Source organism: Coregonus clupeaformis, chromosome 31 (assembly GCF_020615455.1).
Source record: "Coregonus clupeaformis isolate EN_2021a chromosome 31, ASM2061545v1, whole genome shotgun sequence".
Taxonomy (NCBI): domain Eukaryota; kingdom Metazoa; phylum Chordata; class Actinopteri; order Salmoniformes; family Salmonidae; genus Coregonus; species Coregonus clupeaformis.
Window position 1 is genome coordinate 31,923,698 of NC_059222.1, and position 72,089 is coordinate 31,995,786.

Genomic DNA, 72,089 nt, shown 5'->3' on the forward strand with positions numbered 1-72,089 from the left:
CAGCTGTAATTGCTGCAAAAGGTGGCTCTACAAAGTATTGACTTTGGGGGGGTGAATAGTTATGCACGATCAAGTTTTCAGTTTTTTTGTCTTATTTCTTGTTTGTTTCACAATAAAAAATGTTTTGCATCTTCAAAGTGGTAGGCATGTTGTGTAAATCAAATGATACAAACCCCCCAAAAAATCCATTTTAATTCCAGGTTGTAAGGCAACAAAATAGGAAAAATGCCAAGGGGGATGAATACTTTTGCAAGCCACTGTATACCATGTAGAGCAAATGTGTCTCTGATAAGGAATCACATCAGCTCTTGTCATTGCATTTCTACCTGCAACATTCCTAGTTTGTTGCTGAAACATGGCCCAGGTGGTAGTGTTGCTTCTGATAGAAACATACCCAGAACGTGGTGGCCATATTCTCAGAATATGGTAAATGTATTTAATTACAGTAGCATGTCTGTACTTTCTTACATTTGCCATTTAAACAATGATGATGCCAGCTATACCAAAACAATATACAACACAGAGTTCCATCTCCAAGTTTTCATGTGGAAATATAGACAATTGCAACAGAATACTTGGGACCAGTGTTGGGGGTCAAATATTACTTACAGTAATATATTACAGTAATTACTTTTATCAGTAACAGAGTAATATAACACGTTACTGTCTTCAAATATTGTAACATGCGGCAGGCTAACTTGTTTCCAATAGGCTATCGTAAAGCCGAAAATCAAAGAAAGATGGCAGCTGTGTTGTTACCCCACTTAACCTTTTAGTTGTGGAAATACTCCCATTATTTTGAATTAATTGGGGAGAAAGAGAACATTTTAGTCAAATGCAAACTCTGCAAAGGCAGCATTGATCTTTTCGTCCAGAAACACCACATCAAGCATGAAAAAGCATCTGGAGGTCATGCACAAAGGCACAAAGCTGGTAGCCAATGTTCCAGAAATGCGTGAAAGAGGAGAAATCTATGCACATGATGGTAACAAAGATGTCCAAGTGTTCTAACAAAATGTCCATCTAAACAATCAAAATGTCTGATAAATGCAATTCAAAATGGCAATAATTACATTAACATACAGTATATTTGTACGAATGTGAGAGTAAGGTAACTCCCCTAGCGGGTCGTGAACCTAGGCCACCAGCACCAATGACAAAAGCCCTAACCACGATCCCAATAAGGTGTATCTCTGGGCTGTGTGCTTATTTGGCCATTATAGTTAAGCCCTGTCCAGAAGAAACCCTAACCCCTCCTCCCTAGGCACTTATGTAGATGAAACAACTTGATAAGTGTAAGCAATAGGGTGAATGCACTTTGAAGTAAAGCTCAGCTCTGTTAAAAGCACGCTCAAGAAAATAATTTATTGATCATAGTGATTCAGGAGTATCATTAAAACAGGTTAATATGCTCCACCAACATTAGACAGCTATACAGAAAGCCCTTCAATTGCTGCAATAAGTCAATAAAATCAATGCTGAAAGAATAGTTATATTACGTGATACCTGACACGGCCATGGTAGTATAGTTGGAAGTTTTGAGTACTATGACCAAAGAGGTTGTGAGTTCAAATCCCAGGTGTGGATATGTGTAATGATAATTACTGTATAAATTAACATGCACACTGTAATCATATGTGTCAGTTATGTATGTTGAAAACTACTGCATGTTAAAAGCACTGTGTGTGAGTTTCCCTGAACTTGCCAACATAAAAAGAGCTTCAAATAAATCAGTGATTGGCTCAGCAGAAGTAATAAGACATGATGCATAATGAATTTTATTGGGACACGTAAATGTTCTTGCAACGTTCCCATGAAACGTGTCTGGAACATTAATATCTTATGTTCTGAGAACATGGCAACCATGTTCTGTGTATGTGTGGTGGGACGTTGATGGAATATTTTCCTAAACCTCAGAAAACTGGACACATTAATGTTTTTGCAAATTTCCCATGAAACGTGTCTTGAACATTAATATCTTATGTTCTGAGAACATGGCAACCATGTTCTGTGTATGTGTGGTGGGACGTTGATGGAATATTCTCCTGAGTTCTGAGAACATGGTAACCAAGTTCTATTTGACATTAAGGTAATGGTCTCTTGGAAACATTCCTTGCACATCACGAGAACAGTCCAATAAAGACGTTAGTTAATGACCTAATGAGGCTCTTAAGGGAATGTTCTCGAAAGTTGTGGGAATGTTTGTTGTTAGCTGGGTTAGCAGCATAATATCTAAATCACAAACTTCTCAAATAGCTTTAAATCAATTAATCTCCAAGTGCATTAAACTGGTGTTGGATAATGCATATCTAATACAACCACTTACCCCAGGATCCACAGTCAGTCAATTTATAGCTCTGCTCACCCTCTCAGAACTATTTAGAGCCATTTCAGTGCAGACGAGGATTTACAACTCAATTCACAGGACCAGAGGGTAACTGTATCACTACAGAGAGAGAGACGGAGAGACAGAGAGAGGGAGGGAGGGAGAGGGGAGATGGAGAGAGAGTGGAGGCAGAGGGTTGGGGAAAGTGACAGAGACTGAGGGAGAGAAAGACAATTAGAACCAACCAAATTATGAGAAAACAAAAAGATAATTACTTGACACATTGGAAAGAATTAACCAAAAAATTAAACAAACAAGAACACTATTTGGCCCTAAACAGAGAATACACAGTGGCATAATACCTGACCACTGTGACTGACCCAAAATGAAGGAGGGGGGGGGGTGTACCTCTCCTTCCTTGTGAACTGAATGCAACACCACTGTACACATCCAATAATAATGTTATGTTGGACCACCTGGAGTGCTGTACACAGCAACACATATAACTTGTAATGTTTTGATGTCTCAGAGGATTGTTGTTTTGGGTGTGGTAGTAAAGTGTTCGACATACACTCAGGGTCCACAATTGTGCTGTTAACACTTTATATTTATGCTGAGGGGAAACTCAGGTTGTGTCTCAAATGGCACTCTATTCCCTATGTAGTGCGCTACTTTTGACCAGAGGGCCTGGTCAAAAGGAGTGCACTACATAGGGAATAGGGTGCCATTTGGATGCAGGCATTTGGATGCAGGCATTTTAAGCATCCGTGTTGTTGGCATGCTACATTCCCCTGAACAAGGAAATGGGTGTGGAGAGATAAAAAGAGATGATGTTGTGCTGATGAGAGGATATGTACATCCATAAATGCTGCTTATTACTACTCTAACTGAGTTCGTACATAGTGGCATTTTGATAAGTGCTTAGAGTGGGGGCATGTGTCGGGTCTACTGTGTAGGAGGATGTGTGTGTATGTGTGTTCTCTCATTGTGTGTGTGACTAGTGTGTACACTACAGTGTGTGTATGTGTGTGCCTGTGCACATGTGTTATGTGTGTGCCTGTGTGTGTGTGTGTGTGTGTGTGTGAGCCAACACCAACCTCATGATTTGTCAAGGACAGTGGAGTTCCCCATTTATGCCACATTAGCCTCCCCCATCCTCCCCCACTCCCCCCTCTTCTCCCCCTCTTCTCCCCCCTCCCCCCCTTCCCCTAAACCACTCTCAACCCCAGGCTTTGTCTTCATTAGGCCACCCTGACAAGCTCCCTACGCTGCTCAGAGAGGCACATAACTGTCCACTACTAACACCACAAGACCCTGTGCTAACTACCAATCACTATCTGCTGTCTCCTGTCTGCTCTCTCAGTCTGTACCACAGGGCAGAGGCAAGGTATACAGTCTGCCAGATGGGGATAGATTGATAAGATGTCTCATAAATGTTATTTATACAGTGAGGGAAAAAAGTATTTGATCCCCTGCTGATTTTGTACGTTTGCCCGCTGACAAAGACATGATCAGTCTATAATTTTAATGGTAGGTTTATTTCAACAGTGAGAGACAGAATAACAACAAAAAAATCCAGAAAAACGCATGTCAAAAATGTTATAAATTGATTTGCATTTTAATGAGGTAAATAAGTATTTTACCCCTCTGCAAAACATCACTTAGTACTTGGTGGCAAAACCCTTGTTGGCAATCACAGAGGTCAGACATTTCTTGTAGTTGGCCACCAGGTTTGCACACATCTCAGGAGGGATTTTGTCCCACTCCTCTTTGCAGATCTTCTCCAAGTCATTAAGGTTTCGAGGCTGACATTTGGCAACTCGAACCTTCAGCTCCCTCCACAGATTTTCTATGGGATTATGGTCTGGAGACTGGCTAGGCCACTCCAGGACCTTAATGTGCTTCTTCTTGAGCCACTCCTTTGTTGCCTTGGCCGTGTGTTTTGGGTCATTGTCATGCTGGAATACCCATCCACGATCCATTTTCAATGCCCTGGCTGAGGGAAGGAGGTTCTCACCCAAGATGTGACGGTACATGGCCCCGTCCATCGTCCCTTTGATGCGGTGAAGTTGTCCTGTCCCCTTAGCAGAAAAACACCCCCAAAGCATAATGTTTCCACCTCCATGTTTGACGGTGGGGACGGTGTTCTTGGGGTCATAGGCAGCATTCCTCCTCCTCCAAACACGGCGAGTTGAGTTGATGCCAAAGAGCTCGATTTTGATCTCATCTGACCACAACACTTTCACCCAGTTCTCCTCTGAATCATTCAGGTGTTCATTGGCAAACTTCAGACGGCCCTGTATATGTGCTTTGTTGAGCAGGGGGACCTTGCGGGCGCTGCAGGATTTCAGTCCTTCACAGCGTAGTGTGTTACCTATTGTTTTCTTGGTGACTATGGTCCCAGCTGCCTTGAGATCATTGACAAGATCCTCCCGTGTAGTTCTGGGCTGATTCCTCACCGTTCTCATGATCATTGCAACTCAACGAGGTGAGATCTTGCATGGAGCCCCAGGCCGAGGGAGATTGACAGTTATTTTGTGTTTCTTCCATTTGCGAATAATCGCACCAACTGTTGTCACCTTCTCACCAAGCTGCTTGGTGATGGTCTTGTAGCCCATTCCAGCCTTGTGTAGGTCTACAATCTTGTCCCTGACATCCTTGGAGAGCTCTTTGGTCTTGGCCATGGTGGAGAGTTTGGAATCTGATTGTTTGATTGCTTCTGTGGACAGGTGTCTTTTATACAGGTAACAAACTGAGATTAGGAGCACTCCCTTTAAGAGTGTGCTCCTAATCTCAGTTCGTTACCTGTATAAAAGACACCTGGGAGCCAGAAAACTTTCTGATTGAGAGGGCGTCAAATACTTATTTCCCTCATTAAAATGCAAATCAATTAATAACATTTTTTACATGCGTTTTTCTGGACTTTTTTGTTGTTATTCTGTCTCTCACTGTTCAAATAAACCCATCATTTAAATGATAGACTGATCATTTCTTTGTCAGTGGGCAAACGTACAAAATCAACAGGGGATCAAATACTTTTTTCCCTCACTGTACATAGCTCTGCTCTGGTTAGCTCCTACTTCTATCGTAGCCACTTAGGAGTCATTTGACCACTTATAATGCTGAAAGGTGGGTTTATGTACTCTTCTTTCCTCTCTTTATCTTGCACCTCCATTGTAACCATTAAGAGATTATGTATACGGTATTAACCACTTATGTTGGAGAACAAGATGTTATGAGTCACACTGCAGCCGTACAGGACCAGGTCTAGAGAAAACCAGCCTCTTCCCACAGCTGCTACAAGCTAGATAAGAAAAAAACGAGTTTAGTCAAAAACATGAGAAGCTTTTTTTGTTTCTTGTTAGCCATTTTAATTCAAAACAATCACAGTAGGGTACTTAATTGTTACCCAGAAAGCAGCAGTATAGAGCTCCCAAAGGCCAGAGTTCCATACTTATTAACATATAATACACTATCTACCAGAGTTCAGTTAATAAGATATAGGTGGGAGAAGGGGAAAGCAACAGAATACAGGCATGGGTCTTGGTACGGGGCAAAGGTGAGCAGTAGCTACAGGATACCACATGAAAGGAGAGGTGCTTTATACACAGTATAACTATAGTAGACCCAGTAGAAGGGTGATAGACACTGGGAGATCACAAAGGAGTGTTGTTAAGGGGTGCATGATGATGATCCCACAGTAGCACCACAAGAATAAAAGCCAGAACAAGAGTACAGTAGTTAGTATTCATGTCCATTCATGTCCTTGTAACAGCATCATGGAATTCTGATCTTATCTCATTGGACTATCTCATCCATTATTAAGGAAGTGGCGGACGGCCTGCTCCGTTCTCCTCCCCTCTCCTCCCCTCTCTCCCCTTTCTATTCCCCAGGTGGTTCTCACTGGCTCTCTAATCCAACCAGCCAACCACACGTGACTGGCTTTCAGCAGAGCATGCAGTGCCAGGGTTTGGAATGCAGAGTAGTAAATGTAGATATACAGGGCAGGAAGGAGCGAGGGAGGGAGGGGAGAGACAGAGAGAGAGGGGGAGAGAGGGAGGAGAGGGAAGGAGGAAGGGAGGGAATATAGGGAAAGAGAAAGGTAGAGAGAGAAAGAGAGAGAGGGAGAGGAGAGGGAGGATTATAGGGAGCAGCCAGGAAAGCAGCAGCGATGTGAAAAAGTGGATGCTTGTTTATTAATTTCCTCATTATATTTTATTCATGTGTGATTTGTGTATGACCTGGGGACCGCTGCCTGCCCCACTTCCACAGACCACTCACTGCTTTGGCATATATGTAGTATCCTGCCATGCAGAAGCCTTGAGATAGCAGAAACGTATTCACACATTGAGCATTCCTCTTTCATCTTATCATGCAGATGAGGATTATCTGATATTACAATGTTAATCAGTGGATTTACTGGGATGAGATTGTCCTCATAAATTGTGTACCGCACAGATCTGAAGCTGTGTGACGAAATGTATTATTATACACACTGTAATATATGCCAATAACCTGTTGTGTTGTTACATGGTTAGGCCAACAGAGGGCAATGTTGTTCCAGAGAGGAGTCATGGGTGTGTCTCAATAGTCTCTAGTGGCTTCCTTTACTCGTCTCCTCTCCTTTATCCGCTGATCTGACAACCAGAAACGAGGGTGAAATCAATAATGGATGCCTACTAGGAATTTGCTTTCACCTGTCTAGTTGATTCACATCAGGGTATATGAAAGTAAGAAGACAAGGACAGCAGAATAGACAAGAGGGGACCATTTTAGACCATTGACACACATCCCTTTAGGCTTTCCCACTAATGTTACAAGACAGTGGAATAGCGCCAAGTATTCAGTGGAGCTGCATGTGGTTGTTTAGTTAGAGGACGAACTGGAGGTTCTGTGGTACATAGAGGTACAGTATATGAGATAATTTACAGTAGGACTGGAGGTGTCGTACAGAGAGGTATAGTAGGTGATTTACAGTAGGACTGGTGTCGTACAGCGAGGTATAGAAGGTCATTTACAGTAGGACTGGAGGTGTCGTACAGAGAGGTATAGTAGGTGATTTACAGTAGGACTGGTGTTGTACAGAGAGGTATAGGAGGTCATTTACAGTAGGACTAGAGGTGTCGTACAGAGAGATATAGGAGGTCATTTACAGTAGGACTGAAGGTGTCGTACAGAGAGGTATAGGAGGTGATTTACAGTAGGACTGGTGTCGTACAGAGAGGTATAGGAGGTTATTTACAGTAGGACTGGAGGTGTCGTACAGAGAGGTATAGGAGGTTATTTACAGTAGGACTGGAGGTGTTGTACAGAGAGGTATAGGAGGTGATTTACAGTAGGACTGGTGTCGTACAGAGAGGTATAGGAGGTCATTTACAGTAGGACTGGAGGTGTCGTACAGAGAGATATAGGAGGTCATTTACAGTAGGACTGGAGGTGTCGTACAGAGAGGTATAGGAGGTCATTTACAGTAGGACTGGAGGTGTCGTACAGAGAGGTATAGGAGATGATTTACAGTAGGACTGTTGTGGTACAGAGAGGTATAGAGAGGTATATGACTCCTTAATAGGAGGTAATGTATCTGATACAGCAGCTCACTTGACATGCTCTGTTAATCACTCCCTTGGCTACATTGATTGCAGCTACTCTACATAGAAAACAATTAGCAAGCTATCCAAGTGAGAGACACACAGCAGGTTCATTTAGGGAGAGCCAGAGCAATATTCACTGAGTGTACAAAACATTATGAACATTATGCTATTTCCATGACATAGGTGAATCCTGGTGAAAGCTATGATCGCTTATTTGTTATTTATTTGTTATTTTTTATTTTTATATTTGATCGCTTATTGATGTCACTTGTTAAATCCACTTCAATCAGTGTAGATGAAGGGGAGGAGACAGGTTAAATAAGGATTTTTAAGCCTTGAGACAATTGAGACATGGATTGTGTATGTGTGGGTGAATGGGACAAAAGGTTTAAGTGCCTTTTAACGGGGTATGGTAGTAGGTGCAAGGCGCACTGGTTTGTGTCAAGAACTGCAACGCTGCTGGGATTTTCACGCTCAACAGTTTCTTGTTTGTTTCAAGAATGGTCCACCACCCAAAGGACATCCAGCCAACTTGACACAACTGTGACACCTTGTAGAGTCCATGCCCCGACGAATTGAGGATGTTGGGGGTGGGTACAAAACAGTATTAGGAAGGTGTTCTTAATGTTTTGTACACTCAGAGTAGATTAACTAAGTTTGGCAAGGCTAGTTAAAGATTTAGAATGGGTTCGGTTGGAATCAAAAGCTTCAACACAATAATGTCCTAATTAGGCTAATTAGAAAGAGAGAGAGAGAGATTTGTAGTTTATTTCACTTTTGTTTAATATCTATTTCATTTGCTTTGGCAATGTAAACATACAGTGGGGAAAAAAGTATTTGATCCCCTGCTGATTTTGTACGTTTGCCCACTGACAAAGACATGATCAGTCTATAATTTTAATGGTAGGTTTATTTGAACAGTGAGAGACAGAATAACAACAAAAAAATGCATGTAAAAAATGCATGTCAAAAATGTTATAAATTGATTTGCATTTTAATGAGGGAAATAAGTATTTGACCCCTCTGCAAAACATGACTTGGTGGCAAAACCCTTGTTGGCAATCACAGAGGTCAGACGTTTCTTGTAGTTGGCCACCAGGTTTGCACACATCTCAGGAGGGATTTTGTCCCGCTCCTCTTTGCAGATCTTCTTCAAGTCATTAAGGTTTCGAGCCTGACGTTTGGCAACTCGAACCTTCAGCTCCCTCCACAGATTTTCTATGGGACTAAGGTCTGGAGACTGCCTAGGCCACTCCAGGACCTTAATGTGCTTCTTCTTGAGCCACTCCTTTGTTGCCTTGGCCGTATGTTTTGGGTCATTGTCATGCTGGAATACCCATCCACAACCCATTTTCAAAGCCCTGGCTGAGGGAAGGAGGTTCTCACCCAAGATTTGACGGTACATGGCCCTGTCCATCGTCCTTTTGATGCAGTGAAGTTGTCCTGTCCCCTTAGCAGAAAAACACCCCCAAAGCATAATGTTTTCACCTCCATGTCTGACGGTGGGGATGGTGTTCTTGGGGTCATAGGCAGCATTCCTCCTCCTCCAAACACGGCGAGTTGAGTTGATGCCAAAGAGCTCGATTTTGGTCTCATCTGACTACAACACTTTCACCCAGTTCTCCTCTGAATCATTCAGATGTTCATTGGCAAACTTCAGACGGGCCTGTATATGTGCTTTCTTGAGCAGGGGAACCTTGCGGGCGCTGCAGGATTTCAGTCCTTCACGGCGTAGTGTGTTACCAATTGTTTTCTTGGTGACTATGGTCCCAGCTGCCTTGAGATCATTGACAAGATCCTCCTGTGTAGTTCTGGGCTGATTCCTCACTGTTCTCATGATCATTGCAACTCAACGAGGTGAGATCTTGCATGGAGCCCCAGGCCGAGGGAGATTGACAGCTATTTTGTGTTTCTTCCATTTGCGAATAATCGCACCAACTGTTGTCACCTTCTCACCAAGCTGCTTGGCGATGGTCTTGTAGCCCATTCCAGCCTTGGAGAGCTCTTTGGTCTTGGCCATGGTGGAGAGTTTGGAATCTGATTGATTGATAGCTTTTGTGGACAGGTGTCTTTTATACAGGTAACAAGCTGAGATTAGGAGCACTCCCTTTAAGAGTGTGCTCCTAATCTCAGTTTGTTACCTGTATAAAAGACACCTGAGAAATCTTTCTGATTGAGAAGGGGTCAAATAGTTATTTCCCTCATTAAAATGCAAATCAATTTATAACATTTTTGACATGCGTTTTTCTGGATTTCTTTGTTGTTATTCTGTCTCTCACTGTTCAAATAAACCTACCATTAAAATTATAGACTGATAATTTCTTTGTGAGTGGCCAAACGTACAAAATCAGCAGGGGATCAAATACTTTTTTTCCCTCACTGTATGTTTCCCATGCCAATAAAGCCCTTTAAATTGAAATTGAATTGAAATTGAAATTGAGAGAGAGAGAGAGAGATAGAGAGAGAGAGAGAGAGAGAGAGAGAGAGAGAGAGAGAGAGAGAGAGAGAGAGAGAGAGAGAGAGAGAGAGAGAGAGGACAGGTTTCAACCATCTTGACTGACTGCTTACAAATTCCAGAGCTATGGTGACTGAAAACTAGCCATTATATCACCCACAGAATAACAGATTTCACTCACAACCCTTGTTCATGGGTTAAATTGATCCCTATGACCTATGAGAGTTGTTGATGGGTTGAGCTGACATATTTTATACTCTAGTGGATATAACTTAGAAATGTCTGTCTATTGTTTAGAAATATATATTTATACATATAATTATACTGTACTCTTATGAGTATAATTATATACTTATAACTACAGTATACTTAAATGTAAACAATTTAGAATAAATTCCTATTTGCCGGATGTTGCCTGGCTTCTAATCTGTATGATTGTCATAAGATATTTTGTCTAAAACATTGTTTGGGGCGACACTGTGAAGTTAAACAACTATTAGTAATATCAGTGAGCATGATAAGATGATTATGCTGGGAGACGGATCCCTTCCCTGGAGGAAAACAAGCAGACACAAACAAGTAGCATATGTTCATTTTATTACTGTGAATATATCAAGAGCTCTGTATGGTTGTTAATAGGAATCAGTACTAAAGAGCTTTCATCTACATGTTGTTGACCCATTTTATTACACCACATGGTCTGGCTTTTTCATAGGTGGAGATGGAGGAACTCACTTTAGATTTCTCTGTAATTATTATTTTATTATATAATTTTTCATTAATTGCCCACCACCATCCCCCACGTTCGGGGGACTAAACTATTCTTTATTTTTACAAATATAAAAAAATGTTTTACAAGAAGACGTCTCTTTTTTTGAGGGTCTTTCTTTCCTTACAAATAACCATCCCACAATAGGGAAGTGGGACCTTAAGGTTCATGGTCCACCAGCTTACCCTCCACACCTCCCCAAGAACTCCCAACCCCTTCAGCCCACTACCCATACATAGTGTGGTAGACACACAAAGCAAACACCCTAACAAAAAAACACACCCACACACAAAAAAAACTATTACCCTAACAAACTACAAAAGGACATAAACAGAAAATACATACAGAAAAACAACAACATTAAATACATTAACTCAACATAAAAAAACATTAAATAGAATTGCCATATGACTGGTGATCAGGAATATGTTTAACTTGCAACATTTCCTTTGTCTATGATCCCTCTTGACAAATTATTTGGTCCCATTTGATGCCATTTGTCAATCCTTCTAGTTTATACTAGTGTTTGACAGTTATTTTGAAAGAATCCAATAGCATATATATTTTTTTCTGCATTTTAAAAATGAAAACTTTCCCCAGCAGAATTAAAACATTGTATATAGTGTTGCATCTGTCCCTTAAGTCTCCCAATATAACTGTTTGTGGAAAGATAACAAAACAGGGAGTAACCATTATTGTACCTTTGCCAAAATATTAGCCACTATGGGGACAATACCAGAAAATATGTAACAAATCCTCCACTTCTCTGTAAATTCAAATATATAATGGTGAGATGTTCTCTGTGATTAAGATTTAGATACTATTGAGTTGTCCTAGTCTGGAAGTTGGAAGGTATCTTTCATGATAATTAAACCAGTTAAATCAACCAGCTTCAACACTCACCCTCATGGGCCAGCATTCAATCCGATCACAAGTTGTAGACAATGTGGCTTTTAAAGGCAACTTCCAATTGAGCCGACATACGCAGCGTTTGTGATCTCTGCAAACACGGGAACATTGCATTTAAAAGCTGCAGGTAACACTTTATTTGGATAGTTGGTTTGTAGATGTTCAATAACTGTCAACACCATTTCAAGTAACCCTAACGCAAACCTTATCTTAACCCTTAACATTTTTACATTTTTAGTAGACGCTCTTATCCAGAGCGACTTACATTATCTTTTTATTTTATTTTCCATACTGCCCCCCCGTGGGAATCGAACCCACAAACCTGGCGTGCTCTACCAACTGAGCTACATCCCTGCCGGCCATTCTCTCCCCTACCCTGGACGACTTGTGCGCCGCCCCATGGGTCTCCCGGTCGCGGCCGGCTACGACAGAGCCTGGATTCGAACCAGGATCTCTAGCCTTAGACCACTGCGCCACTCGGGAGTTAGTTATCAACATATAGTTTGTTGATAGTATGACCATCTGTAGATCATCTATATGGGACTATCCAAATAAAGTGTGACCAAGCTATATTGTCTACAACCTGATTGAATCCCGGCCCTGATGTCAATACTCCATTGTTTGTAAACAATATATTTGCCAACAAACAATGCTCAGCTTCAAAATAAGTTTCTGATCTCATGAACTGTCAGTCCTTGGTCCATCTATGAATTTGAGAGTGGTTACATTTCTCCAGGCCATCCCTCAGCTTTGGCAAACCAAGTGGCGGGGCTATTGTTGGCAGAAAATTGAATTAAGGCTGGGATTCAATAAGCACGCTCTAGTCGACAATGTGGCTTTTAAAGGCAATGTTACCCGCGTTCACGGAGTTCGCATTCAAGGTAAGCGCTACAGATGTCGGCTCAATTGGAAATTACCTTTAAATGTCAAGCGCACTATAGCGAGGTTTCAGATTGAATCCCGGCCTTACTATTGTGCCCTGTAACCTTAATGTACCCTAATTCAGTCTGTATGACTGACAGCGGAGATGATCAATGCTTGACTGTTATCGTCATGAATCCCGCAGTCAAAGAATGGATAGAGTTTCTCAGTGAAGTTGCAGCCAGTGAAAGAGAAGATATGAGCCCTGGTCTCCACATTATAGAAGGACACCTGACCCTCCTCATAATCCACAAACACCCCCATCTTCTGGGGCTTTTTCAAGGTGAGGGTTACAGAAGGAGAGGTGTTGGCCGCATGGGTAATAGAGATAGTATCCATAAACATATTCTTCTGTCCCACTGTCCAGAATCCACCCTCAGGGGTCAGTGGAAGCCCTAAATCTAATCTACTCCCTAAGTATTGCCTCTCGATGGACCTATTGATGGACTCTCTGGCCACTCCTAACTCCCAGCAAATCCTCCCCTCCATCTGCACCTCATAGTAAAATCTCCCTGAGGAGAAGCCCTCCTTTCCCAGAATACAGCGACTAACAAACCTCTTTGGGTTTTCAGGGCGAACGTTCCATGTCTGTCCAACACTCACTTGTTTCCTGTCCGCAGACAGGCCAAGAAAGGGATTTGCTGTATCAGGGTCCAGAGTCACATCCACTGCATACTGCTTCATACTCTTCAGATTGTCAGGAATCTTCAGCTTGTCAGGAAACTTCAGATTGTCAGGAAACTTCTCCATTGCTTTATTGCATTTTTCCATAAGCTCAGAAAATGCTTTCCTCGTCTTCTCCTCCAGCTCTGACACAGAGTTCCTCAAAACTCTCCTCACATTCACCAGCTCAGTGTGAATACTGATATCAGACCAGTTCTTGGCATTTGGAGGGGTACATAGGGATGGGGAGCTCTGGAGGAGGTGAAGGTGGTCCTCAGTATGTGAGAGCTGCTTCAGCTCAGTGCTTCTCCTCAGTAGCTCATTGATTTCCTGCTCCAGCTCTTTAATGAACCCTTCAGCCCGCTTCTCTGCTGCTTTCTGCTTCTCCTCAACCACCTCAATGAGCTCAGCCTGGCTTCTCTCAATGAAGTGCACCAGATCAGTGAAGACCTGCATGCTGTCCGCTATCTCTCTCTCTGCGTCTCTCTTGCTGAGCTCTACTGAATGTTTGATCTCCCAACCCTTTTGCATTCGCTCCTGGATCATCTGCTGTACTTGTGCCTCCGTCTTTCCCAGCTGAGCCTTCCTCTCTCCACACTCTTCCTCTAGATGGACGATGTGGTGAGTCTTGTGGTCTGTCTCAATGCAGAACTGACAAACACATGTCTGGTCAGTTCTACAGAACAGCTCAAGAAGTGTGTTGTGTTTCTTACACATGATTCTGTCTTCCAGGTTCTCCATGTTGGCGTCACAGACCCCTTTTCCAGCCTCAAGAAGGGATTCATCTCTGTCTCTCGTCCTCTTAAAATGATCTGCAACATCTCTAAGTGTCGTGTTGGTCTTTAGCTCTGGTCTTATGTAGAAATTATGCTTACACATTGGACACTGGCACAGGCCAGTGCTATCCCAGTATCCACTAATACAGGCCTTGCAAAAGTTGTGTCCACATGGAGTGGAGACTGGCTCAATGAACACATCCCGACAGATGGAGCACTGGAACTGATCTTCAGACATGAGAATGCTGGAGGATGCCATTTCTGTAACACAATACAAATTATAAGAATAATTCCTGGAATGAGTCAGCATTATACAGTAATTCATTTTCTGAATACTATGTATTGATTTTTGGTAGTGATACCAAAACAATATTGATTCACAGTTTCAACATTTTCCATACATTTATATTTTATCCAGAGGAGGAAGAGTTAAGAAAAGATTGTACTGTACTTTACCTATCCCGCTTTTTCATTTGAAAGTTTGGAGAAGTAGTGACTAATAAATTGATGCTAAACCATCTGGATAATATGTTTGTAACGCTATCTATATGTTATCAGGATTTTGATCAAAAGTGAAACAGGTAAAAAAAAAGGAACTGCAGAGATTATGACATCATTCTGCACCTTTAATACATCTCTCTCTCTCTCTCTCTCTCTCTCTCTACTCACCTGAGTGTTTATTCCTTGTTGACTTGACGAAAGTTAGACTTTGATATCTGAGTTGTTATTTCTTGCAAAGATTAGAAGAGAGTTTGTTACTGTGTGTGATTTCCTTCTCCCAAGATAACTTTCATTTCAGCATAGTGACATAAGCCCTCAACTCCTCCCTGCTTCGCCGCTCTTAAAGGGACAGAGCTGAAATTTTACTCAGTTGTCTAAAGTCCCATCATCATCATCATCCTCACCTCCATCTTCACAGCCTTTATCATCACCGCCCTCCTCACCTTCATCATCCTCATCAAACCCTACACTGTTAATATGAAGTGCTTTGTAACACCAAAACTGATGGCAAAAGAGCTGCCACGAAGGCAAAGGATACAAAATACATCATTATTGTGTATTAAAACACATAATCTTTAGATGTTTTGAAACATGACACAGTGTGTTGTAAAATCCCTTCATCAAGTGTTGTGCAACACCTTGCCAGGGACTGGGATCACTACCGGAAAAGGTTGAAAACACTGGGGAGCCAGGCCCATCCAATCAGAATGTGTTTTTCCCCCAAAAGGGCTTTATTACAGACATAAATACTCCTCAATTTCATCAGCTGTCCGGATGGCTGGTCTCAGACGTTTCCGCAGGTGAAGAAGCCGGATGTGGAGGTCCTGGGCTAGCGTGGTTACACGTGGTCTGCGTTTGTGAGGCCAGTTGGACGTACTGCCAAATTCTCTAAAACGACATTATGGTAGAGAAATGAACATTCAAGACTCTGGCAACAGCTCTGGTGGACATTCCTACAAGTCAGCATGCCAATTGCACGCTCCCTCAACTTGAGACATCTGTGGCATTGTGTTGTGTGACAAAACTGCACATTTTAAAGTGGCCTTTCATTGTCCCCAGCACAAGGTGCACCTCTGTAATGATCATGCTATTTAATCAGCTTCTTGAAATGCCACACTTGTCAGGTGGATGGATTATGTTGGCAAAGGAGAAATGTTCATTAATAGGGATTTCAGCAAATTTGTGCACAAAATATGAGAGAAATACGTTTTTTGTGCATATGGGACATTTCTGGGATCTTTTATTTCTGCTCATGAAACATGGGACCAACACTTTACATGTCACATTTATATTTTTGTTCAGTATAGATACCTTCTCTTTTGGTGTCGTTTCCTCTCTCTAAAGAGTCTAAACACAATTATGGTGTTTCACACATCCTGTCTAGTGCAGAATTATATAACTTCTTCTGGAGTATTTTCATCGATTTATGTAATTTATCATTTGCCAGCTCAAACCACTTCAGGAGGCATTGTTAATCACAGTACTCAATCCACTAACAGTAACTGGAGGTTTTACAGCAAGCATTACAGGATACTGCATTTACCTCTACCGTTAAAAGTAAACCATTTCGGGAATGGTTGTCTCATCATTGAATGTCATTTTGCCTGACGGTTTTGATATCTGTTCATCATGATCCATTACACCTCATGGCACAACAAGCTTAATACTAATATAGAAATATACTTTCTTCAAACATTCATACAACATTGTGGAATTGCCCACCATCCCCTAAACACAGAGCCACGTAGAAAGATAGGAAGAGCAAGGAGATTAAAACCAGACTTCTAAATAGTTCAATCAAAACATTTGCTCTATCTTTGGTTATCCTCATATAAAATATACTTACATTTTGAAAACATATTAAATTTGATTTTTTCTTACATTTTTAGTATGTACATGTTGGTTGTTTTTTAAAGTCACATTTCAATTCACCCCAGAATAATGTTTTACTCTGTGGTTGTGTGGTTGAATGTGTAAAATGCCATTGAAATTCCCCAGAAGTTGGGGGTCCAATTCCCGCTTCCGCCTGTCCCACTTTCACTACTTCTCTGTGTCCTCCTGTTTCTAATCTGTCTAAAAAAAACAATGAAAGTGGAATTCCACCCAAAAAAATTCTTTGCCATTTGATTGCATGAGAGACAGTGTTTTGATGCTGCCTTTTACATGCACTGAAAACCCGCAAAAGTGTTTTCACAACACCCTTTTAAAAACATCAATATTCAGATTGAAGAACCACTTTGGGTGTTTCAGAGTACTTCTATTCTGTTTTAAAACACTCTGTGTATCATAACACTTACACTGGGTTTACATTCAAACACCCTCCAAACACCAGATATCAGGTTAGATGCACTACTTTAAATGGTTTCATTACACAATCATTGTGTTTTGAGTCTTTCTATTTTTACATTGTATTGCATCTTCCTACTATCCCTCAATAGGTGTGTGTTTCAGCTATAGCTGGCTACTGAGCCTGTCTCTCTCGCAGTGCTCTGAGTGTTTAGAGCCTGTCTCTCTCTCAGTGCTCTGAGTGTTTAGGGCCTGTCTCTCTCTCAGTGCTCTGAGTGTTTAGGGCCTGTCTCTCTCTCAGTGCTCTGAGTGTTTAGGGCCTGTCTCTCTCTCAGTGCTCTGAGTGTTTAGAGCCTGTCTCTCTCTCAGTGCTCTGAGTGTTTAGGGCCTGTCTCTCTCTCAGTGCTCTGAGTGTTTAGAGCCTGTCTCTCTCTCAGTGCTCTGAGTGTTTAGAGCCTGTCTCTCTCTCAGTGCTCTGAGTGTTTAGAGCCTGTCTCTCTCTCAGTGCTCTGAGTGTTTAGAGCCTGTCTCTCTCTCAGTGCTCTGAGTGTTTAGAGCCTGTCTCTCTCTCAGTGCTCTGAGTGTTTAGAGCCTGTCTCTCTCTCAGTGCTCTGAGTGTTTAGAGCCTGTCTCTCTCTCAGTGCTCTGAGTGTTTAGAGCCTGTCTCTCTCTCAGTGCTCTGAGTGTTTAGAGCCTGTCTCTCTCTCAGTGCTCTGAGTGTTTAGCCTCTCTCTCTCTCTCTCTCTCTCTCTCTCTTGCTTTCTCTCTCTCTCAGAGTGTTTAGAGCCTTTCATTAATTAATGATGACATGCTAATACACAACAGCTCAGCACAGCAGACAGCTCTGCAGGAGAGAGGGAGAAGGAGAGAGTGGAGGGAAAGAGTTGAGAAAGAGAAGGAGGGGATGGGGATGTGAGGGTATTAAAATGCAATAAAGGTAAATCAGGTCGAGCCCCTACTGCCTTCGTTACTTTAAAGAGAGAGAGAGAGAGAGAGAGAGAGAGAGAGAGAGAGAGAGAGAGAGAGTGAGGAGAGGAAGGGACAGGGACAGGGGGAGAAGGACAAGCATAGAGTAGGAGAGAGAGGTGGGGTGTGTGGGGGAGAGGAACCAGGAGAGAATGTATGGAAAGAGAGATGAGACAGGAAAAGAGCGAAGGAGACAGGTGAGAAAGAGGAAGAAGGACAGGGAGACATGGAGGGAGGGAGTGTCTGGAATAAAGGAGATTACACTGTGTTTGCTGCAGTGTTATTATGGAGGTGTTTGGAAGGAGGGGCGGAGAGAAGGAGGGGAGGCAGCTCGCAAAATCGTGTCCTGAGTGACTGAAGAACTCTATGCAGGTGGAAAGGAGAGAGAGGGAGACGAGAAGGAAGGTATGGAGGCAGAGAAGGAGAGGGAGAAGAGGCGACGAGAGAGAGGGGAGGAATGGCACGCTGACTGAGAATATAATAATAATATGCCATTTAGCAGACGCTTTTATCCAAAGCGACTTACAGTCATGCGAGCATACATTTTTACGTATGGGTGGTCCTGGGGATCGTACCCACTACCCTGGCGTTACAAGCGCCATGCTCTACCAATTGAGCTACAGAGGACCACCCATACGATGGTGAGTGTGTGTGTGTGAGCGAGAGAGAGAGAGAGAGAGAGAGAGAGAGAGAGAGAGAGAGAGAGAGAGAGAGAGACTCAGGGCACGGTAACCTAATGCAAACCTGATATCTTTGATACTTCCTCCTCCCCTCCCAAAACAATCAGCTCGGCGGTGAAAACGTTATGCGTCGGGCAACAATGTTTGAGCCAGATCCCACGCTGTGCCTGAAGACCCCAAGGTTACGTCTGAGCCTATAATTAACAATACTTCAGAGAGGGTGAGACCTGCGAGGAGGGCTGGAATCAAACCCTACGCCGGCACCGCCGCCTCACTTCTAACTGCTTCAAATGAGCTGCAGCACTGTCTCTTGCCTGTCTCTGGCTTCCAGCCAACTGCAGGAGCATCAGATATATATATAAAAAAAACATTTGGATGTGTGTGTAATTGAGATGAGAGGGTTGTAATTACCTTTCAATTAGTCATCCAACACGCTTCACAGTGTGTCTGCATTCAGAGCCATCTATAAAGCCCCCGTCTAGCAGAGAGAGATACCCCAGGCTCTATTGTTCCCTGGTCTAATCCTGCTACATACGAGATGGGACCATTACACTTCCATGCCTCCCTCACTCCCTCCCTCTCTTTCTTCCTCCTTTCATCCCTCATCCCTTCCTTTCTCTGTGTCCTCACTCAGAAAGTATATTTAATGGCATAAGGGCAATTAAAACCTCCTTTCACCAATGAAGGCCAGATTAGCAGGGTTAACTCTCTCTGTGTTTGCTAAGCTGTGTCACTGTCACCTTAATGTAAATGCCATGGTCACATTTAACTTGTGTCACCTTCGGCTGGGAAACGAGAGGTTTAATGGTTGTAATTGAGGTGGGAGAGAGATATCTGGGTTCTTTCTATTGGCTATAGCTTGTTCTTTCCTGTATGTTGGACATGTGTCACTTGATGTTTGCAGTGGTTGTTTATCCAGGGTGATACCTAGAGATTTCCTCCTCCCAAGGAAGGACTTCAGTCGTTCAGCATTGTAGGGTCAGTTAGTCAGGAGGCTGCTGAGGGGAGAACAGCTCATAATAATGGAAACCATGTGTTTGATGTATTTGATACCATTCCATTTATTCCGCTCCAGCCATTACCACGAGCCTGTCTTCCCCAATTAAGATACCACCAACCTCCTGTGGTTGAAGTGAATCCTATAGACTGTGCCACTCTTTCCCTCCTTGAGCAGTTATCAGCATATACACTCCCCAGTACAGAATTCACCATAAGTCCCCCTCTCTCCATCTGAACACCATCACGGCACTACGTTCTCTCTCTCTAATGGCTAATCTCCTACGACACTGTTTGAACAGTGAGATGGTTATTCCCCCAGAAAACACAGGCACTGAATGACAGAGTCATCACTGACAGTAGTATTATCTGCCTGTATCCTCCTGGGGTTTCTACCCATGCTACATCCCCTCTGTCTGTTAGTGATGTGATAGGATTTCTAGGGAATGACAAATGGATAATAACGTTGATATGTAACCAAGTGTATAAAACATTTGTTTTCTGAGTATAACGCTGTCTTAGATCTGTGATGAGTTGACATATAAATACTCCCAAGTAGCTAGTTAGCTGGCTAGCTGGCTAGTTTCAGCCGTAGGTTCTTGATAAAAATAAATAAATAATAGAATATATAGAGTATAATAGAAGCTTCTGTCTTAAGCATCCTAAATAATGCAATAGATTCCGTTGTTTGTAAATATAAAACTTGAAGGCAAAAAAAGGAAGCATGATGTAAACCACAGAGTTTTGATGAAAACATTGGAGAAAAAAAAGTATCTTACAATAACAGGCTGCTATTTATTGCTGTCCAGCAGATGTCACTAATATGCATTGTGAACCGATAATAAAGCTCGAAGTAATGGATCGTTTTTCGGCACAATTTGGTGAATGCTCCTAAGCCTTCAGAAAGCCTTGGTTTCCCATCACTGCAAAAATACTCAAAGAGCTAATTTTCCATAACCTGTAGGTAGGACTGGGTTCTGAACGGACAGTTCAGAGCTTCTGCTCTTTTTTTATAAACTGTAGGGAACACAATATATGGTCTATATTGATGTATATGGTGTGGTAACTTGCTGTATGTGCCTTTGTGTCAAACGGATTCTCACCCAAAGTGTGAGATATACTGTTTACCTGTCTGTCCCCTCCACTCCCTCTCTGGAAAAGGCAGGACAGAACATTCTAATGACTGAAATGCCCTTTCCCCCAGACAGGGAAGTCTGAAACCCCTGGCGCCAACAGAGCTCCAGTACCAGGACTAGTTATGCTGAGATAGTATAAAAGGGGGGATTGTGGAAGAGGACCATTTCATTTGCTGTCTTAAGGAGTTTTTGTAAGATTGCTCTGTTCCCTGATATGCTCTCAATCGCGTGTGCTTGGTATGATTTGTCTGCTGCCTCTGGGGCTGCTGTGTAATGATACGCAGAAGTGCCTGACTCATACGAATGGCATGTGAAACACCCCACCCATCCTGTGTCTGTATAAAATGTCTGTGAGAACAAAGAGCGAGTTGAATTGGTTTTCCCATGCATGTCCAAATAACGTTTTACTGTATTCTGAGATCTGATTTTTTCCACCACACTTGACATGTAGGTTTCTTACTTATGGGTGGCACAATATATGCAAATTAAATACTATTGTATATACAGTGGGGGGAAAAAATATTTAGTCAGCCACCAATTGTGCAAGTTCTCCCACTTAAAAAGATGAGAGAGGCCTGTAATTTTCATCATAGGTACACGTCAACTATGACAGACAAAATGAGATTTTTTTTCTCCAGAAAATCACATTGTAGGATTTTTAATGAATTTATTTGCAAATTATGGTGGAAAATAAGTATTTGGTCACCTACAAACAAGCAGACCTGTAACTTCTTCTTTAAGAGGCTCCTCTGTCCTCCACTCGTTACCTGTATTAATGGTACCTGTTTGAACTTGTTATCAGTATAAAAGACACCTGTCCACAACCTCAAACAGTCACACTCCAAACTCCACTATGGCCAAGACCAAAGAGCTGTCAAAGGACACCAGAAACAAAATTGTAGACCTGCACCAGGCTGGGAAGACTGAATCTGCAATAGGTAAGCAGCTTGGTTTGAAGAAATCAACTGTGGGAGCAATTATTAGGAAATGGAAGACATACAAGACCACTAATAATCTCCCTCGATCTGGGGCTCCACGCAAGATCTCACCCCGTGGGGTCAAAATGATCACAAGAACGGTGAGCAAAAATCCCAGAACCACACGGGGGGGACCTAGTGAATGACCTGCAGAGAGCTGGGACCAAAGTTACAAAGCCTACCATCAGTAACACACTACGCCGCCAGGGACTCAAATCCTGCAGTGCCAGACGTGTCCCCCTGCTTAAGCCAGTACATGTCCAGGCCCGTCTGAAGTTTGCTAGAGTGCATTTGGATGATCCAGAAGAGGATTGGGAGAATGTCATATGGTCAGATGAAACCAAAATATAACTTTTTGGTAAAAACTCAACTCGTCGTGTTTGGAGGACAAAGAATGCTGAGTTGCATCCAAAGAACACCATACCTACTGTGAAGCATGGGGGTGGAAAATCATGCTTTGGGGGTGTTTTTCTGCAAAGGGACCAGGACGACTGATCCGTGTAAAGGAAAGAATGAATGGGGCCATGTATCGTGAGATTTTGAGTAAAAACCTCCTTCCATCAGCAAGGGCATTGAAGATGAAACGTGGCTGGGTCTTTCAGCATGACAATGATCCCAAACACACCGCCCGGGCAACGAAGGAGTGGCTTCATAAGAAGCATTTCAAGGTCCTGGAGTGGCCTAGCCAGTCTCCAGATCTCAACCCCATAGAAAATCGATAGAGGGAGTTGAAAGTCCGTGATGCCCAGTGACAGCCCCAAAACATCACTGCTCTAGAGGAAATCTGCATGGAGGAATGGGCCAAAATACCAGCAACAGTGTGTGAAAACCTTGTGAAGACTTACAGAAAACGTTTGACCTGTATCATTGCCAACAAAGGGTATATAACAAAGTATTGAGAAACTTTTGTTATTGACCAAATATTTATTTTCCACCATAATTTGCAAATAAATTCATTAAAAATCCTACAATGTGATTTTCTGGATTTTTTTTCTCATTTTGTCTGTCATAGTTGACGTGTACCTATGATGAAAATTACAGGCCTCTCTCATCTTTTTAAGTGGGAGAACTTGCACAATTGGTGGCTGACTAAATACTTTTTTTCCCCACTGTACTATAGTATCACTGTAGTGTTTTTGTGGACATTACCGTAGTATTTACTGTAGTGTTTTTGCGGACTGTAGTGTTTTTGTGAACGTTACTGTAGTATTTACTGTAGTATGCATACACACATTTTGTGGTGATTATATGTTTGTATACGGCTGAATGAATGACACAATCTGTATGTTCCCTGTTTCCAATGATTCTAGCATGACTCACAGAATCAGATATAGGGCTAGATTCATTCCGAAGTGCGGAAGATCAGTGTTATAACGCGATTTAAATGTAATGGTTATTTCCAATTGAGTCAACAGCTCAATTGACCGTTTACCGTGAATGCAGTCTTTGCAAATGCGGGAGCATTGCCTTTAAATTTCAATCACGCAATAGCGCGGCTCTTTGGCGCTACGGATTGAATCTAGGCCATAGGCATCAATAACCGTGAAGCATGTCTCTTTACAGAAGCATCATAATAGGGTGCTTATAAACTGATAGCAGGCTGACATAGCAGCCTATTAGCAGATATTAGCTACTCTGTACTCTGTGTTTGGGTCCATATAAAAGCATTCAGGATTGTCGTTAACGGGTCTCCATAATCATTGATCAAAACAACAGTTGTACCTGTACAAGTGTATCCTCTTTTAAAACTCCTTCTCTGAAAATGTCTAACAATGTTAGGAAAAAAAAGTAGAGAGAGACAGAGAGAGGTGAGAATAGATAAAAGTCAAGAGTCAAGAATATATTTGTATAGTAGCGTCTTGGCAGTGTGCCCGCTGTCTGCCTCTTTCATAGAAGCTGACAAAGACAGATGTTTGAAAAATCTCTCTATTTGATTTTTGTAAAAGCTCCCAAAGAAATGCCTCTCTTCCCTGTGATGGCACCTGTCTACTATAGGTGGTAGTCTAGTCATTGGTGCTGAGTTCAAAGTTATTCTGCAGCTGGGTCATATTCATTTATTCAACTGCTGTGCATATTACTCTGTATTTTAGGCATTTTAGCAGTAGGATCAATGCATATTTGGATAAGCTTCATATACTGAAGTGAAAATCATATGATATAGTTGGTATATTTGGCAAGTGAAATATCCCCCCAGGTGTGATGAATTCATGCCTTACCATGAAACCAATTACCTTGCTCAGATGGTGTATATTTGTTATCAGCAACCTGCTATAAACACACAGTGCCTGTTTTTTCCCCCATGATGATTACAACACAATGACTGTGTTTAGAGCTACCGTTCACTGTAACCTTGACAGAGAGAGAGAGAGAGAGAGAGAGAGAGAGAGAGAGAGAGAGAGAGAGAGAGAGAGAGAGAGAGAGAGAGAGAGAGAGGGAGGGAGGGAGGGATGTGACTGTCAGCACACATCAGAGAGAGATTGTGGGCACTGGGAAGCAGAGCCCTATGAATACTTTCATCTTTGTGGCCATACTAAATCAATCCTGCCATTATTTACAAAGTTCTGTTTATAAATCGGTATGATAGTAATTAACTATTGAAAACACTATGAATATTTATAGTTAGTTAAACTACCACCAAGCTACTCCAAATGTAGTTAAATTACTAGTTGATTTCCATCTAGTGGAACTACTCCCCAACACCGGCAAATAGCTAGAGTAAAACAATGAAGAAGTTAGATTAACTGTCCTTTGGTCTACTTAGTTGTATTGGACTACGTTCTTAGAAATAAGTGTACGGTATTGTCCCCTGTGGTACAAAAAAATCTAAATATACATAATGTACCTTCAGAGGTACACATAATGAATAACAGCTTTGTCACTGGGGTGGTACCCTAAAAAGGCAAATTCAATACAATCATTTAATTAGATTTTTTTGCACCCGTTACTGAAATGGTTGTCCAGTTTGAATGGGATAGGTAGTCTTCTACCAACATTCTTAACCCTGACAGTCATTATGAATGCAGGTGAATTAAAAAATTCCAACTGTTGGATAGCTTAACTCTGGCTGGAATCCAGACGAAGGCCCTAAAATTTGTCAAAGACTCCAGCCACCCTAGTCATAGGCTGTTATCTCTGCTACCGCACGGCAAGCGGTACCGGAGCGCCAAGTCTAGGTCCAAAAGGCTTCTTAACAGCTTCTACCCTCAAGCCATAAGACTCCTGAACAGCTAATCAAATGGCTACCCGGACTATTTGCATTTTTTCTCGCAAATATATAAAGTGGAAAACCACACTACAGGCTGATCCAACTTTGATTTAATGTCCTTAAAACAAGTCAAAATGAGTGTGTGTGGCCTCCACGTGCCTGTATGACCTCCCTACAACGCCTGGGCATGCTCCTGATGAGGTGGCGGATGGTCTCCTGAGGGATCTCCTCCCAGACCTGGACTAAAGCATCCGCCAACTCCTGGACAGTCTGTGGTGCAACGTGGCATTGGTGGATGGAGCGAGACATGATGTCCCAGATGTGCACAATTGGATTCAGGTCTGGGGAACGGGCGGTCCATAGCATCAATGCCTTCCTCTTGCAGGAACTGCTGACACACTGTGTATGTATGTGTGTGTGTATGTGTGTATATGTGTATATATATGTATATGTATATATATATGTACAGTGGGGAGAACAAGTATTTGATACACTGCCGGTTTTGCAGGTTTTCCTACTTACGAAGCATGTAGAGGTCTGTAATATTTAAAAATCACATTGTATGATTTTTAAGTAATTAATTTGCATTTTATTGCATGACATAAGTATTTGATACATCAGAAAAGCAGAACTAAAATATTTGATACAGAAACCTTTCTTTGCAATTACAGAGATCATACGTTCCTGTAGGTCTTGACCAGGTTTGCACACACTGCAGAAGGGATTTTGGCCCACTCCTCCATACAGACCTTCTCCAGATCCTTCAGGTTTCAGGGCTGTCGCTGGGCAATACGGACTTTCAGCTCCCTCAAAAGATTTTCTATTGGTTTCAGGTCTGGAGACTGGCTAGACCACTCCAGGACCTTGAGATGCTTCTTACGGAGCCACTCCTTAGTTGCCCTGGCTGTGTGTTTCGGGTCGTTGTCATGCTGGAAGACCCAGTCACGACCCATCTTCAATGCTCTTACTGAGGGAAGGAGGTTGTTGGCCAAGATCTCGCGATACATGGCCCCATCCATCCTCCCCTCAATACGGTGCAGTCGTCCTGTCCCCTTTGCAGAAAAGCATCCCCAAAGAATGATGTTTCCACCTCCATGCTTCACGGTTGGGATGGTGTTCTCGGGGTTGTACTCATCCTTCTTCTTCCTCCAAACACGGCGAGTGGAGTTTAGACCAAAAAGCTCTATTTTTGTCTCATCAGACCACATGACCTTCTCCCATTCCTCCTCTGGATCATCCAGATGGTCATTGGCAAACTTCAGACGGGTCTGGACATGCACTGTCTTGAGCAGGGGGACCTTGCGTGCGCTGCAGGATTTTAATCCATGACGGCGTAGTGTGTTACTAATGGTTTTCTTTGAGACTGTGGTCCCAGCTCTCTTCAGGTCATTGACCAGGTCCTGCCGTGTAGTTCTGGGCTGATCCCTCACCTTCCTCATGATCATTGATGCCCCACGAGGTGAGATCTTGCATGGAGCCCCAGACCAAGGGTGATTGACCGTCATCTTGAACTTCTTCCATTTTCTAATAATTGCGCCAACAGTTGTTGCCTTCTCACCAAGCTGCTTGCCTATTGTCCTGTAGCCCATCCCAGCCTTGTGCAGGTCTACAATTTTATCCCTGATGTCCTTACACAGCTCTCTGGTCTTGGCCATTGTGGAGAGGTTGGAGTCTGTTTGATTGAGTGTGTGGACAGGTGTCTTTTATACAGGTAACGAGTTCAAACAGGGCAGTTAATACAGGTAATGAGTGGAGAACAGGAGGGCTTCTTAAAGAAAAACTAACAGGTCTGTGAGAGCTGGAATTCTTACTGGTTGGTAGGTGATCAAATACTTATGTCATGCAATAAAATGCAAATTAATTACTTAAAAATCATACAATGTGATTTTCTGGATTTTTGTTTTAGATTCCGTCTCTCACAGTTGAAGTGTACCTATGATAAAAATTACAGACCTCTACATGCTTTGTAAGTAGGAAAACCTGCAAAATCGGCAGTGTATCAAATACTTGTTCTCCCCACTGTATATGTACAGTATGTGTATGTATATATATATATATATATATATATATATATATATATATATATATAAAACATGGGGGATTGGAAGTGATGCAGACAATTACATTGATGGAAGTTACAATCTATCTGCAATATTAAAAAATATATATATATATATATTTTAATAAATACAACTGTACCCTTTCTCAGAAAAGGAGTATACAGCTTGTCACATTGCTGGTGTTACTTTGCATCGAACCTTGTTGTATTTACCATCCGTAACCAAGAGGTGAACTGTGTACTGATACATCTGTACCAAAGGAAGCAAGTGGAAAGAGAGCGTTCAGGAGAAGAAGAATGAGGGCTGGACATGATGCCTCTAGGGGAGAGAGGAGAGGGATGGGAGGAGGATGCAACCAGAGCCCTCTGTCCTTCCGCCTCCTCCTCTCCCTCAGGTTGAGGTATGACTCAGTGATCTGATTAATCTTTCAAATAATTTTCAAACATTTCCATTATACTATTTGTATTTTTTTTAAATTGCCTAACTGTGATTGAAAATATAAATATTTAATATAACATGGAAGAATATGTAAGAGTGCGAAAATACAGTTTTTCTTTTTTCTTTATCAACATGTTGATATGTGTTTGATAATGTGCTAGTGCTGTGTCTTACTTTAATCTATCTGGTTTATCTTTTTCCATTGCTTTGTTGTGTTCATTTATATTTTCTTTCATGTGTCTATAAATATATGGAAATAAAGCAACAATGTAGAACTGTGTGAAAATGATGGTGTGTTGGGGTGGATGTAATAATACTAACCCTGCAATGATCCAATATAAGAAAGAGAGGGAGGGAGAGAGAAAGAGAGAGAGAGGGTGATAGATGGAAGTGTAACAGTAACAATGGGCCATGGTGGAAAAGACACACCAACACATGTTGTCCAAATTTGGAAGGGTTGCAAAGGGCCACACAGAGACAAAGGAAGCATGTTCACAAATACCCTGCTGAGTGGTGACTATCTGAGTGCACACACACACACACGCGCACACACACGCACAGCATCTGCCAGGCCTACCTCCATGACGTGAGAAGTATACTGCTTCTCCGAAATATATTTTGGTCCGCTGAGTGCTCCGTTACTTTGGAGGACCTTCTGCTCACCATCAGAGAAGAACAGCCAACAACAACAACAGCCAAGGCAACAAGGCCGGTGCCCATGGGAGACCACTGGAGAATGTGAGGGATTCTCCATAGCCAGTTATTCAACTCTGCTTAAAATGCTGCTGGAGCATCGCCTGGTCTGCTCTGTGTCTGTTTTCTTTCTTTAGTCTCTCTTGGTAAAACAGCAGCTACAGTAACTGGCCAGCTTGCCTACGGAGCTGTGAGGGGAACGGCACCTCCGTACCTTCAGGCTCTGATCAATCCCTACACCCAAACGAGGGCATTGCGTTCATCCCCCTCTGGCCTGCTGGCCCCCCTACCTCTGCGGAAGCACAGTTCCCGCTCAGCCCAGTCAAAACTGTTCGCTGCTCTGGCACCCCAATGGTGAAACAAGCTCCCTCACGACGCCAGGACAGCGGAGTCACTCACCACCTTCCGGAGACACTTGAAACCCCACCTCTTTAAGGAATACCTGGGATAGGATAAAGTAATCCTTCTACCCCCCCTTACCCCCCAAAAAAAAAGAAGAAAAAAAAAGAAAAACATATTGTAAAGTGGTTATCCCACTGGCTATAAGGTGAATGCACCAATTTGTAAGTCGCTCTGGATAAGAGCGTCTGCTAAATGACGTAAATGTAAATGACAGTAATGGACAGAGAGAGACAGAGAGAGAGGGAGAGAGAAAGCAAGAGAGAGAAAGAGAGAGAAAGAGAGATATACATTAGGATGGATTGAGGTAGACATGCAGGCCATTCTCCTCTCTACATCAGCCTTTACTTTTCTTGTCTGTCTATCTCTCTCCCTATCTTACATTGTCCTCTTTTTCCATCACCCCATTATCTTTTCTTTCTACCCCCCCTCTCTCTCTATTTCTCTCTCTTTCTCTCGCTCTCCCTCTCTCCCAGATTGTGAATGGAGTTGAATAATTCCCTTTGTGGAACATAAAGCTCTTCTCTTCTGAAGAGGTTACAGAAATCTCTCTCCATCTCTGTGTCCCTGGGGGTCTGAAACATTCAAGAAAATAATCATCTCCATTCGGCTGCTCTCCTATTTCCCAACAGGCCACAACACCTTCCTTATGGGGAAGTCTAATGCAAGATGCTTCTACAAAGTTGGACTGTTCTCGAAACTCAAATTCTGGCTTCCTATTTCCCATTGCATGCCAGTTGATGTGTTTATGTGGGTTACTTATAGGTGTTTGGTTATGTTTATGCATTCATATTCACACACAATGTATCTTTAGCATAATCATAATGTGTACTATAATCATGTGGAGTCTCTGTAAATGATATTTTCAAGTATTATACGTACCTATTTTGGAATCCTCAATGATATGTCAAGGTATTATGTCTAATTAATTAACAGCTATTGTTACAGTAGTGACAGCTCTGTCAACATGTTATTTATTCTGAGAATGGCTTACCAAGAAAAACTTCCAAAAGGACTAATTCGAGGAAAAAAGGAGTTGGAGCACTCAACAAAAAAATGCAGAGATTGATTTCTTCTTGCTCACTTTAATCCATTGTACATGATGCGGACAGGTGACTGACGTTTCGACGTCAAGCTCACGTCTTCCTCAGAGTGACCTGACCATTGCAGTTAGCTCCTATTTATTACATTTAAGTCATTTAGCAGACGCTCTTATCCAGAGCGACTTACAGGAGCAATTAGGGTTAAGTGCCTTGCTCAAGGGCACATCGACAGATTTTTCACCTAGTCGGCTCGGGGATTAGAACCAGCGACCTTTCGGTTACTGGCACAACGCTCTTACCCACTAAGCTACTATAGCATAGAGACTCATTGAGACACAACAATATAAACAAATATATAACGATAATATGTTTCAAGGTAAACGGCAAATTATATCCCAAAATAAAAAGAGAAATAGTGTGTCTCGTTAATCAATAGGCCATGTCAAAATATAGATAGGTGATATTTGGGTGTCTGTGAATCTGGAGACACAGAGACCCAAAAACTCAAGGCAACAACATTATAGGCCGTCATTGTAAATAAGAATTTGTTCTTAACTGACTTGCCTAGTTACATAAAGGTTAAATAAAATAAATAAAAATAGAAACGAACACAGTGAAAAATCATCGTTAGCCCCTTTGGATCCACAGTGTCTAAAGAATACTGCCAGAATGCCTCTATTTGTTTTAGTTTAGGTGCGATATCACCTCCTCTTGGTGACATTTTGACTTGTTCTGTGGCAACAATGTGCAGTGGCGCGCAATAGCATAGTCCGTGTTTTTTTCCGAATAGCAGCCTTATGTTCTGCAATGCGAAGTTTCAATTCTTGTTTAGTTTGACCAATATGAGCAGCCCCGCAAACTCCCTGTGGCATTTACCACTCTATTTAAAGAGTAAGGGCTTGATTCAATCATTTCTGCCTTACCCTGCAATAACCAATAACTGCATAGCAGTTTCATTGTTTTTATTTAGGTGACGTCGGAGGTGTAACTGCGTTGGAGCTGTCAAATCAGCAAGCGGCTCCCGACATTATACTTAGTGATGTTACGTTTGATACTGGAGCTCCAAGGCATGTGTCGAAATTGCTAAGCAGCTAACTTCGAAGCAGTGTGCCGAAGCATGTATCACTTTATCAGAAGTACGTCATAAATGACGTCCAAAGCTTCGTTTGATTACGTGCTTTTTCAAACCGTGTGTTGCAAAATGTGAGATTCCACTGATTTCACTGTGGTTCCGGAGCTTTCTTCGATTCCAAGCTGCTTTCAAACACTGACCTCTACTGGACACCATACTTACAAATATAGTTAGGATTTTGTACTAATGAGGTTCACCTGACTGGTAGCTTAGCAGGTAGAGCAGGGAACTATAGAACATTCAAGGGTATGAGTTTGAATCCCATTGAAGACACACTATTTAGACATTTGTTTTATGTGAAACCACACTTTCTGCATCACTGTTGTTCAAATAATTTGTTTTATTCAGTATAGTATAAGCTTCTGTCTTAAGCATCCTAAATAATGCCATAGATTCTGTTTTTGAAAAATAGTAAACTTGAAGGCAAAAAAGGGAGGCATGATGTAAAATGCGAACCTGGCATTCCAAATAATTATAGGCTATCAGGGCCATGGAGTTTTGATGTAAACATTGGAGTAAAAAAACGTCTGATAATCACACGCTGCTATTTATTGCTGACCAACAGATGTCCCTAATGTGCATTGTGAACAGATAATGAAGCTCTGAGTAATTAATTGTTTTTCGGCACAATTTGGTGAAACCATCAAAGCCTTCAGAAAGCCTCGGTTTCCCATCACTAGTTATACCTATTGGGGACACTGCTATTGGATACGCCGAGCCGAATTAGTAATAATTCCATGCAGCCTTGTTACAAGTTCAAACACTGGAACGTGTGTTACTATCTACACCTCGATTAGGCTGATATGAATCCTTATTATTTAGTCTAATGATTTTCAATTTGAGTGTCATTATTTCTATATAGCCTACAGTTTTTGGTTCTGAACTTCGAACACAAGTGAGCTTGGCACAGATTATGAGCTTGGCACAGATTAATCTATCCTGGATGTGAGACGATGGTTATGTGCTTTATTGTGGCCAGTGTAGCCACGGTCTAGCTTTTAATTAGCTTCCCCAAGACATGTAAACATCACTCTGCATATGCAGAAACGAACAACACTTAAGTAAAAAAAGAAGGGCAAAGAGAGTGAGAGAGAGAGTGAGAGAGTGAGTGATTTTCTATAAAGAGCCATTAAAAAAAGGGTCTATGTATCACCAAAAAAGGTTTCTGCTATGGTTACAACTCTTTTTGGGGCTATATAGCATACTTTTACATGTTATTTATATTATAACCTTTATGAGGAATGGTTCTATAAATAATTTTTCTCAATCTAAAATGTTCTTTGTAGATCCTTTTCAAGAACCATACAGCGTTTTTTCTTCTGGTTAGCCATATTATATTGTTAAAATTCCATAGGTGTTATTGTGTTAATAGACAAGTTGAATCATGTGTGCTAGCTCTGGAAAGACTTGAGTAGTTTCACAAGACAACACCACTGGCTATAATCATATTTAACATGTAAGATTACAGATTACATAAACTGGAATGCACAAAAAGAGCCTGGAGCAAACCAGCCCCAAAATATTTGAATGAGCCGCTGCTCCTACATTTTATTTATCACTAAAAGAGCAAAGAACCCCTTTCTGAACTGCAAAGAACCGTTGAAGGGCTCAAATGGTTCTTTGAGTCATTATGGTTCCACATAGAACCACCACCCTTACCAAAAACCCTTGAGGAACCCTAATTTCTTAGTGTGTACACAGTGTCTTTCTCTCTCCCAAACAGCTTACTTATTCTGGTAGGATTGTATGTGTGTGTGTGGGCAGCGCCGGAGAAGATGGCTGCCGTTTTACAGCCCTCTAACCAATTGTACTATTATGTGTGTTTTTCCGCGTTATTTGTAATTTATTTTGTACATAATGTTTCTGCCATCGTCTCTTATAACCAAAAAGAGCTTCTGGATATCAGGACAGCGATTACTCACCTCGCATTGGACGAAGATTTTTTCTTCAACGAGGCGGCCGCGAAGGATATCATACAGACACCCGACAAGGCCCAGATCCCCGTCATTCGCGTGAGGAAGAGACGGAGATATCGCGGACGCAGATCCGGGTGCCTTGTGAGATCCGACGGCGAGCGAGTAAACTGCCTCTTCCATCAATCCTATTAGCCAACGTTCAAGCTTTTGAGAATAAAATGGACGATTTAAGATTACGGTTATCCTACCAACGGGACATTAAAAACTGTAATATCTTATGTTTCACGGAGTCGTGGCTGAACGACAACAATGATAACATTCAGCTAGCAGGCTATACGCTACATCGGCAGGACAGAACGTCTGACTCTGGTAAGACAAGGGGTGGCGGTCTGTGTATATTTGTAAACAACAGCTGGTGCACAAAATCAAATACTAAGGAAGTCTCAAGGTTTTGCTCGCCTGAGGTAGAGTATCTTATGATAAGCTGTAGACCACACTATTTACCAAGAGAGTTTTCATCTATATTTTTCATAGCTGTCTATTTACCACCACAAACCAATGCTGGCATTAAGATTGCACTGAATGAGTTGTACAAGGCCATTAATCAACAGGAAAACGCTCATCCAGATGCAGCGCTCCTAGTGGCCGGGGACTTTAATGCAGGGAAACTTAAATCCGTTCTACCTAATTTCTACCAGCATGTTAAATGTGCAACCAGAGGGAAAAAAACTCTAGACCACCTTTACTCCACACACAGAGACGCATACAAAGCTCTCCCTCGCCCTCCATTTGGCAAATCTGACCATAACTCTATCCTCCTGATTCCTGCTTATAAGCAAAAACTGAAGCAGGAAGCACCAGTGATTCGGTTAATACAAAAGTGGTCAGATGACGCAGATGCTAAGCTACAGGACTGTTTTGCTAGCACAGACTGGAACATGTTCCGGGATTCTTCAGACAGCATTGAGGAGTACACCACATCAGTCACTGGCTTCATCAATAAGTGCATCGATGATGTCGTCCCCCACAGTGACCGTACGTACATACCCCAACCAGAAGCCATGGATTACAGGAAACATCCGCACTGAGCTAAAGGGTAGAGCTGCCGCTTTCAAGGAACGGGACTCTAACCCGGACGCTTATAAGAAATCCCGCTATGACCTCCGACGAACCATCAAACAGGCAAAGAGTCAATACAGGTCTAAGATTGAATCATACTACACTGGCTCTGACGCTCGTCGGATGTGGCAGGGCTTGAAAACTATTACAGACTACAAAGGGAAGCACAGCCGCGAGCTGCCCAGTGACACAAGCCTACCAGACGAGCTAAACCACTTCTATGCTCGCTTCGAGGCAAGCAACACTGAAGCATGCATGAGAGCACCAGCTGTTCCGGATGACTATGTGATCACGCTCTCCGTAGCCGATGTGAGTAAGACTTTTAAGCAGGTCAACATTCACAAGGCCGCAGGGCCAGACAGATTACCAGGACGTGTACTCCGAGCATGTGCTGACCAACTGGCAAGTGTCTTCACTGACATTTTCAACATGTCCCTGACTGAGTCTGTAATACCAACATGTTTCAAGCAGACCACCATAGTCCCCGTGCCCAAGAACTCTAAGATAACCTGCCTAAATGACTACCGACCCGTAGCACTGACGTCTGTAGCCATGAAGTGCTTTGAAAGACTGGTCATGGCTCACATCAACAGCATAATCCCAGAAACCCTAGACCCACTCCAATTTGCATACCGCCCCAACAGATCCACAGATGATGCAATCTCTATCGCACTCCACACTGCCCTTTCCCACCTGGACAAGAGGAACACCTACGTGAGAATGCTATTCATTGACTACAGCTCAGCATTCAACACCATAGTGCCCTCTAAGCTCATCACTAAGCTAAGGATCCTGGGACTAAACACCTCCCTCTGCAACTGGATCCTGGACTTCCTGACGGGCCGCCCCCAGGTGGTAAGGGTAGGTAACAACACATCTGCCACACTGATCCTCAACACGGGGGCCCCTCAGGGGTGCGTGCTCAGTCCCCTCCTGTACTCTCTGTTCACCCATGACTGCATGGCCAGGCACGACTCCAACACCATCATTAAGTTTGCCGACGACACAACAGTGGTAGGCCTGATCACCGACAACGATGAGACAGCCTATAGGGAGGAGGTCAGAGATCTGGCCGTGTGGTGCCAGGACAACAACCTCTCCCTCAACGTGACCAAGACAAAGGAGATGATTGTGGACTACAGGAAAAAAAAGAGGACTGAGCACGCCCCCAATCTCATCGACGGGGCTGTAGTGGAACAGGTTGAGAGCTTCAAGTTCCTTGGTGTCCACATCACCAACGAACTATCATGGTCCAAACACACCAAGACAGTCGTGAAGAGGGCACGACAAAGCCTATTCCCCCTCAGGAGACTAAAAAGATTTGGCATGGGTCCTCAGATCCTCAAAAAATTATACAGCTGCACCATCGAGAGCATCCTGACTGGTTGCATCACCGCCTGGTATGGCAACTGCTTGGCCTCTGACCGCAAGGCACTACAGAGGGTAGTGCGTACGGCCCAGTACATCACTGGGGCAAAGCTTCCTGCCATCCAGGACCTCTATACCAGGCGGTGTCAGAGGAAGGCCCTCAAAATTGTCAAAGACTCCAGCCACCCTAGTCATAGACTGTTCTCTCTGCTACCGCACGGCAAGCGGTACCGGAGTGCCAAGTCTAGGTCCAAAAGACTTCTCAACAGCTTCTACCCCCAAGCCATAAGACTCCTGAACAGCTAATCATGGCTACCCGGACTATTTGCACTGCCCCCCCACCCCATCCTTTTTACGCTGCTGCTACTCTGTTAAGTATTTATGCATAGTCACTTTAACTCTACCCACATGTACATATTACCTCAACTACCTCAACTAGCCGGTGCCCCCGCACATTGACTCTGCAACGGTACCCCCCTGTATATATAGCCTCCCTACTGTCACTTTATTTTACTTCTGCTCTTTTTTTCTCAACACTTTTTTTTGTTGTTGTTTTATTCTTACTTTTTTTGTTTAAAATAAATGCACTGTTGGTTAAGGGCTGTAAGTAAGCATTTCACTGTAATGTCTGCACCTGTTGTATTCGGCGCATGTGACCAATACAATTTGATTTGATTTGATTTGATTTGATTTTACCTGCTATCTAATGCTTAAATATTTTATTGAATTAGACTGTGCTTGAGTGTTTATATCTTAAAAGTCTAAGCTGTGGGTGAGGGGTTCTAAGCTGACATATGGAATTGTTTTAAGATGGTCATACTATGGATCATTTAGCTATTCGATTTAAAATGTTAGTACCCCTTCATGTATAAAAAAATAATATTTGATATAATGTTGAATTTGGCCTTCACTACTATAGCCCAGAGAAACGCATTGAATAACACATTTATAAATGGCAAAAAAGAAACAAGCTTTTGAAGTGTCTGTCCTATATCTAGGAGATATACGAAAGCTCAGTAAATATGTTTTCATTTTAATTTTTTCACATATTCAACGCCTTTTTTGGTTAGGCACAAAACTACCTTCATACTTCCATTAATTTTTTTTAACCGGTAATGGTTACCTTCAGATAAGTTCCGTGACACTTGTGGGGGTCGTAGAGCGAGACGGAGACCACCATTGTGTTTGTGAGAGTCTCCCCTTTCCATAGTGGTCATAACAGTGTGTAGGTCAAACCTTTCGGACGCTACAGACGTTTTCGTGAGAAGACCAATTTTCGGGATTACATTTACATTTTAGTCATTTAGCAGACGCTCTTATCCAGAGCGATTTACAGTTAGAGAGTGCATACATTTTTTCATACTGGCCCCCCGTGGGAAACGAACCCACAACCCTGGCGTTGCAAGCACCATGCTCTACCAACTGAGCTACAGTTCTCAACACTACTTCATAGGTTCTCAACACTACTTCATAGGTTCTCAACACTACTTCATAGGTTCTTAACTCTACTTCATAGGTTCTCAACACTACTTCATAGGTTCTCAACACTACTTCATAGGTTCTTAACACTACCGCATAGGTTCTCAACACTACTTCATAGATTCTTAACTCTACTTCATAGGTTCTCAGCACTACTTCATAGGTTCTTAACTCTACTTCATAGGTTCTTAACTCTACTTCATAGGTTCTCAACACTACTTCATAGGTTCTCAACACTACTTCATAGGTTCTTAACACTACCGCATAGGTTCTCAACACTACTTCATAGATTCTTAACTCTACTTCATAGGTTCTCAACACTACTTCATAGGTTCTTAACTCTACTTCATAGGTTCTTAACCAGGACACTAAAATAGAAACAATGTCAACATAAAGCCCTGATCATCTGAACCAAGCTCAGCCCTACCACGTCTAGTCTGGCTAACAGCTGATGTCGGTCAGTGTGGATGGCCTTTCTCACTCACCCCTTTCATGATCTGGAACCTCTGGGAGATGTGTGTGTGTGTGCTGGCAGCGGTGTTTGTCTCACGGGATGTCTCATGGTCTGACAAACACTGCTCTAGCTCTGCCACCTTCCACCGCAGATGCGGGAGTGCAACATAGGCGGATGTGGTGGATTGAGACCCATCCAATGCAAAAATATATATATAATATATAGATATCTCTAGCTTAAACGGACAGATTTTGATGGGGAATCTTTTTATTATGTTACTTAGATTGCAAACCTGCGCGTCAATCGACTCTAGGGGGTTATACATGTTCTGTTTGCTTTAGTATGGTGTGGTTACAAGACAACAGAAATACTTTCTTGACACATCTGCATATATATGTTTTTACAGTCTGTTTTACATGCCACCCTCTCACTTGTACTGTCATAGATTCTTGTGACAAGAACAAGCTGGCAGTAATAGAATCTTCAAGTGTCTGTGACAATCCTCCTTTCATCCCATTTACTCCCTCTACTCTCTGTTTGCTAGTCCTCTCACCTTATTTACCCTGACCCAACTCAACCCACTTGTGTCAGGCGTTGAGGTTGAGTTGGATCTAAACAATTAAAGTGAGAGTCTACTTCCATAGAACCAGCTAAACCACCTTGCAATATCCCTCTACTGTAATATCCTAATGGGCCTCTGTCTCCTCAATGGGATTGAGATGAGATTATAGGCTCAGGTGGAGCAGTCAGATTATCCAGGTGTGAGCTCAGGGAGCCCTCATTTAGAGGATTGAAGGTAGAGGTTGAAACAGCAGGGGCCCTTAGAAAAGGTGAGCCTCGTTGGTACACCAATGTTTAACAGTAATGACTGGAGCTAAATTATGTTTTGTAACAATTTAATATCAAGTTCAGGAAGTGGTTACCAATCAGTACATTCATTGTGTAGAAGATGTTCGATTTTCAAACATGAGCTGTTAGTTCTGATTGAAGATTAAAGTAACTGTCCAGTGAAAATCTCACTTTAGAAAATTCATATTCTGTTAACTCATACCCAAATAATGTTGTCGACTCGTCCTATACTCATATTTGTGGCCAAAGCAGACAATGGAGAAAAAACACTTTAAAAACCCCACTGGAAAAAGTTATTGCTATTTTCTCCTAAAGAATGACGTCATACTCCTGAGGAGGATGAGCTGGCCAATCACTACTCAGGTGAATATTTTTAGGCCTTGGCTGCAAAGACTCCTGGCTCCCCTGGAAACCTCTTTCTCAAAGCTACAGATCCGGATCACGTTCTGCGCATGTGTTATTTTATGCAAAAATAGCTGCTGCTCACACTCCACCTCCCTTCACATTTCTCTCTTTACTCGCCGTCTTTTGAACCATGATGATGTAGCACATTTGAGTGGCAAGGAGAAAGCAACTGACTGTAAAGAAAAGTGGAGGAGTGAAGTTGGGGGAGGTGCTTTTGCGACTAATGTGGTTTCCAACAGCAAGGCTCAGATCAACATGGCGTTGTTTGTAAACATTTTTTCTTTATAATGTTGAAATAAACGTGGCTCCAACTCCCATATCAGACACTTACAAACTGAAATCATACATTGAGTGTACAAAACATTATGAACACCTGGTCTTTACATGACAGACTGACCAGGTGAATCCAGGTGAAAGCTATGATCCCTTATTGATGTCTCTTGTTAAATCAACTTCAATCAGTGTAGATGAAGGGGAGCAGACAGGTTAAAGAAGGATTTTTAAGCCTTGAGACAATTGAGACATGGATTGTGTCATTCAGAGGGTGAATGGGCAAGACAAAAGATTTAAGTGCCTTTGAACGGGGTATGGTAGTAGGTGCCAGGCGCACCGGTTTGTGTCAAGAACTGCAACGTTACTGGGCTTTTCACACTCAACAGTTTCCCGTGTATATCAAGAATGGTCCACCACCCAACAGACATCCAGCCAACTTGACACAGCTGTGGGAAGCAATGGGGTCAACATGGGCCAGCATCCCTGTGGAATGCTTTCAATACCTTGTAGTCCATGCCACGATGAATTGAGGCTGTTCTGAGATCAAAAGGGGGGTGGTGAGTCCAACTCAACATTAAGAAGATGTTCTTAATGTTTTGTACACTCAGTTTATGAGTGTACATTATACAATCAATCTGTGAGAGAGAGCCTCAAATAGTACATTAATTTGTATTGAATAGCGGCAAAGTTGGTTCCTGTTTCAGTTATGTCTTTGGTTACGTTCGCATGGGTCAAACAAAAACACCCTAATGATTGATTGACAATGGATCCTCCCACAATGTAGTCGATGGCTGCAGGATGAAGTTGGTAAAGAGCAACTGCAGAAACTTGCAGTTGACTGCAGTCAAAACTTCATGACCTTTGATCACATGATTTTGTAAAGTTCATGCAGTCTACATGTTTTTTTACCACATAATGCAACACACTTTGAAAGCCAGTGACCATCTTGCCAAAAGTGATCAGCGCGAAAGCACCCTTTGTCTCTGCCTCATATTTCTAAACAGCTGAACTAAAATCCTGGACGAACATTCAAGGTCATTATGAAGGCTACAACCTTCTCTGTCTGTTGTAACGGATATTGCAGATGCAGTCCCTACACATTGATTTGGAGCACTCCAGCTCAGGACCTCCACACCCGGCTTCTTCACCTATGGGATCGTCTGAGACCAGCCACCCGGACGGCTGATGAAACTGTGGGTTTCAAGTGAATTAAAGTGTTTGACATGGGGGAGGGGACCAGTGACTTTATGATCAAACTATTTATCAATGTAGAAGCAACAGTCATTTTTCATAAAAACAACTCCCTCCCATGCAAACCTGCTGATTAGAAGGTCCTGTGCAGATTGTATTTTCAACCAGAAACTATCAGGAAATAACACTGATCAAATGTTTTCACACTTTACAGTGTTAGTTTCATCAGCAGTTGTACAATATGATACAGAATACAGGAAAAACTGAATTTTGACTGAACTGGATCTTTAACTAATTTACCACCTGGTGATGTCACTAGGCAGGCCAAAACTCCATCTGACCAAAACAGGCTGAGATTTCAGGCGGTCTTTTCAAACACTAAAACGCGTTATCATAATTTTCACAATTTCACAATATTATTCCAACCTCATAGTGTGGAAATATATATAAAACACAGGGAAATCATGTTTTTCACTGCACTGTGCCTTTAATAGCCTACCGAGGCATGGAATGCAATAGTTTGAACATGTCAACCATGTCCTTTGTGTACAACATGAAGTTTGTAGGTTACACCAGACAAAGGCATTCATCGCCAATCAAGGAAAGGGGAGCAGCAGTTGAGCACTGAGCAGCAGCTACTTAGGCAGCGGAGTGGGCCGCTGCTACGAAGAAGAAAAATTCCTGCACGGCAAATCGGGTTTCCAGATAATCTGGAAACTCAGCCATGGCGATAATTTTAATGACCGGTATACGCCCACAACTTTTTGTCGTTGGGGTAGAGCCGCACCATTAAAACACAGAAAAGCTGCTTTTTAATATACTTAATAAAAAAATGTTGGAAGGAAAACTATTTCACTCATATTGTAAGTAATTATAGGTCATATTTAATAGAAAACTGGAAACACTAGACATTTGCTTTAAGATGAGTGCAACACAATGGTGGTGGATGAGGTATTTGTATTTTACTGCTGCCAAGGCAGTAGCTGCTCTTCCTGGGGTCCAAACACATTAAGACATTACATTACACATAAAACAAAAGATAAAACAGTACATCATATAACACTGCCACACCACTACAGATCCACAACACAAAATGTATGATACCACCATACAACAATAATACAATGTACGTGTGTGTAAAGTGTGTGTGCTAGCGCCCGTGTGCGTATGCATGTGTCTGTACCTGTGTGTGTGTCTCTTCACTGTCCCCGCTGTGCCATAAGGTGTATTTTGATCTGTTTTTTTAATCTGATTCTTCTGCTTGCATCAGTTACCTGATGTGGAATAGAGTTCCATGTAGTCATGGCTCTATGTAGTACTGTGCGCCTCCCATAGTCTGTTCTGGACTTGGGGATTGTGAAGAGACCTCTGGTGGCATGTCTTGTGGGGTATGCTAGTAGTTTAAACAGACAGCTCGGTGTATTCAGCTTGTCAACAAAAACAAGTAGTGATGAAGTCAATCTCTCCTCCACTTTGAGCCATGAGAGATTGACATGCATATCATTAATGTTAGCTCTCCGTGTACATTTATGGGCCAGCCGTGCTGCCCTGTTCTGAGCAAATTGTAATTTTCCTAAGTCCCTCTTTGTGGCACCTGACCACACAACTGAACAGTAGGCCAGGTGCGACAAAACCAGGGCCATTGTCTCAACGTAGCCTTATAATGCTGTGAAAGGATCAAGGAACCAAAATTATTCGAGTGGATGCCATCCTCCTTATAAAACGTGTTTGGTTTCCAAAAGGTGTCGAAATTGTCAACAAAAGCTACTGTAGGAACTGTATACGATGTAAAGTGAGTCCATTTATAATACTTAGAAAAGAGCTGTACTTTTATTTATATTAATATAACTTTATTTATCCAGGAAGACCTGTATGACAGGTATTGTAGGCTTTGTGGAATAGTCAAGCTGTTAACCTTCAGAGAAGCTTTGAAGAAGGTTGGTAGACAGCAAGTAAGCAAGCAGTGTGAGGGAATATTTATTTTCTTCCTTTGAAGGTTCAGTGGAGGAGAGACCAACCTTCCCAGCTCCAGGTAAACACAGTGTCTGGTCGTATACAGTTCCTGTTATGAAGGACAGTGGGACACTGCTACCAGCTCCAGGTAAGGGTTGCCACTTAAGCAAAGCATAGGACTCTGATCACTTTACCTTAGTCCATTTCTGACAATCAAAGATTGTCAGGGACATTTTCAGACCCCACAATGAGCAAGAGCTGCTTTGGTTTTTCTTCTCATCTAAGGACTGATGAGGTAGAAATATTAACTTTCCTCAAGGTCAATGTAAATTATATTAATCTTGCCCTGGCTTCTTAGAGGTACACTTTAAAGACTTGCAAATTAAGTTAACTTTTCCAATCTTGGAATGATGTCTGCTTCATACAATAGCCACCCTCTTCATTCTGTAACTTTTCTTTCAAATTAAATGTTTGAGTGCCTCCCAAGTGGCACCGTGGCCTAAGGCACTGCATTGCGGTGCTTGAGGCAACACTACAGACCCGAGTTCGATCCCAGGCTGTGTCACAACCGGCTGTGACCAGGAGTCCCATAGGGCGGTGCACAATTGGCCCAGCGTTGTCTGTGTTTACTTGGCTCATTGTGCTCTAGCGCCTCCTTGTGGCAGGCTGACTTCGGTCGTTGGTGCAGCTGGCTTCTGTTTGACGTCACCCAATTTTCATGGGTTTGCATAAAAAATCACATTCATTGATATTCAGAAATACTGAACAAAAATATCAACGTAAAGTGTTGGTCCCATGTTTCATGATTTGAAATAAAAGATCAATAAATTTTCCATATGCACAAAAAGCTTATTTCTCTCAAATGTTGTGCACAAATTTGTTTATATCCCTGTTAGTGAGCATTTCCCCTTAGCCAAGATAATCCATCCACCTGAAAGGTGTGGCATATCAAGAAGCTGATTAAACATCATGCTCATTACACAGGTGCACCTTGTGCTGGGGACGATAAAAGGCCACTCAAAAATGTGCAGTTTTGTCACACAACACAATGCCACAGATGTCTAAAGTTTTGAGAGAGCGTACCATAAGCCACCTCCAATGTAATTTTAGAGAATTTGGCAGTATGTCCAACCGGCCTTACAACTGCAGACCATGTGTAATCATGCTAGCCCAGGACATCCACATCCGGCCTCTTCACCTGTGGGATCTTCTGAGACCATCCACCAGGACAGCTGATGAAATTTAGGAATATTTCTGTCTGTATTAAAGCCCTTTGTGGGGAAACACTCATTCTGATTGGCTGGGCCTGGCTCCCCAGTGGGTGGGCCTGGCTCCCAAGTGAGTGGGCCTACGCTCTCCCAGGCCCATCCATGGGCCTAATGAATTCATTTCAATTAACTGATTTCCTTATATGAACTCTAACTCAGTAAAATCTTTGAAATTGTTGCAAGTTAGGTTTATATTTTTGTTCAGTATAGATGGAAAATAGTTTTGCTATAGTACATTCTGTCCATGTGGTGAGTTGTATATTTAAAGGGTGCTACATATACCTTTCTGGTGGTTGTGTAGTTTTCGAGTGAAAATACCAACTCAAACTGCTTTAACCTCTACGGGATCGGTGTCCCGTATACGGGACGGTTGAGCTAATGTGCACTAATGTGATTAGCATGACTGTTGGAAGTAACAGCAAACTTTCCAGGACATAGACATGTCTTATATGGGCGAAAATTGAAAAAAAGTGTTAGATCCCTAAGAGGTTAAGCTTATTCTTAGAAGATTCATATACATTTCAAATCGCAGAGCCACTGTCGGAAATGGAGATACAATTCTGGAATTACACAGTTGAATTCCTTCATCAGGTCAATCTCAGATTTTCTCTGAAAAGCAGTGGATTCAAAATAATTTTTCGTAACCTTTTAGATTATGGCATTATACTTACAAAATGGCCGGCCATACTGTATTATGTTGCACATAAGCTTTCTACCCTCCAGTCTCTCTTTTATTGTATCTTGTGTCGACAACAATGGACTTCCAGGCTTTTAACACGCTCAGCCTCATTAAATCAAACAGAATATGATGTGTTTCCCGACACACATACTTTCTCATCTGTCTGTCTCTCTCTGTCTCTCTCTCGCTCTCTCTCTGCATACACTCCATATCTGAACCATCACTTAAAGAGCCATTCATTTTCCCTGTGGCTGTAATAGACTTGTAATGTAGATGTGTTTAGACAAGCAGATAAGGATCCAGCTCATCCAGCTCGTCACATCCAAAGGGAGAACTTTACCATTTCATTTCCATGATTTAATATATCACCCACCGTTCCTTTCCTGGCTCAATTTGACTTGACAGGGACAGATTGGGAGGGACCCATGATACTACACTGCTCAAAAAAATAAAGGGAACACTTAAAACAACACATCCTAGATCTGAATGAATGAAATAATCTTATTAAATACTTTTTTCTTTACATAGTTGAATGTGCTGACAACAAAATCACACAAAAATTATCAATGGAAATCTAATTTATCAACCCATAGAGGTCTGGATTTCGAGTCACCCTCAAAATTAAAGTGGAAAACCACACTACAGGCTGATCCAACTTTGATGTAATGTCCTTAAAAAAAGTCAAAATGAGGCTCAGTAGTGTGTGTGGCCTCCACGTGCCTGTATGACCTCCCTACAACGCCTGGGCATGCTCCTGATGAGGTGGCGGATGGTCTCCTGAGGGATCTCCTCCCAGACCTGGACTAAAGCATCCGCCAACTCCTGGACAGTCTGTGGTGCAATGTGGCGTTGGTGGATGGAGCGAGACATGATGTCCCAGATGTGCTCAATTGGATTCAGGTCTGGGGAACGGGCGGGCCAGTCCATAGCATCAATGCCTTCCTCTTGCAGGAACTGCTGACACACTCCAGCCACATGAGGTCTAGCATTGTCTTGCATTAGGAGGAACCCAGGGCCAACCGCACCAGCATATGGTCTCACAAGGGGTCTGAGGATCTCATCTCGGTACCTAATGGCAGTCAGGCTACCTCTGGCGAGCACATGGAGGGCTGTGCGGCCCCCCAAAGAAATGACACCCCACACCATGACTGACCCACCGCCAAACCGGTCATGCTGGAGGATGTTGCAGGCAGCAGAACGTTCTCCACGGCGTCTCCAGACTCTGTCACGTCTGTCACATGTGCTCAGTGTGAACCTGCTTTCATCTGTGAAGAGCACAGGGCACCAGTAGCGATTTTGCCAATCTTGGTGTTCTCTGGCAAATGCCAAACGTCCTGCACGGTGTTGGGGTGTAAGCACAACCCCCACCTGTGGACGTCGGGCCCTCATACCACCCTCATGGAGTCTGTTTCTGACCGTTTGAGCAGACACATGCACTTTTGTGGCCTGCTGGAGGTCATTTTGCAGGGCTCTGGCAGTGCTCCTCCTGCTCCTCCTTGCACAAAGGCGGAGGTAGCGGTCCTGCTGCTGGGTTGTTGCCCTCCTACGGTCTCCTCCACGTCTCCTGATGTACTGGCCTGTCTCCTGGTAGCGCCTCCATGCTCTGGACACTACGCTGACAGACACAGCAAACCTTCTTGCCACAGCTCGTATTGATGTGCCATCATGGATGAGCTGCACTTCCTGAGCCACTTGTGTGGGTTGTAGACTCCGTCTCATGCTACCACTAGAGTGAAAGCACCGCCAGCATTCAAAAGTGACCAAAACATCAGCCAGGAAGCATAGGAACTGAGAAGTGGTCTGTGGTCACCACCTGCAAAACCACTTCTTTATTGGGGGTGTCTTGCTAATTGCCTATAATTTCCACCTGTTGTCTATTCCATTTGCACAACAGCATGTGACATTTATTGTCAATCAGTGTTGCTTCCTAGGTGGACAGTTTGATTTCACAGAAGTGTGATTGACTTGGAGTTACATTGTGTTGTTTAAGTGTTCCCTTAATTTTTTTGAGCAGTGTATATAGCAGGGCTCTCTAACCCTGTTCCTGGAGAGCTACCGTTCTGTAGGTTTTCAATCCAACCCCAGTTGTAACCAACCTGATACAGTTTATCAACCATCTAATTATTATAATCAGGTGCACTAGATTAAGGTTGGTGTAAAAACCTACAGGACGGTATCTCTCCAGGAACTGGGTTGGAGAGCCCCGCCATATAGGAACTGGAACCGGAGACGTGGACATTTACATTTACTCATCCCATTACATTGATTGATTGTACCGACTGCTAGGGGATGGCTTCTGTGTGATGGTTTTATATTTTATAGAGGAGATGCAGGGGGGAAATAAAGATCAAGGATTGCTTTAAGATGACAATGACAACATATCAATTCTCCCATAATATCCCTGGGGGTTTGTTCACCAAGGCAACATAAATTTAGTCAGTTAGTTGGCCAAGTTAGTCATCCCTTAACAAGTGAACTGTTTATTTTCAGAGGGACTCTGGCCCCGTTTCAGGGTCAATACCCCAATCTGAGAGTCTTAGTCACAGCTATAGAGCATAATCACTTGCCTTAGACCAGGGAGAGGAAGAATAAATAAATGTGACCATAAAGCTCAGCCACAGCAGCGTATCCCGGTCTGCCACCACCTCCCTCTCTCTGACAGTGTTGGCAGGCAGACAAGACACATTTTCACATCCCAATAAGCAGTGGCAGCGAGCCTGTTCACAAATCATACCATTAATGGTGACATAACTTGAGTTGAGCTAATGTGTTAAAGTTTGTTTACTCAACAAACTCGGCTCAAAGTGAGCTGAATTTGAAAAAGCTTGTTGAGTAAAATTACAAATTCATGTTTGCCTTTGGAAGGCAACACTGTAAAAAAATCTAACTTTGGTTGGAGATTCTCACTCTGGCTCAATAGGAATTACACATCACTTTGCAAGTCAGCATAATATGACTTGCAGACTTGGTGTGGCCTGTAAACCAGGGTCTTCAGACCACTGTGTTAGGGTGTAACTAGGCCCTCAAAGAAAGGGTGAATGTAATGTATTGTCATAAAGAGTTTAATTTTAAAGATAACATTCACTTAGACACTCACTTGGTAAAGGCTACAGGACTGACCGCCTTCGAATATAAGACCTATGACTCTGTCGCTAACAAATACAGTCAAGGGTGGTAACTTCAATTCACTGAAAAGGCAAGGCACACTGGGAAATATGCATATTGGCGTTTACGGGGTGGATCCCAAAATGAATGTGTGAAGTGATGAAAACAAATTAGGTTAGTTGTGCAAGACATTTTATAGATAAAACGTTAAGTAAACATGTGCATGCTTTTCTCCACTGACAAAGCAAAAGCTGTATCAAAGTGGGTGTGGCATGTTTCAAAACTCTTCCGCAAAGGACTCAGGTAAGATACACACGACTATCCTCGATGAAAGGTGGCTATCGAGGAGAGGAAGAATGAGGAGGGGAGGACATTCTTCTGTTTGCCCAGTGCCAGCGCCAGTCTTTAGGGGGCCTTAATCAAGATTTGGTTTAGCCTTGAGGTGGGGGCCCACCAACCAAACCTCTTGACAGTTGAGATAAACATTTCATACAATTCTATACATTTCGCCATGAGGATTAGAGAAAATGTTGCAGTTTTAAAGCAAGTTTTATGCAATTCAAAAAAAAAAAACTATGGGGCAGAGAGAAAAAGTTATCATTTTATAACAAATTGCATGCAATTCTACTCATTCTGCCATGGGATAAAAATAATAATAATCAGTTTTGCAGCTAATTTCATGCCATTTCACCCATTTTGCCATGGGGTGGAGAGAAATGTTTGCAATTTTTAAGCTAATTTCCTGCAATTCTACCCATTTTGCCATGGGCTGGAGATAATTTTTAGCCGTTTTAAAGCAAAAGCGCTCGCTCGGTTCGCGCAAATGTATTAACCCAGAATCGCTCTCCAAGGGCGTTGTTTATGACGGTGACTACCTGCTGACTACCTACTGCTTCAGAAGACCAAAAAGACCGAAAAGATAACATAATTTTTTTAACCATATCTTTATCTTCATATAAGAACATATTGTTAATTAGGAATAAATACTTTTTTTAGATTGATTTTAGATTGACATTGCTAGCTACTTATTTACCTCAGCCTGCCTAGTCAGCTAGCTACAGTGGGGGGAAAAAGTATTTAGTCAGCCACCAATTGTGCAAGTTCTCCCACTTAAAAAGATGAGAGAGGCCTGTAATTTTCATCATAGGTACACGTCAACTATGACAGACAAAATGAGAAAAAAAATCCAGAAAATCACATTGTAGGATTTTTAATGAATTAATTTGCAAATTATGGTGGAAAATAAGTATTTGGTCACCTACAAACAAGCAAGATTTCTGGCTCTCACAGACCTGTAACTTCTTCTTTAAGAGGCTCCTCTGTCCTCCACTCGTTACCTGTATTAATGGCACCTGTTTGAACTTGTTATCAGTATAAAAGACACCTGTCCACAACCTCAAACAGTCACACTCCAAACTTCACTATGGCCAAGACCAAAGAGCTGTCAAAGGACACCAGAAACAAAATTGTAGACCTGCACCAGGCTGGGAAGACTGAATCTGCAGCTTGGTTTGAAGAAATCAACTGTGGGAGCAATTACTAGGAAATGGAAGACATACAAGACCACTGATAATCTCCCTCGATCTGGGGCTCCACACAAGATCTCACCCCGTGGGGTCAAAATGATCACACGAACGGTGAGCAAAAATCCCAGAACCACACGGGGGGACCTAGTGAATGACCTGCAGAGAGCTGGGACCAAAGTAACAAAGCCTACCATCAGTAACACACTACGCCGCCAGGGACTCAAATCCTGCAGTGCTAGACGTGTCCCCCTGCTTAAGCCAGTACATGTCCAGGCCCGTCTGAAGTTTGCTAGAGTGCATTTGGATGATCCAGAAGAGGATTGGGAGAATGTCATATGGTCAGATGAAACTAAAATAGATATTTTTGGTAAAAACTCAACTCGTCATGTTTGGAGGACAAAGAATGCTGAGTTGCATCCAAAGAACACCATACCTACTGTGAAGCATGGGGGTGGAAACATCATGCTTTGGGGCTGTTTTTCTGCAAAGGGACCAGGACGACTGATCCGTGTAAAGGAAAGAATGAATGGGGCCATGTATCGTGAGATTTTGAGTGAAAACCTCCTTCCATCAGCAAGGGCATTGAAGACGAAACGTGGCTGGGTCTTTCAGCATGACAATGATCCCAAACACACCGCCCGGGCAACGAAGGAGTGGCTTCGTAAGAAGCATATCAAGGTCCTGGAGTGGCCTAGCCAGTCTCCAGATCTCAACCCCATAGAAAATCTTTGGAGGGAGTTGAAAGTCCGTGTTGCCCAGCGACAGCCCCAAAACATCACTGCTCTAGAGGAGATCTGCAATGGGCCAAAATACCAGCAACAGTGTGTGAAAACCTTGTGAAGACTTACAGAAAACGTTTGACCTGTGTCATTGCCAACAAAGGGTATATAACAAAGTATTGAGAAACTTTTGTTATTGACCAAATACTTATTTTCCACCATAACTTGCAAATAAATTCATAAAAAATCCTACAATGTGATTTTCTGGATTTTTTTTCTCATTTTGTCTGTCATAGTTGACATGTACCTATGATGAAAATTACAGGCCTCTCTCATCGTTTTAAGTAGGATAACTTGCACAATTGGTGGCTGACTAAATACTTTTTTCCCCCACTGTAGCTAGCTAGCAAGGACGTTTTATTTAGCTAGTGTTAGATAGCTAGCTAACTGTTATTGTTGCTTTCTGTTTGTATGTAGCTTGCACTTTAATGGCATCCCTCGAGAAGATATTATTTTATCTTTCCAACCAGGCGAAGTACCACGAAGGCACCACTGATCTCAACAAAGGGTGCAACATTTGTAGGGGGGCAGAGAAATTCACAATTCAGGGTAACGTTAAGTAGTTCACTTCTATTAGATTAATGGAAAGATTCATTTTTCAACACTTAGTCATCTAGTTGGTAATCTACATGTTGCTCTAAATTTAGTTATATGTCTATGTCATATTGAGGAATCTAGCTGTAAGTTAACACTGATCAATCAAATGGATAGGTGTAAGTAATTATGGTAACTTGGACTGCCCCTAACTAGGTGTCTTCACTAGACAGAGAGAGAGAGAGAGAGAGAGAGAGAGAGAGAGAGAGAGAGAGAGAGAGAGAGAGAGAGAGAGAGAGAGAGAGAGAGAGAGAGAGAGAGAGAGAGAGAGAGAGAGAGAGAGAGAGAGAAAGAGAGAGAGAGAGAGACGGACAGAGAGAGAGAAACACATACGAGAGAGAGAGAGAGAGAGAGAGAGAGAGAGAGAGAGAGAGAGAGGGAGGAAGAAAGTGAGAAAGAGAGGATGAAAGTGAGAGTAAGAGAGAGGTGGAAAGAGAGTGAAAGACAGATAGATAGAGATGGAGAGAAAGACAGCAGTGCAAATTGACTTAGAATTTAGATTTGAGTATTTAAACAACTCTTGTTCTCCAACTTGTTAGGCAATCACATGTACCTACAGGGGAAGGATGGCCAGCCACACAGGAGGGTGATTTTCACAAAGGAGGAGAAGGAGGCCATGCTGGCTATTTCGGAGGGAAGCGTATGATTGCCAAAATCAATCTATGCTTCTTCTGGCATGGGATTGTCAAGCAGCTGGGCAAGTGAAATAACCTTTTGTTTATAAATCACATTCTATTATATCTGAAATTATTATGCTTTCAATGATTGTCATAGAGAGCACACAATGTTTCAATTTGTCACACCTGAGTTGAAGCCCAACAAAGTTGTTTCACCATGGCACAATTCAAATTTAGCACTGATAAGTTGTTTTGTAACGGTTGCTTTATTTAACCACAGCAGAGTTCAATATTATAGAATGTGTGTGTTAGTATCCTTACAAATATGAAAATCTACATACTCTATGACACAGATACGGGTAAGAATAAAGTAATCTTCTCTCTAATACTTTAAAGGTTAGGGGTGGACCTCATCGGACCCTTCATGAAAATCCAGGAATGGCAACCACTGGTGTCTGACGGTGACCTATTACTTCACCAAGTGGGTGGAGGCAATATCCATTAAGGTCAGTAAAGGAAGAGAATGCGCTTAATTCTAAATACCCTTCTGTAACCCATTAAAAAGGGAGCTTGGAACCAAAAATCGATTTTCGTTTTGTATGATACCCATCATGGACAAGACTGGTGAGGCCACCTCCAAGGTGATGATGGACATCTTCAACACCCACGGTGATAGGCTATATTCTGTCACCAACTATTTAAATAGCCAAGTCTATTTACCGATTTTCTTTAGACCAACAAAGCCTTGTTCGAGGACTGGGGAGTGAAGCACCGGGTCTCCGCTGCATATCATCCACAGACCAACGGTTTGCTTTAATTTGTGATTGACTTAATGTGTTGTTGTTTGTCTAATGCTTTTTTTGTATACCATACTTTTAGATCACTGAAACTCCGCCCAATGTGGTGGAAGTTGCTGAACCAGATCAGAACACCTTCGAGGACCACCTTCAGGCACGGGCTGAGAAGGACGTGGAGGTTTTTGACCAGGTAAAAATTATTGTCTGCTATTAATTTATTTTCTGGCCCTCCAAGAGATCTGTAAGAGATGTCTTTGTAATAATAAGGTGCAGGAGAGGCAGAAGGAGAGCTACAGGAGGAGAATCAAGAAGGTGAGCAAGTGCTTCGACATCTGGGCGAATGATTTGGTTTGGAAGAAGGACGAAAGGAAGGCAGGACCTTGGAAACCTCGCTGCTCTTTCGCTCCTAGCTGGGGTCACCATCCATTAAGGTGAATATTAAAATCTCAGATAACTATTTCCATTTGCACACAAAAAACCTGAAGCTAGTTTTAGTTTTCCTAACACTGATATTTGTACTCCTGGTTAGACAATTTTACAATTGATCATGCTCAAGCTCTTTTGCAGGTGCAGCATCCAGCAGTGAGAGCCCTCCTCACGGTGGGCGGCATCACCATGCTTTAATCAGTATCAACACTGGCCCAGGAGATTGTTCAGATAGTCAATCTCAAGGCTAACCACTAGGTCACGATAAGTAACTTCCGTTGCCAGGTAGGTACTGCTAAGGTGTATGACTCCATGTTCATGACACCATCTGGGAGGTTCTCTTACAACTCAGCTCTCTCTTATCTTTTCCAGGGACATCTGTGATTGTGGAGTTGCCGCAGCAGAAAGGGGGTACAGATTGTGGAATGTCTGCTATTGCAGAGGTGAATAACCCTCCATGGCATGATACCATCAGAAATCCATGAGAAAACATATTTTCTCTTGTTTTCAGGCTGGTTCACCTGGCACCATTTCCCAGTCCCGATTTCAGTCCACATCCTGGGTCCAGTCGTCCCATGTCCAGGCCTCGCAAGGTGTCCACACCCAACACAACAGAGGTCAGCATCCACTCCTTCTGCCGGAAGTACGTGAGAGAAGGTAAGGAGGTGGCACGGTGCAGGAAATGCGGCAAGTATTTTCATGTCTTGTTTGTCTCATGTTGTCAATTTGTCTGTCCATCGTGTCCGTCGTCCGTCATCTGTTTTTTTGTTTGATGTTGTTTTCCCCACCCTTGTTGTCACTGCTTGGCTGGCTCCCCACCTCAAGACGATAGGTATTTTACTACTACTTGTTGTAAATTGTATGTTATTGTAAATAACCTTAAATATGTTGTAATAATAATGTTTTAAATTTGTATAAAGACATTGGCTGTGTGAAGAATGGGAGAAACTCCCCAAATACAGGTGTGCCAAGCTTGTAGTGTCATACCCAAGAAGACTCGAGGCTGTAGTCGCTGCCAAAGGTGCTTCAACAAAGTACTGAGTAAAGGGTCTGAATACTTATGTAAATGTAATATTTCTGTTTGTTTTTATTATAAATTCAAACCTGTTTTTGATTTGTCATTATGGGTATTGTGTGTAGATTGATGAGGGAAAAAAACAATTTAATCAATTTTAGAATAAGGCTGTAACGTAACAAAATGTGGAAAAAGTCAAGGGGTCTGAATACTTTCCGAATGCACTGTACATATAGGTAGGAATAAAGTGACTAGGCAACAGGATAGATAATAAACAGTAGCAGCAGCGTATGTGATGAGTATAAAGAGTTAGTGCAAATAGGGTCAACGCGGATATGCTGGGTAGCTATTGGTTAAAGATGCACTATGCAGAAATCGCTCCACCATTTCCTGGTTGCAAAAATTTGAATAATTCGCCTAATTTCAGTTTATGTGACAAAACAAGCAAGTTTAGTGTAATGAATCATTGTACCATCTAAACCGCTGTGAAATACATTTTCCATAACCAAAAATATTGTATTTTCAGCTGTTTGAAGCTGTTGTACAAAACCAAAAGTAAAAGCCCCAATAGCAAAACGTAAGAACGGGAAGCATAGAAATAGAGCACATAAAACAGATCTACCACTTGTAGTGTCGAGTCAAATGTTGCTAATAATGCTGTAACAAAGGAGTCCGCTTATACTGAACTTTGATCATAAGTTTTATTCATATCACAAGATTTCAGCATAAGTGTACAGATGTATATAGCATCCGGAGAGCAGTGATTCCCAAATTACAATGTCTGCTCTGGTCTTCTTTGTCTCCATCCAGTATATATAATCTTCCCCAAAATATGGGTGGCTCCCTCTACTGTCCAATCCCCTGTCTTGTATGGGGCGTCACCCTAAAAACGGCTCTCTTTCTTCTAAATAAACATCCTCTCAAGTTCCACTTAAAACCTTATCAAAGTCATAATCTTAATACACTACATATTTCCCCCCTTCGAGACTAACTAAAAGTCTCGAAAACAAAAAGAATAGGATTATGACAAGTAACAATTTATCTTATTGAGTATCTTTAACAATAAACCCAAAACACTTTTCTCTGGAGTGTAAATACCTTTCTATGAAATATGAACAAATCTTTATGAAGTGTGAATACATTACTATGAAATATGAACAAATCTTTATGGAGTGTGAGAGCGAAAAACCTGTCTGGCAGCCTTCTTTCCAAATATCCATCCATCAATCAAGACAGTAAAATTCTCTCACGGCCCCTCTGCCCCAGGCAACCACCTAGGTACTCCAGATCAATTCATAAATCTTTATCAATGCATTTGAAACTATGATGCAATTAAATATACATGTAAGCCCCTGCAAACAAAATACTATCCAAAAAATATCCACACTAAGGCTGGTCGACCCATCGGACCCTACGGTGGATTATCTCTATCCCTGCCTAGACTCCATGTCCCTAAGCTTCCACGAAATAAACAAAACCATCTAAGATCCCCACATGTATTCAATAACATCAAATATCATTCTACAAAATTAATACAGAAAGAATATGACACAAATTATGTATTACACATGCAAATATGTCTATATTTCATTGCAGACACTGGAATGTAGTCCACTACACTTCATCTCCTCAGCAGTCTCGACTTCCAATGCATCTTCGATGATGGAATTGGAACATTTCCACACCTTCCTTGTTCCATCTCCTCCAGTCCCTTCATATTTTCCTTTCATATTGTCCCTTCATATTGTCCTTGTTTGAGTATTTCAATCTCGACATATTCCCCCAAATGCTTATGGAAGAAAAGAAAATACCAAACAGTATCTTTTGCAAAACAACACTTTCAAATTAAACATCAATATCAACTAAGAATATAAAAATGATATATAAATGATATATGAATCAATAGATAAATGATAGAATAATGTGATTCATTCATACATTTCCCCCCTTTGATTCATAACAAAATACTAAAATCACACTAATATTGAAAAACATTTGAAAAATGATCAAATATTTTAAAAAAATAAAATAAAAAATATTGATTAATTATTTTAGAATATTCATATTTTTTATTGATTAATTTTTGTTATTTAGGGGGGGAAAGTTTTTATTTTATTTTTTTGGTTTATATTAAAAATTAAAGGGAGGACACTATAGGCTATATATTCTAAAATAATAAAAATAATTCACAATAAAGGAATACAGTAATCCCTCGTTTATCGCGGGGGTTACGTTCCGAAAATGACCCGCGATAAGTGAAATCCGCGAAATAGAAAACTTTTTTTTTTTTACAATTAGCAACTATTACATGTATACAAATACAGTGACTCACGTGTAGGCCGTTTCACTGCTCTTCAGACTGGGCCGCTGCATCCTGACTGCGCTCTGCAGTGTTCTCTTCTTCTGAAGCCCGCGGTGCAGGTGTGTTTGTTCGGGAGAAGAACATAGTGATAGGCAGCTGTTGTCGCTCTTTTTCTTCTTTGCAAAAAGATCCTTGTACACCGACATGCCACCATCGATTACGTTGGAGAACTGTAACGAACGGCTCATCAAAGGGTCCCATTCCTCAGCTACTCGCTTAAGTTCAGTGGCCATTCGCACCATGGTTGCTAAGCGACCAAGCGTTAGTCCTTCCTCCTCATCTCTCGTGTCCTCTTCTCCCTCTTCTCTTTCATCGTCGCTTTGTGGCTTTGTCGGAACGGAAGATTCATTGATTCCGTAATGGCGAGCAACGGCTGCATAGCTTTTACCTTCCCTTAGCATGTCCAGAAGTTTAACTTTATCTGAGATAGGTAGCATCTTCCGCCGTTTGGGCCCATCCGCATGTGCTTTTGTCGGTCCAGGCCGTTTCGTCGACATTATGGGTTTAGGAGATGTTCGAAATTACAAGATAATTTGGCCAACTTAATGTAAATTTGCCAAGCTGTTTTATGTACGTACACATAACTGCACGAGACGACAAAATGATAGCACAATTCGTAGCATGTTTTGATACAAGAAGCGGGAGTGAGTTTTTAGCGAATCAGAATGCAGAGCACAATGCACCAAAAAAAAAAAAATGCATTATGAAAATCCGCGAAATAGCGAATCCGCGATAAGTGAACCGCGAAGTGGCGAGGGATCACTGTATAAAAGAGTTGTTACAATGGGGAAAAAGGATATCAGGACTATGAAGGTAATTACACCTGTTGATATAGTACAAAATAGCAATACCATTAACTAAAGTATTGCAAGGTTATCCGGCAAATGGAACAAATGTTGGCCTGACTTTGAACAACCATGGCCAGTGGAAGGGACTCTTAACCCTGATGTAATCAACATAATGAAAGTGCTTCTGTCAATTCATAAAGCAGATCAAAAGAAAGGGAAAAAAGGGGAACAACGGAAAGAAAAGAGACAAAGAGAGCTGGGTGTTCTTAAGCTGTTTGAGAATGAAGGAAAAAAACTGATAAAGAAAATGGTGAAACAAGGAAAGGCGACAGAAAAACTAATGGCAGAAGTCAGTACACCTTTCTCACATACGGATTCAGCAAAAAGACCCCCACCTTATGAGAAAGAAGTAGCGCTTAAGGACGTCTATCCTCAGCTTCCAGTGATCGTTCAGGAGGGTGATTATTGCATCAGAGATGAAGATGAACGAATAATAGAGAGAGGACAAGCAGAAACGACCATAAAAATGAATCCAAACTCCAGAAGTAAGAAAAAACCGAGATGTCTGGAAACTAAGGGTAGAATGAGGTTCAGGAGAATGGAACCTGATGAAGACGATGACGATGATGATGATGATGATGATCAGAGTGATTCAGAAGAGATCATGGGTGGATACGACCCTGTGATCAGACGGAGGTTGGCAAGAGCGTAAAGAAGGGGTGATGGATGTTTGAAGAAGACAACAAGAGATTCGAGTTCTGATAAAAGCGAAGATGAAGACAGCGATAAAGAGTGGGAGAGTAAGGGTGCTTCATATTCAAGAAGATTTTATCCAGCAATGACTAGCACAGAAGAAATAGAAAGAGATATAGAGCGATGCGTCTCATGCCTGGATAAAGCGAATAGTTTAGAAGAAGTAAAAGAACTGGAGGAACAACTCAAGAAGCTGAAGATAAAGAAAAAGAAGCTGCTGAGAAAAGAATCCCAAGAATCTGAGAAGAAATATACATTGAGGCCAAGGAAAGAGGGCACTAGTAAGAAAATTATGCCGGTGATCATTCGAGGTCAAAACTTAGAATATAAGCCTTTGCAAAGTACCGATATGTCAGATATACTTGAGAAGCTGCCTACTCTTCAAGATGGAGCCTATCCTTGGATTTCAAAATGGGAAGAAATTACAGTGGGAACACAGTCTGCTATAGGAGATATTAAGAGACTTTTTGCTAATCTCCTGGGGATTCCAGGTATGGAAGACATTTTTCAGAGAGCGGGACTGAATAGATATGTGGGGACTGCAGTGAACGACCCTGAATTGTTGGCTGCAAGTAGGAATCGTCTGTGGAGAGCATTGAAAGATACATTTCCAACAAATGTGCATCCTGATAATATTCTGATTGACCCACTAGGACAACAAGAAAATCCGAGAGCCTATGTGTCAAGAGTTCATCAAGTGTGGAGAAATATTACTGGAAATGATCCAGATGTGAGTCAAATTGAGCAGTCAATTTTGAGAGCTAAATTGCAGATGGGACTGCCCTCACCAGTAAGGAGTAAACTGGCAGAGGTGGTTGGACTTGGAAGCATGACAAAAGGCGTCTATACAGATCATATAGCCCATCAAGTGGATTTGTACAGAAAAAAGGAACACAACCAGAAAGAACAGGACCAATAAACTCTCAGAAAACTCAATCAAATACAGCTGGGGGAGAATGAGAAGGAGAAGAAGCAAGCTTTGGTTATGAAGAATCAGAGTGAACCAAATCAACAATCACTGCCACGGCTTCAACAGGACCAGTTCCAATCGCAATTGTATCAGCCACCAATAGCGGTTCCAGTTGTTCCATATCCACAGCCAGTTTCTGGACAGACACAGAATTAAAGAGGAAGAGGACGAGAAGGCTTAGAAGGAGGAGGAAGGTTTCAGCCACACTTCCAGCAACTTTCAGAAGTGTGTTATAATTGTGGACAGGTTGGTTACTTTACCTGTGAGTGCAATGCGCCAGGAGGAAACAACAGAGGACATTTCTGAGGGAGATAAAGGAGCAAGTGAAGATCACCTGTTCTCCAGGTGAACCCTTAAAGGAGCAAGGATTCTAGAGTGCTTAGAAGATCCAAAGGGGGGTGTCAGATGATAGCACCGATTAGGGAGAAAAAATATCTAACAATTGAAGTGAAAACAAAGGACTAGGAGAGGTGAATAGTGGAAAAGAGGTTAAACATCTCACTATGTAAAATTAACTAATTAGGATAGGGATTTGAGGGAGTAAAACAGCTGATTACTCTTAAGGAACCAATTGAGCTCTGCTATAAAAAAAATCAAAGAGAAATTAAAATACACATACTGGTATTAGAACATATACCTATTGCATTGTTGGGAAGAGATGCATTGTGTAAATTGAACTGTACAATAAGATGTACACTAGACGGCTGTCTGGTAGAAGATTTTAAAAGAGTAGGGCTTTTGGGAATCATATTTGCTTGAAAAGATAATGTCCTCCTTACTATGATAATCTATTAGACTGCCTATTAGACGATCTGTCTGAAAAATAAAGTTAAAAAGGGTGACTGTTATTCTTGGTTACATTCCTACACCAGGAGATTTCAAACTAGGCTAAAAGATGTTTAATCGTTTGCCAAGTCTGTGTGTAAAGGGGAGTTTTATTCATATCACAAGATTTCAGCATAAGTGTACAGATGTATATAGCATCCGGAGAGCAGTGATTCCCAAATTACAATGTCTGCTCTGGTCTTCTTTGTCTCCATCCAGTATATATAATCTTCCCCAAAATATGGGTGGCTCCCTCTACTGTCCAATCCCCTGTCTTGTATGGGGCGTCACCCTAAAAACGGCTCTCTTTCTTCTAAATGAACATCCTCTCAAGTTCCACTTAAAACCTTATCAAAGTCATAATCTTAATACACTACACACTTCTTACACTTGCTTCAAATGAGAATAACATATCTACAACACACATTTCTATGTGAATTTGGTCGGGTTGCCCAAAAACGTATGTATTGCAGCTGTAACTAGTTATTGCTTAACTATTTAACTATTTAGCAATCTTATGGCTTCCTGATACTGACCAAGCTAACTAGCATCAGGAAGAGACGCCCAAATGAAAAAAGGCCAGGGAGCGGTACGGGCATATAGGCAGACGTAGGGGAGGGAGAGAGAAAGAGGAAAGGTATGGAGAACTTAGAGGAGGATAGATAGGGAGGGAAAGGAGGGAGAGAGAAAGAGGAAGAAGAGAGGAAGGAGAGGTAGATTGATTGTATTTCATGAAGAAAATAAATTACCCCATTGATTATGAAACATATGGCGGGTTGCTTAATAACCAACACTTAAAATGTTTTTAGAGTATAAATAGGTTTAATATGTTACAGTTCTAGCCGTATTTATCTATGGCCGAGACCATGAGTAAAATTAAATTACTTGACCTACAGTATTGTGCAAGTATTCCATCGACATTGATGCAACATTTTGCACAAAAGCTCAATCTAGTACCCCTTCATACTCAGGTTGGAAACGGCTATATGAAAGCAAAATAAACACGTCAAGCATTAAATAACATAACAAACTGTTGCATAAGCCATTCATTGATATACAGTGGGGAAAAAAGTATTTAGTCAGCCACCAATTGTGCAAGTTCTCCCACTTAAAAAGATGAGAGAGGCCTGTAATTTTCATCATAGGTACACGTCAACTATGACAGACAAAATGAGAATTTTTTTTCCAGAAAATCACATTGTAGGATTTTTTATGAATTTATTTGCAAATTATGGTGGAAAATAAGTATTTGGTCACCTACAAACAAGCAAGATTTCTGGCTCTCACAGACCTGTAACTTCTTCTTTAAGAGGCTCCTCTGTCCTCCACTCGTTACCTGTATTAATGGCACCTGTTTGAACTTGTTATCAGTATAAAAGACACCTGTCCACAACCTCAAAAAGTCACACTCCAAACTCCACTATGGCCAAGACCAAAGAGCTGTCAAAGGACACCAGAAACAAAATTGTAGACCTGCACCAGGCTGGGAAGACTGAATCTGCAATAGGTAAGCAGCTTGGTTTGAAGAAATCAACTGTGGGAGCAATTATTAGGAAATGGAAGACATACAAGACCACTGATAATCTCCCTCGATCTGGGGCTCCACGCAAGATCTCACCCCGTGGGGTCAAAATGATCACAAGAACGGTGAGCAAAAATCCCAGAACCACACGGGGGGACCTAGTGAATGACCTGCAGAGAGCTGGGACCAAAGTAACAAAGCCTACCATCAGTAACACACTACGCCGCCAGGGACTCAAATCCTGCTTAAGCCAATACATGTCCAGGCCCGTCTGAAGTTTGCTAGAGTGCATTTGGATGATCCAGAAGAGGATTGGGAGAATGTCATATGGTCAGATGAAACCAAAATAGAACTTTTTGGTTAAAAACTCAACTCGTCGTGTTTGGAGGACAAAGAATGCTGAGTTGCATCCAAAGAACACCATACCTACTGTGAAGCATGGGGGTGGAAACATCATGCTTTGGGGCTGTTTTTCTGCAAAGGGACCAGGACGACTGATCCGTGTAAAGGAAAGAATGAATGGGGCCATGTATCGTGAGATTTTGAGTGAAAACCTCCTTCCATCAGCAAGGGCATTGAAGATGAAACGTGGCTGGGTCTTTCAGCATGACAATGATCCCAAACACACCGCCCGGGCAACGAAGGAGTGGCTTCGTAAGAAGCATTTCAAGGTCCTGGAGTGGCCTAGCCAGTCTCCAGATCTCAACCCCATAGAAAATCTTTGGAGGGAGTTGAAAATCTGTGATGCCCAGCGACAGCCCTAAAACATCACTGCTCTAGAGGAAATCTGCATGGAGGAATGGGCCAAAATACCAGCAACAGTGTGTGAAAACCTTGTGAAGACTTACAGAAAATGTTTGACCTGTGTCATTGCCAACAAAGGGTATACAACAAAGTATTGAGAAACTTTTGTTATTGACCAAATACTTATTTTCCACCATAATTTGCAAATAAATTCATTAAAAATCCTACAATGTGATTTTCTGGATTTTTTTTCTCTCATTTTGTCTGTCATAGTTGACGTGTACCTATGATGAAAATTACAGGCCTCTCTCATCTTTTTAAGTGGGAGAACTTGCACAATTGGTGGCTGACTAAATACTTTTTTCCCCCACTGTAGATGCACGATTGCCTGATGTACATGGAAGCTCAAGTGATGCCTGAATGCATTATGTTGCATTGAATTTCATGCCCTTCCTATTCTATCACAGTAGCATAACAACGATGAGTCCAAACTGGACAAGGCTTACCCTCCATGACATCCACTTGAGACCCAGATCTTTCTGGAGGACAGTCACAAGGACATGGCTGCATGGCAGAAAAGCACATTAAGCACATTAAGCTGAAGTTTCCACCACTTCCTCTTCCCTCCTCCATGAAACAATGCTGCTTCATTACTATCTCCCTCACCAGGATCAGGGGTTACTGCTGACCGGGGGGAAGAACCCACCTAAGAGCTGCCGACCACTTAGAGGACTGTATAATGTATGGAATATAACAAGTTCATCAGGAGGTGATATAGTTGCCAAGCTAACTAGCATCAGGAGGTTACCATACTTACCAAGCTAACTAGAATCAGGAAGTTACTATACTGACCAAGCTAACTAGCATCAGGCGGTTACTATAGTGGCCAAGCTAACTAGCATCAGGAGGTCACTATAGTGGCCAAGCTAACTAGCATCAGGAGGTTACTATAGTGGCCAAGCTAACTAGCATCAGGAGGTTACTATAGTGGCCAAGCTAACTAGCATCAGGGGGTTACTATAGTGGCCAAGCTAACTAGTATCAGGGGGTTACTATAGTGGCCAAGCTAACTAGCATCAGGGGGTTACTATAGTGGCCAAGCTAACTAGCATCAGGGGGTTACTATAGTGGCCAAGCTAACTAGCATCAGGGGGTTACTATAGTGGCCAAGCTAACTAGCAACAGGAGATTACTATAGTGGCCAAGCTAACTAGCATCAGGGGGTTACTATAGTGGCCAAGCTAACTAGCATCAGGGGGTTACTATAGTGGACAAGCTAACTAGCATCAGGGGGTTACTATAGTGGCCAAGCGAACTAGCATCAGGGGGTTACTATAGTGGCCAAGCTAACTAGCATCAGGGGGTTACTATAGTGGCCAAGCTAACTAGCATCAGGGGGTTACTATAGTGGCCAAGCTAACTATCATCAGGGGGTTACTATAGTGGCCAAGCTAACTAGCATCAGGGGGTTACTATAGTGGCCAAGCTAACTAGCATCAGGGGGTTACTATAGTGGCTGTTGATGATCACAAGTTTACTGGAGAACGGAGACCAAGTAGAGACTTTTGGACAAGGTGGATAATTGTATAATATAAGGCAGTTTATTCAGAGGTAAAGATATCTGAGAATAGCGTGCACGGACCCGTTCGTCAATCTCGTAGGGAGATATCTGAGAGAGAGCCCCTAAACATTGTGTGCTGACATTTTATACAATAAAATAAAGTAGGTTGATTCTAGTAGTTCTGATCTTCTGATTGGTCCTGATGAGTTGGTCGAGGTCACCTCCATTGCATTGGCTCTGAGTCGGGTTCTCTGTCTTCAGATGTTCAGCCTAAGAGAAGGGGGTTTTTGTGTGTGTGTGTGCTTAACAATGATGATGTGTGTGTGTGTGTGTGTGCGTGTGTGTATGTGTGTGTGTGTGTGTGTGTGTGTGTGTGTGTGTGTGTGAGTGTGTGTATGTGTGTGTATGTTTAACAATGATGATGTGTGTGTGTGTGTGTGTGTGTATGTGTGTGTGTGTGTGGGGGTGTGTGTGTAGTGTGTCCTCAGCGCAAGAACTCGTGAGTTGGGAGAACTGAGAGACCTATGGCGTGGGTGTTGTCCATAGCCACCTGCTGATAAGGCCGACAAGATAGAAGTCTTTGTGCATTGTATTAAATACAAAGGCCCAACACAAGATGGGTCATGCACAAGATTTTAGTCAGACCAAGCTATAACATTATATATTTACTACGACATGGCCAAGCTAACTAGCATCAGGGGGTTACTATAGTGGCCAAGCTAACTAGCATCAGGGGGTTACTATAGTGGCCAAGCTAACTAGCATCAGGGGGTTACTATAGTGGCCAAGCTAACTATCATCAGGAAGTTACTATAGTGGCCAAGCTAACTAGCATCAGGGGGTTACTATAGTGGCCAAGCTAACTAGCATCAGGGGGTTACTATAGTGGCCAAGCTAACTAGCATCAGGGGGTTACTATAGTGGCCAAGCTAACTAGCATCAGGGGGTTACTATAGTGGCCAAGCTAACTAGCATCAGGAGGTTACTATAGTGGCCAAGCTAACTATCATCAGGAAGTTACTATAGTGGCCAAGCTATAAAAACACGATTTACAAAACACATTCACAGGGTTGGTTAACTCTTGAGGTTCCTCAGGTCTATACCGAATTAGATAAATCCGCTTTTAGTTTTAATGCGCCCCACTGCTGGAACAATTTGCAGATCTCATTAAAATTGGATGTTCTGGTGCCGCTCAGGCAGTTTAGGGTGTTGATTGAGGACCTAGTAGCTGAGAAATGTAATGTGTTGTTTATGACTGTGTTTTTGCTTGTTGTGTATTTTTATGTATTTTAAGATGTATATATGCATGTTTAGTTTTAAATGTGTATATTGTATTTCAATGTGTATTGTGTACACAGGGCTCACCTGGAAATGAGACCCTCGGTCTCAGTGTTGACTCCCTGTTAAAATAAAGGTAAAGGAAAGAAGAGAACTAGCATCAGGAGGTTACTATAGTGACCAAGCTAAATATAGTTGCCAAGCTATAGGGCCCTGTGTAGCTCGGTTGGTAGAGCAGGCACTTGCAACGCCAGGGTTGTGGGTTCGATTCCCACGGGGGGCCAGTATGAAAATGTATGCACTCACTAACTGTAAGTCGCTCTGGATAAGAGTGTCTGCTAAATGACTAAAATGTAAGCTGACAAGCCTGGTAATCCATCATCTACTGTACTATAGCCTAGCTCTGGTCTTGGCTGTTTATCCCTTGTAAAGTGTAAATAGCATAATCATATTTGTATGCGAAGGGTGCTCTGAATATTTGACTAATTTAGCTAAACTATTTTTTTTGCAGCATTGTTGTTTTGATGAATGCATTATTCAGGAGTTTTGTTTCCAATTGAAAAACAAGACTTCCATTTGATAGTTCAGGCGCAGAATATCTGCACCGGTAATGTATCTTGAGCTTCTTCACTAATGATGAACATTGTTTTCATCCCTTCCAGTGTGATTTGCATCCCGTCGACATTTAGTCCTAACTGTAGTTTAGATTCTGTGCTACTGCTAATAAAGCATGGTTAAAGACTGTTGTTTAATTTACCTTCCTCTACCACGGAGGAGGTGAGGAGAGGGGGAGAGGAGGGAAGAAGAGAAGAAGAGGAGAGACGAGAGAAGAAGAGAAGAGGAGGAAGAAGGGGAGAAGAAGAGAGAATGGGGAAGGATAGAAGAGAGGATCTAGGGAGCAATGAGAAGAGAGGCTAGTGAATCCCTGACTGAGCTATCCGGCAGATGAGAGCACTCAACACTGCTGGTGTAGTGGATGGATCAGCACATCTGGCCTGTGTTCTGTTCCTCTGCTCCCTCCCTCCCAGCAGCTTGTTATGATTCACAGGAACTCCCAGGAATCCTCCAGCCTATCCTCCTAAAGAGCCCGATGCATAATGGGGGTGGCGTGGAGCCACAAAGCACTTTCCTCCCCTTCATTGGATTTAACGAAAAACTAGAGAGGAAAAAGAAGAGAACGAAGGAATTGATCATCATGCACATTTACAATACACACGTGTTAACAAAAAGGCACACACACATACACACACACTACGTCAACAGTACTTACAAACTATCTCCTGACAGTAAAGTTTCCGGTGACACTAGATATTAGCATCATGTCTTTAGGTATTGGACTGGATTTGTATTTTCTCTTCCTCCACTGCTAACCCTATTCTTCTCACCCTCTGTGTGCATCCAGCTTAGCAGGGTTAAAGACTAATTGCGGCTGTGTCTCGCTTGGTGCATCCCCCATCATTCAGAGACTCTTGTGGCTTATGCTAAGACCCCTTTGAGCATAGATTTTTACAAAAAGGTTGGTATCAAGGGCTCAGCAGTGATTCAATGTAATGTCTTGGAATTAAAGTTTCCTAAAGAAAACAGCCTTGAAGCTATACAGCTACTAGTACTATTGACTGTTACTGCTGCTGGCTGCTGCTAGCACAGTCTGTCTGTAACATTGCCTGGACTGTCTGAATGTCTGAATGGTGCAGAACCTTGGAGGAGAGGATAGATGGGTGGCTGGAGAGAAATAAAAGCAGAAAAGAGAGAGAACAGAAGGAGGAAGAAATGAAGACAATACATGGGATATGGAGGGATAGACGGCAGAGGCCTATACATTCCCACCAGCCATGGGTGGTAAAGAACACAGGAGGTAAGGATTCATAGACCAACTGTGGTCCAAAGCCATTCACACAACATATTGGATAGAGAGACCACTACATCTGTTGGCTAATAAAACATGTAAAGCAAGAGAGAGGAGAAAAAAGGGATAGAGAGAGAGAGAGTGAAAGAGAGGGAAATAGAAGGAAAGATAGATGGAGATAGAGAGAGAATAGAGAGAACAAGAACGAGAGTGAGAGAGAGAAAGTAAGAGAAAAAATTAAGAAAGAAAGGAGGAAGAAGAAGAAAAAGGAAGGAAAGAGAGTGATGAATTACATAGTTACATGGCCTGCAGTTCAGTCCTACGCTCCTTCCTTTAAGTACCCCAGTGTGTCTCTAGGCCCTCTGTTAATTATTTATCTCTTCCAGACAACCACCATCTCTTTTCATTGAGGTGTGTTAAAACCACAGAATATAACAGGGCTTTATAGGCGAGATGAGGGGATGAGAAAATGATGTGCCTCTGAGAGGTGAGAGCTTTTATCTCTGATGTAGAAGTAATAGCTGTTATCTGAGTGTGTGTGTGTGTTGCCGTGTTCTCGTGCTATCGGAAACTCAAATTAACGTAAGTTATTTGTGTAGAGCTTCCTATTGTTTGATTGTTATACTTTCCAAGTGGGAAACTCGGGATCATCTTTCTACAACAAGTTTCCTAGTTCTGACTAGCACGTGAATGCGACGTGTGTGTGCATGCGTGCGTGCGAATGTGTGTGTTATAACGATGAGGGCTGTTATCAGGGTGTGTGTGTGTGTGTGTGTGTGTGTGTGTGTGTGTGTGGATGTGTTTAACTATTCTTGTCGGGACCAGAAGTCCCCACAAGAATAGTAAACAAACAGACATTTTGTTGGTCCCCACAAGGTCAAATGCTACAGAACAGATATTCTCGTGCTAAATTCCAGTTTTTCACCTTACACACACACAGCAAATTCTCCAGTGTGCCAGTGTGTATATGGGTCTACACTTTGGTAGTGTTAGGGAATTAACACTTTTAGTGTTATGCAATAACACCCAATATATTTTTTCAACACTAGGAAGTGTATATATACTGAACAAAAATATAAACGCAACATGCAACAATTTCAAAGATTTTACTGGGTTACAGTTCATATAAGGAAATCAATCAATTGAAATAAATTGATTAGGCCCTAATCTATGAATTTCACATGACTTGGAATACAGATATGCATCTGTTGGTTACAGATACCTTAAAAAAAAAAAAGTGCGGATCAGAAATTGGGGCGTGGATCAGAAAACCAGTCAGTATCTGGTGTGACCACCATTTGCCTCATGCAGTGTGGCATCCCCTTTGCATAGAGTTGACCATGCTATTGATTGTGGCCTGTGGAATGTTGTCCCACTCTTCTTCAATGGCTGTGCAATGTTGCTAGATATTGCAGGGAACTGGAACACGCTGTCGTACATGTTGATCCAGAGCATCCCAACAGGCTCAATGGGTGACATGTCTGGTGAGTATACAGGCCATGGAAGGACTGGGACATTTTCAGCTTCCAAGAATTGTGTACAGATCCTTGCGACATGGGGCTTTGCATTATCATGCTGAAACATGAGGTGATGGAGGCGGATGAAAGGCACGACAATGGGCCTCAGGATCTAGTCACGGCATCTCTGTGCATTCATATTGCCATCGATAAAATGCAATTGTGTTCGTTGTCTGTAGTTGATGCCTGCCCATACCATAACCCCACCGGCTTCTAAAACAGCGACCTCTGCTGGACACTACTTACAGCTTAGTCTAGAATATTCTTCATTTCTTACCTCACAGGTGGTTATGCCTGTAGAACAACTGCACGTTGAGTGTCTTCTTTTATGGATTCCCTGTATTGACCTTCTTTTTTAGTTTTAAACATTTAGTTAGATTTTTTCCAGTTTATAGCACCTGCATGGTAGCTCAGCAGATGGGGATTTGGTTACTACATGATTTCATATGTGTTATTTCATAGTTTTGATGTCTTCACTATTATTCTACAATGTAGAAAAATCATTGAATGAGTAGGTGTTCTAAAACTTTTGACCGGTAATGTAAATAAGTAATCATATTTATCATATGTTTGGTTTCTTTGAGACAAATTAGGCTTAAGTGTACAGAATATTAACAAGGAGCGGTTCCCATCTTTTTTCACATACATCTGTTTGTAGTTTTATTTTATGGGTAATCTTTTCCATTAAATAAATGTATTTCACTCTACAAATCTACTCTTCCATGGTAGGAATATCCTTATTTATGTGCTGTAATACATTTATTTGCTGCAGATAGGAATATATTAAATAAATAGGCATTTTGAAACCGTTTAGGGATTACTCCAAGTATAGCACTCTTTGGGTTCTTTGCCAGGGAACATATAAATATACAAATCAAATCAAATCAAATCACATTTTATTGGCCACATGCGCCGAATACAACAGGTGCAGACATTACAGTGAAATGCTTACTTACTTCAAATCAAATCAATCAAATCAAATGTTATTGGCCACATGCGCCGAATACAACAGGTGCAGACATTACAGTGAAATGCTTACTTACAGCCCCTAACCAACAGTGCATTTATTTTTAACAAAAAAGTAAAAATAAAACAACAACAAAAAAAGTGTTGAGAAAAAAAGAGCAGAAGTAAAATAAAATAACAGTAGGGAGGCTATATATACAGGTTGCAGCACCGCCTGGTGGGGGGCAGTGCAAATAGTCTGGGTAGCCATGATTAGCTGTTCAGGAGTCTTATGGCCTGGGGGTAGAAGCTGTTGAGAAGTCTTTTGGACCTAGACTTGGCACTCCGGTACCGCTTACCGTGCGGTAGCAGAGAGAACAGTCTATGACTAGGGTGGCTGGAGTCTTTGACAATTTTGAGGGCCTTCCTCTGACACCGCCTGGTATAGAGGTCCTGGATGGCAGGAAGCTTGGCCCCAATGATGTACTGGGCCGTACGCACTACCCTCTGTAGTGCCTTGCGGTCGGAGGCCGAGTAGTTGCCATACCAGGCGGTGATGCAACCAGTCAGGATGCTCTCGATGGTGCAGCTGTATAATTTTTTGAAGATCTGAGGACCCATGCCAAATCTTTTCAGTCTCCTTAGGGGGAATAGGCTTTGTCGTGCCCTCTTCACGACTGTCTTGGTGTGTTTGGACCATGATAGTTCATTGGTGATGTGGACACCAAGGAACTTGAAGCTCTCAACCTGTTCCACTACAGCCCCGTCGATGAGAATGGGGGCGTGCTCAGTCCTCTTTTTTTTCCTGTAGTCCACAATCATCTCCTTTGTCTTGGTCACGTTGAGGGAGAGGTTGTTATCCTGGCACCACATGGCCAGGTCTCTGACCTCCTCCCTAGAGGCTGTCTCATCGTTGTCGGTGACACTGTTGTGTCGTCGGCAAACTTAATGATGGTGTTGGAGTCGTGCCTGGCCATGCAGTCATGGGTGAACATGGAGTACAGGAGGGGACTGAGCACGCACACCTGAGGTGCCCCCGTGTTGAGGATCAGTGTGGCAGATGTGTTGTTACCTACCCTTACCACCTGGGGGTGGCCCGTCAGTAAGTCCAGGATCCAGTTGCAGAGGGAGGTGTTTAGTCCCAGGATCCTTAGCTTAGTGATGAGCTTTGAGGGCACTATGGTGTTGAATGCTGAGCTGTAGTCAATGAATAGCATTCTCATGTAGGTGTTCCTCTTGTCCAGGTGGGAAAGGGCAGTGTGGAGTGCAATAGAGCTTGCATCATCTGTGGATCTGTTGGGGCGGTATGCAAATTGGAGTGGGTCTAGGGTTTCTGGGATAATGGTGTTGATGTGAGCCATGACCAGCCTTCCAAAGCACTTCATGGCTACAGATGTCAGTGCTACGGGTCGGTAGTCATTTAGGCAGGTTATCTTAGTGTCCTTGGGCACGGGGACTATGGTGGTCGGCTTGAAACATGTTGGTATTACAGACTTAGTCAGGGACATGCTGAAAATGTCAGTGAAGACACTTGCCAGTTGGTCAGCACATGCTCGGAGTACACGTCCTGGTAATCCGTCTGGCCCTGCGGCCTTGTGAATGTTGACCTGCTTAAAAGTCTTACTCACATCGGCTACGGAGAGCGCGATCACATAGTCATCCGGAACAGCTGGTGCTCTCATGCATACTTCAGTGTTGCTTGCCTCGAAGCGAGCATAGAAGTGGTTTATCTCGTCTGGAAGTCTTGTGTCACTGGGCAGCTCGCGGCTGTGCTTCCCTTTGTAGTCTGTAATAGTTTTCAAGCCCTGCCACATCTGACGAGCGTCAGAGCCGGTGTAGTACGATTCAATCTTAGTCCTGTATTGACTCTTTGCCTGTTTGATGGTTTGTCGGAGGGCATAGCGGGATTTCTTATAAGCGTCCGGGTTAGAGTCCCACTCCTTGAAAGCGGCAGCTCTACCCTTTAGCTCAGTGCGGATGTTGCCTGTAATCCATGGCTTCTGGTTGGGGTATGTACGTACGGTCACTGTGGGGACGACATCATCGATGCACTTATTGATGAAGCCAGTGACTGATGTGGTGTACTCCTCAATGTTATCTGAAGAATCCCGGAACATGTTCCAGTCTGTGCTAGCAAAACAGTCCTGTAGCTTAGCACCTGCGTCATCTGACCACTTCCTTATTAACCGAGTCACTGGTGCTTCCTGCTTTAGTTTTAGCTTGTAAGCAGGAATCAGGAGGATAGAGTTATGGTCAGATTTGCCAAATGGAGGGCAAGGGAGAGCTTTGTATGCGTCTCTGTGTGTGTAGTAAAGGTGGTCTAGAGTTTTTTTTCCTCTGGTTGCACATTTAACATGCTGGTAGAAATTAGGTAGAACGGATTTAAGTTTCCCTGCATTAACATCCCCGGCCACTAGGAGCACTGCCTCTGGATGAGCGTTTTCCTGTTCACTTATGGCCTTATACAGCTCATCATTCAGTGCAATCTTAATGCCAGCATTGGTTTGTGGTGGTAAATAGACAGCTATGAAAAATATAGATGAAAACTCTCTTGGTAAATAGTATGGTCTACAGCTTATCATAAGATACTCTACCTCAGGCGAGCAAAACCTCGAGAGATTCCTTAGTATTTGATTTTGTGCACCAGTATTGTTTACAAAGTAAAAAACATAATTCCAGAATTTCATTATTCTAGGGCAAGACCAGAAAATATGTAGGTAAATTGCAAATAGTTCCTCACATTTTCTCCAGTATTCACTGGTTGTTCCCTGGTCTTATCTTCACCAGTTAGAAAGTACCTACTGACGATTTTCCATTGATATTATTTTTATATATTTGAGTGTGTAATGGTATGAGCATTTCTAGAGACTGCCTCCCAAGTTTCATTTTCAGTATTCTCCCTAAGTTCAGATTCCCACTTGAACTTAGGCGGATCCGGCTCCGGGCGTGACGACCTCTTCCTCTCAGCCTCCCCGTTGCGCCCCTAGTCTGGTCTGGACCTCGGCGCGATGCTTCCCCTCTCCTTCCTCCCACGATGCACCAAGCCCTGTCTGGACCCAGGTGTGGGAGACCCCGAACCTGGAGAGGGGATGACGTCTGGGTCTGGATCGGCAATCCTCCCGCGATGCACCAAGCCCTATCTGGACCCTGGTGTGGGAGACCCCGAACCTGGAGAGGGGCTGACGTCTGGGTCTGGACTGGAGCCGCTGACCGGAGCGGAACTGGACCCCGGTGGCGCAGACTGCTCTGGCTCCGGAGTGGAACCGCTGACCGGAGCTGGACTGGAAACCGGTGGAGCGGACTGCTCTGGCTCCGGAATGGATCCGCTGACCGGGGCTGGATTGGGCACCGGTGGAGCGGACTGCTCTGGTTCCGGAGTGGAGCCGCTGACCGGAGCTGGACTGGAAACCGGTGGAGCGGACTGCTCTGGCTCCGGACTGGATCCGCTGACCGGGGCTGGATTGGGAACCGGTGGAGCGGACTGCTCTGGCTCCGGAGTGGAGCCGCTGACCGGAGCTGGACTAGACCCCGGTGGAGCGGACTGCTCTGGCTCCGGAGTGGAGCAGCTGACCGGCGCTGGACCAGGCACCGGTGGAACGTGCACGGGCCGTGCCGGACTGGGAACACGCACCACTGGCTTGGTGCGAGGAGCAGGCACGGGCTGGGCCGGACTGGGAACACGCACCACTGGTCTGGTGCGAGGAGCAGGAACGGGCCGGGCCGGACTGGAGACACGCACCACAGGTCTGGTGCGAGGAGCAGGAACGGGCCGGGCCGGACTGGGGACACGCACCACTGGCCTGGTGCGGGGAGCAGGTACAGGGCGTACCGGGCTGGCGACACGCACCACTGGTTTGGTGCGAGGAGCAGGGATGGGCCGTACTGGACTGGGAACACGCACCACTGGCTTGGTGCGGGGAGCAGGTACGGGGCGTACCGGGCTGGCGACACGCACCACTGGTTTGGTGCGAGGAGCAGGGACGGGCCGTACTGGACTGGGAACACGCACCACTGGCTTGGTGCGTGGAGCAGGAACGGGCCGGGCCGGACTGGGAACACGCACCACTGGCCTGGTGCGGGGAGCCGGTACGGGCATACCGGGCTGGCGACACGCACCACTGGTTTGGTGCGAGGAGCAGGGACGGGCCGTACTGGACTGGGAACACGCACCACTGGCTTGGTGCGAGGAGCAGGTACAGGGCATACCGGGCTGGTGACACGCACCACTGGTTTGGTGCAAGGA

General features: G+C 42.7%; 1 protein-coding gene across 1 annotated transcript; it reads right to left on the bottom strand.

Moving 5' to 3' along the window:
* Positions 1-13,052: 13,052 nt before the first annotated feature.
* On the bottom strand, positions 13,053-14,375 carry LOC121547018 (E3 ubiquitin-protein ligase TRIM39-like). The gene has a single exon (XM_041858123.2). The coding sequence runs from the start codon at positions 14,373-14,375 to the stop codon at positions 13,053-13,055; it is 1,323 nt and encodes a 440-aa protein (XP_041714057.2).
* Positions 14,376-72,089: the final 57,714 nt, after the last annotated feature.

What these genes read in the sequence shown, in the direction of transcription:
- LOC121547018 (XM_041858123.2), bottom strand. Translation starts at nt 14,375, where the DNA reads ATGGAGAACCTGGAAGACAGAATCATGTGTAAGAAACACAACACACTT.